The sequence below is a fragment of the Lynx canadensis genome, chromosome X, assembly GCF_007474595.2.
Source record: "Lynx canadensis isolate LIC74 chromosome X, mLynCan4.pri.v2, whole genome shotgun sequence".
Classification (NCBI taxonomy): domain Eukaryota; kingdom Metazoa; phylum Chordata; class Mammalia; order Carnivora; family Felidae; genus Lynx; species Lynx canadensis.
Window position 1 is genome coordinate 94,952,728 of NC_044321.2, and position 55,112 is coordinate 95,007,839.

The window sequence follows — 55,112 nt, forward strand, 5'->3', positions numbered from 1 at the left end:
TGATGAACTAACCATCTAAGGGAGGACGATAATCCCCAAGAAATCCTCTGTCTCAGTGGGAGGTGTTCGCGGCTACCAGACCTGTGACATGGGGACATGTGCACAGAGGGAGCTCTAAGCTGCAGGCACTGGGGAGCCCCAGGGATACAAGGGCGGTGCTTCAAAGGGCAACGGCTAATTGGAGGACAGGCTGGGCAAAATTTTCCTCGGAGATTCAGTTCCACCATCTCCTCTAGGGGCCTTTGCAAAGCTTGGAGCAGGAACCAAAGAACTGAAACATTCAACCAGGCTCATAAAACCTAAAAGCCAATCCTTGGGCCAAGCCATCTGGCCATTTCGCACATTGTCCAACGTTCAAGATTTCCCCACCCTATGGCAGTGCAAACATTTTTACATCGTTTTTATAGAGGAAATGCTGGGTTTTCAGATGTTGGCGGTGACTGTACTGAAGGTTAGGCATTCATGGCATTGGCTGCATTCTAACGGTTATTAGCTTGAATTACCATCTTAAGGCGCTTTTGCTTAGTGAAGAAAAATGGTTAAAAGTCCGTCAGTCACGACTTGGCCTTCATATAGCGCTTGGCGATTATCATTTGAAATGTTGACTCTCCACCCAGGAACTACTCAATGCGTGATTTCTGTTATATGGCTCCTGGCTCCAAGCTTTGGCTTTCTTCTTGGCCACGGAGAACTAGACTGGCTCCTCGGCTGTACCGGCTCTTGGAGCATGGCTGGGGGAGTGGAAGAGCGCTGGATTCCTTTTCCCACGGCGAGCTCTTGAACGTCCCCTCATCTTCAAATCCTACAAGAACCACAGCAAATGACACACACGCGGTAAGAGACACGGAGCTACGTCGATGGGAGAGCAGTATGGTTCTTCCTCCTTTCAGCTTTCCTCTGGCTTCTAAGAGCCAGCGCATGTGCACTGCCCCGGGTGGGATGTCGAAGGGACAAAATCTACATGGCTATGGCCACAGGGGCCTGGGCATGGGAAGGCCTGAGAGAAAACACCTACAGCTGTCACTGCCAATCTTCGGCCGATTGTTGTTACCGGATGGCCTTGCACTTCTGAATTGAGACCGGAGAGGAAGCAGATAGTTATGTTATCTCTTCATTCCGCTTTACCGCTGACTTAGTGGCTTAGACTCAACCCGTGGTTCTCAAGGCGGGTTACACATTAGAATCGCCAAAGGCTTTTCTTTCTTTCTTTCTTTCTTTTTTCTTTCTTTCTTTATTTTAAGCAATCACACATTTGGTTGCTTCGGGAGACACAGATTTGAGTAGAAACCGGACTGGTGTTAATGTTGGGTCCTACTATTCCGTGGCCAGACCATGGTTTCCTAAATTGCTCGTCAAATTCTTCACGAAAGGGACTAAGGGAGAGGACAAAGATGATTCAATACAAATCCATCCACCCCCCCCCCTCCCCCCCCCCCCCTGCTCCTGCTGAAAAGAAAATCCCCCTGGCACACAACTCTACTGATGAGACCACATTCTTTCTTAATTTTATTTATTTATTGTGAGAGAGAGAGAGAGAGCGCGCGAGCGAGCGCGAGTGGGATAGGGGCAGAGAGAGAATGAAAGAGAATCCCAAGCTGGCTCCGTGCAGCCAGCACCGAGCCTGACACAGGGTTCGAACTCACGAATAGTGAATCCATGACCTGAGCCGAGATCGAGAGTCAGATCCTTAACCGGCGGAGCCACCCGGGCGTCCCGATGAGACCGCATTCTATTCTATCCCAGCCCAGTGCTCTCTCAGCTTTTGACATCGCCCCACTTCTCACATCTTGTTCAGAAGGTGGAGAAACAGGCGTTTTACATAGTTAAAAGCAGGAGTGCCTGGGTGGCTCAGTCGGTTAAGCATCCAACTTGGGCTCGGGCCATGGTCTCGCGGTTCACGGGTTCGAGCCCCGCATCGGGCTCTCCGCTGTCAGCGCGGAGCCCGCTTTGGATCCTCAGTCCCCCCCACCCAACCCCTCCCCTGCTTGCATTCTCTCTCTCTCAAAAATAAATAAACATCAAAACAAAAATAGTTAAAAGGAACAATTCAATACCACTGGGCCTTCACAGTGGATTAAAGTGCCATTGGGGCTGTAGGAGGCAAGAAAATACTGTTTTCCCATGAACTGGAAAGTAGCTTTTGCTTCTTTCCTCCTGAATACCAGCCACAGGAACATTTTCGTGAGTGATCACAATTTGGTGCCTATAACAGCGTCCTCGATGAGGTAGGAGACCGGAAGACCCTCTGGAAGTTTCACAGTGGACTTAGAGTGGTTGTAATAACTGGATTTGCCTAAAACAAGCTAATATCTGCACCTAATGGAAGAGCCCTGAGAATCATGAACCTGATTCGGGGCAAGGCGGGGAGGGGTGAGAAAAGGAAGGCGTGGATTGTTGCCAGGGTCCTTTTTCGGGAGAGGGTGTATGTTTTTACCTCCTTTGGTAAGCTGAAGTAGCTTCTTCAGTGCCATCTGCTCCTGTTTATTGACGTTGAAGGTAAAACTACTTGCTGGTTGGTTTTCATCTTCTAAGAGATCTCCCTTTAATACAAAAAACGACAATGAAAGGCTTGTAAGTCCTGACGTGGAAAAGAGCCAATCACTTATTCAGAAAACCACAAGGGGCAAAGCCTCGTCCCGGGTATGAGTTCAACATTAGTCAAAAGGAAAGAGAAAGAGGGAGACAGAGAGAGGGAGAGAGAGAGAGAGAAGGAAGGAAATAGCACTGGGAGACCTTGGTTCAGAATGTAGGTTCACAAAACCTGAGCTGGGTCAAGTTTACCACCTTTGAGATCTGGAAGAAAAAGGCTGTTCTAATCCCACAAATGGTTTAATTATGCTTAAAATAACATGATTATTTAACCTGAGAACAACCTTTTCCCAAGCACATCACCGGCAAGCTGACGGAACGTGGCGGTTACAAATGGGTCTTGTCAGCGAATGGAAGGGAGTTCCATAGGATCTCACTTAGCCAAACTGTTGACATCTGCCTTGCACTCTTCGCATTAGAAAGAGATGTAGCCATGAGTCTTTTCGGAATTATACAGTTGAAGCTTTTCAAACGAACCTCTGCACAACTGGTCTCAACGAATGGGTTTATACACCCTACTGCATTTCCCCCTGACAACAGCTTTAACTAAGGTGGACTTGGCCCCTCTATGGTCCTGTTCCCACAAAGATACTAATGATGGAAGGTGAAAAAAAAAAACTCTTTAAAGCAGAGTTCAACAGATCTGAACGTGATCTGTCAACAAATACAGGAAGCACTTACAAGTACAGGACCTTAAACATATCTCTTTTTTTAATGTTTCTTTTAAAAAAAATTTTTTTAACATTTATTCATTTTTGAGAGACAGAGACAGAGCACGAGTAGGGAAGGGGCAGAGAGAGAGGGAGACACAGAATCCGAAGCAGGCTCGGATCCGAGCTGTTAGCACAGAGCCCGACACGGGGCTCGAACTCACCAACCGCGAGATCATGACCTGAGCCGAAGTCGGACGCTCAACCGACTGAGCCACCCAGGTGCCCTTTTTAATGTTTATTTTTGAGAGACAGACAGAGAGAGAGAGAGAGAACAAGTGGAGGAGGGGCAGAGAGAGAGAGAGAGACAGAATCTGAAGCAGGCTCCAGGCTCCTTGAACTGTCAGCACAGAGCCCGATGCAGAGCTCGAACTCACAGACCAAGAGATCATGACCTGAGCCAAACTCACAAGCTTAACCGACTGAGTCACCCAGGGGCCCCGTAGATATATCTCTTGATATGCAAATTTGATTTGTTTTCTTGACAGTTTCGACAAGAGGGCTTCTCATTCCAACACCTCCAAAGACATTGCAAATGGGACACTGAAAGCAAGACACTGTCCCATCACCTCCCATCCGCATGTGGGACCATTAGTCTAGCTCATCACGTAACTTTTCTTCTAACCTATAAGGAGGTGCCACACCAAACCAAAGCAAGATGTGAAACCCCAAATAGCAAACATTGCCTTTATAAGGTAAACTGCTATGTATGATATGGAAAGGTGTCCAGAAGTGAAATGTTACATGGAAAAAAAATATGGCTAGTTGGAGTCCATTTATAGCCTTTTCTATGATTTATTCCTCACTTCTCAACCGACTTCATGGAATACTGCTCTATAATATTTAGGACAGGATTGAATTTACAGAACCCTTTTGTATTAATTACTTTGCGTGAGCCCTTTAAGACCATATAAAGCAGGGCATGTCATTTTTTTTGTTTATTCATTTTTGAGAGAGAGAGAGCGACAGAGACAGAGAGAGAGAGAGAATGGGAAGGGCAGAGAGAGAGGGAGACAGAGGATCTGAAGCAGGCTTCAGCTGAAAGCTCGATACGGGGCTCGAACTCACGAAACGTGAGATCATGACCTGAGCCGAAGTCAGACGCTCAACCGACCGAACCACCCAGGCGCCCCAGCAGGACACGTTATTGTAGGAGTCCAAGGCAAGACCTTTCCCCCTGAAGAGCCTCCCGGCCTTGATTAATGCACCGACAGAGGTGGGAAGCTGCCCGCTTGGCCAAATTCCCAATGCAAGCTTAGTCAACCAGTTCTAACACCCTACCGCACGTGAAGGCTCTTTGATCGTGGCTCTGTTCTTGGTTCTCGGCTCTTTCCTAGGAAGGAGGGCCTGAGAACTCTTCTGCTTCTCCTTTACCTCGGTTATCCAAGTCGGCTCCGAGATGCTATAATATTCCTGTCGACCAGGAGCCTTTCCTGAGAAAGGAAAGAAAGTAGTTACAACCGAAGTGAGGCAGGCAGCGTCTCGGGCCAGGCTGGGGCCGACCCACGATAACGTAACCACGTGGGATCCTCATTAATTGCCAGATGAAAATAAAACAGCTATCACACAGGAAAGGCCCCCTTCTTCTGTGCCATCCCCACAACTTGGCAAAGGCAGGAGCTCCTTGTGAAGATAAGAGGCTGTACCTCCACATTTGCACACTGTCCTCTCACCGGTCCCTTTCCCTCCCTTGTCCATCCCTCTTCCTGTCCCCAAGTCAGGGGAGGACAGTGGTTGCCAGGTGGGCTGCGAAAACTCCCCAGAGGCCAGGGGCTCAGGCTATTGATGTCATTCCTGTAACCCCAAGGGATACCTCATAGCCTTATGGTCCCTCACCCAAGTGGGTGGCTCCACGGGTGGGGTTACGGGCCTACTCAAGAGTATGTGGTGGCCAGTCTGAAGGTACAAAGGCTTTGAGAGAGACCAGTGCCCCAAAGACCACCTAGCTCAGGATTCTTAGGCATGTCAGGGGTGTGAAGAAGCTAAGGAACTATGAACATTCCCAGTGAATTAAGATTTCGGGCTGAGAGGCTGCCCATAGCGCTCTACTAATGAGTTGGCTTTGAAAATCCCCACGGTGTCGTGGGCGGAGCATAGGACGTGTGAAAGTATTTGGAGAAAAGTATACAATTCCACCTCAGGGTAAGGTGTACAGAGGGTCAGGGGAGAAGGAATAAGGAGGTGGTCGTGTGTCCGTCACAGAATGTGGACAGCTGTCCAGATGGCTGGATCTCCTCGGGAACGGGAAGATTCACAACTGACCATCTCCACGTCCATTCATCTAGAACGGGGCACCACCCTGCTCAGAAAATGCACCAAGACAGCCCCATCGGAGCATCAGCTCAGCCGGCCAGGCTAGAACAGACTTCCTCCCGTTCAAGGCTTTGATTTCTCGTGTTCCCCTCCACTCGGTACTTGCCCTCTGGAAAAAGAAAGTCTCACCTGGGACCTTGTAAGCGGGTTGATTCCCAGCTATGATTTCAGATTTGGGCCTGTCCTGTTGCTTCTCTGCAAACTCATATCCTGGGATGAGGTGCTCTGCGGTGCCCAGGAACCCATGGGAAGCGCTTCTTCTGATTCGCTTCCCTTTACATATAGGAAATGACTTTGGGCCCAGGGAGAGTGAAGAAAGCTTGGTCCGGTCATCTTGTGTCTCATCCTTGAACTTGTCCGAGGTAGGGATTTTTCTCACTCGAATCCCAAAGACGTTTTCAACATCAGCCTCGGTGGTGGACACGTCTGAGTGGCTGTTATTTGGATCACTGCTCTTGACAACTTCCTTCTTAGGGTAAGTGACCCCGGAAGTGGATGTTTGGCTGGCGGGAGCAAAAGTGAACTTCACGGGTTTCGCAGCAGAAGCCAGGATATTCTTAATGAGGTCTTCAGAGCTGTGGCTACGCTTCTTGATTCCGTGTGGAGAAGCCGGGCCTTTGGGTACGGACCGGCTGCTAGGATTGCTCCCAGAAATGGCTCCCTCAGCAGCAGCGCCCACGGAACCGGAAGGAACCTGTTGCTGATGTTCAGGGTCTGCAAAAGCCCAGAAGGAGGATCTGCGAGGCAGGGGCTCCTCAGAACAACTCCACCCCACAGGCGCACTCGCTGAGCCTGTTGAGGAAACATGTGGTTGTGATTCAGGCCCCTTCTTGGCTTGGGAAGGGCCTCCAGAAGGCAGCTTGCCTTGAAAACTCTTCCTGTCTTCAAGAGCGCTCACAGAGACCAGGGAGCCATATTGCTGGTACTCAAGCTTCCCCAGTGCGTGGGAAAGGTATCTGGGAGGCGGCTGCTTTTTTGAACCACTCGACTTCGCAGGAGCGCTCTCCGAATGCGAGGAGACTTCTTTGGGGTCTTTGGGCCTCCCTGAGGACTGTAAAGGGCTTTTCCAAGGCAGCAGCTGTGAGGAAATGCCTCCCCCCATGTTGGCATTCTTCTGACCTGAGAAGACTTGGCACTGGGCCTCGGGCCTCATCGAAGGTTTGGAAGGTGGATTTGTAGATGGGGGATTCGTGTGAATTCCCCGCTCGGCCGCGGGGCTCTCTGAAAAGACTTGTTCTGCCATGTACTTCACAAATGACTGGGAAGGATATCTAGGAATTGGTGACTTCTTAGACGTGTTTCCTTCAAGGGCCTTGTTCTCTAGACGCAAGGACATTTCCTGGACTTTAGACCTGACCAAGACCTGGGTAGGATTCTTGGGAGGCAGTGGCTTCCCGGAGACGGCGCCCTTGGCAGCATTGCTCTCAAAATTTGAAGATATTTGCTGGACTTTGTGTCCCGCAAGGGACCTGGAAAACTGCCTGGGAGGCAGTGGTTCTGCAGAAGCCTCCTTCTTGGCGGCCACGCTCTCCGGCCCTGCAGAGACTGCTTGTTTCCCCACGGGTTTCATCGGGGACTGAGAAGACATTCTGGGGGGGGGCTGCGCCTTGGACCCACCCTTCTCGGCCACAGCGCCCTCCAGACCCGTGGAGGCCGCTTGCTTGGATTTACGGTTGCCCCAGGCCTGCAGAGCGCTTTTGGGAGGCTTTGACTCCACCGGAGTGCTCCGTGCTGCGGGAGCACTCGCTGAACCCGAGGAGGCTTTTTGCTCAACTCTGGGGCTCACCCAGGCCCGGGAGGTGTGTGGGGGAGGCATCTTCTCCTCGGGACCGCTGCCCTCAGAAGCACTCACCGAGTCGGGGGGGAGGGTCTGTGCCTGGAGTCTGGGCCTCCCCGAGGGCTGGAAAGGGCCTCCGCGAGGCAGCGAGGCAGATGTGCCCCCCTTGACCGCAGCGTTCTCTGAGATCTGCTGGCTTTGAGGATTCACCAGGGGCCGAGCAGAATGTCTGGGGAGCAGTGGCCCCCCAGAAGCGCGCCCCTCAGCTGCAGCGCTCTCCGGACTCACAGAGACTTGTCGCCGGACCACAGGTTGCCTGGGGAACTGATGTTTGGGGACCAGCGGCTGCATAGAAGCGTCCTTCTCAACCACAGCACTTTCCGCACCGGGGGGGACTTGTTCCTCAACTACCGATCTCAGCAGGGCCCAGAAAGGATCCTTGGGCGGCAGCACTTGCTTCGAAACAGACACGTGCCCTGGACCTGGAGGGAATGCATCCCCCGCCGTGGGTTTCGGGGGAGGCTTAGAATGACATTTGAGGGCCGCGGAATTGACCCCTGGGGTCATGGCAATTTCTGGACTTTTGGAGACCGGTTGCCCAACTTTACGCCTCATCAGGTGCTTCAAAGAGGTCCTGGGAGGCAGCGGCTCCAGGGAGAGGCCCCAGTCCCTGGCAGTGCTCTCCAGACACGCAGAGGCTTGCTGCTCGGCCTTGGCGCCCGTCCCGGACTGGGGCAGCAGGTGCTCTGCAAAGCTGCCCCGCTGTGCCAAAGCCCTCACCGGGCCGGACGACACTTGCTGCTGAACAGCCGGCTTCGCGAAGGACTGAGGAAGCTGTTGGAGAGCGAGCCGCTGCATGGAAACATCCCGCTTCTTAAGTACGCTCTTCAAAACTGAGGGGGTTCCTCCTTGGTCCTTGGGCTTCTCCTTCCAGGCCCGGGAAGGGTCAGCACTCTTGTACTTGTCAGCGTAACTGTGCCACTCGGTGGACACTTTGGGCTCCCCCAAGACCTTGGAAGCGAAGCTCTTGGGCTCCGTGAAGACTTCCTGGCCACGGTCGGGCTTCCCCGCCGACTGGAGAGAGCGCCCGGGACGCACCTGCTGCTCTGAGGTGTCTTCGTCCTCTGGAACAGTCTCGGAATCCAAGGAGGCCTCTTCAGCTTCGGGCCGCGCCACGGCCCAGGAAGGGGATCTAGAAGCCAGCTGCTGCCCGGGCCGGCTCGGTTCCACAGCTGAACTTCCTGGTTTGGGGAAGACTTTTTGGTCACCTTTGGGCTTCTCCTGCTGGGAAGCAGGCCTGGGAGGCACCTGCTCAGAACCAGCCCCCACCTCTGAAGAACTCTCGGAATCAGAGGACTCTTCTTCAGCTTGGAACTTCACCATGGCCGGGGAAAGGCTCCTGAGAGGCAGCGTCTCCACAGAAACGCCTCTCTTTGCCAAAGCACTTGGCGGAGCCGAAATACCAGCTGTGAAGGCCGGGAGACACTTTCCAGGGGGCTTTTCTCTGCAGACAGTTGGAGTATCTTGACCTGACTCCATTTTCAGCTGGATACCTTGCAAATCGGAGCTGCAGGCTTCTTCCCTCCCCGACTGGGTGCGAGAAGGATCCTTAAACGCTTCGGCCTCGGTTGCCGCTGACGAGAGAGAAGCCATGGCTTCTGGTCTGTTGGCTCCCGGGGCCCCGTCCTCACGGCATGTTGATGGGTCACCAACCGTGGACCCTTCCACGTCTTCGGGTACAGACTGGGCTCCTGCTGCGGTTCCAGCTTTAAAATCCATCCCAGTATTTCTCTTTCCCAGGCCATCTGTATCCGAAAGTCCCTCCTGAGGAGTCACGCTTTTGGCCGGTGGAGTTGTGGACTGCTCCAGAGAGAGGTCCGCAGAGAAGACAGAAAACTGTTTGAAGGTTCTTCCTCTGAGCCCACTCTCACTCATTCCTATAGCACCGGGACCTCTCCTTGCACATTGCCTTCCAAACGCCGTCGTCGACAGGTAGCCCTGAGTGCCAGCAGCATCTGGGTTTGAGGTCTGCTCTGCTGTCTTCTCATCCGGAGTTTCGGTTTTCTTGCTCTGCTCCAGGCTCGAGACACCTGTACCAAAGAGGACACAAGGAAAAGAAAACCATATGGGCCTTTGACTTCCTAAAATAAGACTATTCTGCCCCGGCCCCATGGGTACCTATGTACCACTGAATTCCTCAGGCTAAAAGACGAAGCTATTCAGAAGAAAGGGAGCCCCTTGGTCACCGTCAGCCTCTGCAGCTGGAAATTTTGACACCAAAGTGAAATCCCAGTTTTGCGAACTGGTTACAACGTTGGCTCGTCAACATCAAATCAGTAGTCTGGTCCACCAGGAGGCGTGAGACACAATAAAAGGCAATGGTTTTGGTAAGATTTAAAAAAAACTGTTTATTTATTTTTGAGAGAGGGCGTGCAAGGGGGGGAGGGGCAGAGATGGGGGAGGCTGGGGACACAGGACCCGAAGCAGCCTCAACGCTGACAGCAGAGAGCCCGATGTGGGGACTCAAACCCACGAACCGTGAGATCACGACCTGAGCCCGAAGTCAAGAGCTAGACGCTTAACTGACTGAGCCACCCGGGTTTGAACCCGTAACAAGCATTACCCTTTAGGAAACTGACTGGGGCCGGGCAAAGGGGAATTTCACTTTCTGATTAGTATTTAGATTTTTTACTTAATTCTAATTTCCATATCATGTGCAGTTGTCGCTTTAATTTTTAGCAAGGTGCCAACAGGGGGTCATCTGGGAGGTAGGATTGCGGCCCCCTTTTCTTTTGCTTTTTACTCTCTTGTATTAAATCAATCTGATGTCATGCACATGCAAAGCAATTCTTGGAAAGCCTGAACATGAGGGACATACATGTTTGAACAATAGGGACAACTATTAAAAATAAATATGAGGGGCGCCCGGGTGGCTCAGTCGGTTAAGCGTCCAACTTCGGCGGCTTGGGATTCTGTGTCTCCCTCTCTCTCTGCCCCTCCCCCACTCGTGCTCTGTCGCTCTCTGTTTCTCTCTCTCTCTCTCCAAAATAAATAAACATTAAAACAATTTTAAACGTTAAAAAACTTAAGCAATAAGAAATAGGAGAAAAAGATTAAGAAAGAAGTAAATTTAATTTTCATCGCATTTTCTCCTTCTCCTCCTCTTCCCTCCTCCTCCTCCTTCTCCTCCTCCTCCTCCTTCCTCCTTCTTCCTCCATCTTCCTGCAGATGAGTTTTGTGAATTTTCATGGGGAAATGTGTCTAGGGATCTCCTGTCTTTGAACCCACACGGGGAAATCCTTTGTGGCAAAAATATACCTGTTCAACTTAATTGTGGAGCTAGAATTTTGTTGTATCGAGTATTGCTTGAAATTAGGCTGCCATCGGCAGCAACCAACGTCCCCATCCACCCCCCCCACCCCCCCCACACACACACACAGATTTTCACCCCAGTGGTATTTGTTATTTGGGGGATTTGGTAGGTGCCGGCTGTCAAGGACACCTATCCACAGCTGCCCAGATCTCCGGCTGGAAACGCATTTAGATAAAATAGACATCCGGGTATAATCTTTTACCTTAATCCCCCACAAGGGGCAATTGTATTAGCCGGGCAGTTTCAATGGAGGAACCTGGACCCCGTTGGTGTGCACCTGAACTTGAATGCTCTCCGAGGACCGGAGGCAGCAGGCCTAGCTGAATCTCACTCCACAGCTCCTGTCACCTAGCCCTGTGCCATAAAGCTCCTAATACACATTTCTGAATGAGGGTAAGGATGTGCCAACCTGCACTGTCGTTTTTCGGCTTCTTTTGGACAGCTTCTTGGGATGTCGTTGTACTCTGCTCTTCTTGAGACACCAGCGGAACGCCTGGCTTCCCCTGTTTTGGCTCCACCTAAAAGAGGGAAAGAAAGCGCTCGAACCCGACTGAAGGGTTTCCCACCCACCCTTGCGTGGTTGCCAAAGAAGGTAACATCAGGGGGAAAAAAAAAGTCCTTGATATCCAAATGGCTCAGCTGGGAGCATAACGACACCATTAACCATAGAAATCATGTCCAATGGCACTCATCCTCCGCTGATCCTTTTCCCTGTTGGAAGTGATCATTTTACCTATTGGAAGCGAGTCACGCGAATTCGAAGTTTCTGACCCCTGAGCGATGTGCTGCAGGGAACCTTCTAAAACTAACCCCGGGAGCCGCCGAACCACGCTACCGGGCCGTCAGTCTGCAGCCGTGGTTGTTGGGCCGGACGGCAACCAGCTTCTTGGCGACGCTGGCATTCCCAAATGCGTTGCACCCGACCTGGGAGCCAAATTCAAAGCCCGTTCGGCTTCTTTTCAGGGAATTTAGTGAAAGCACGAATCAGGCCTCTCCAGCTCCAAGGAAGCAAAGAGGATCGGAGGTTTGCTGGGAAAGAAGAGAGAACACGACGAAGGGTTCAGCCCTTATGCGGAAAGGCTTGGGCTTGGTTTAACATAAACCGGGTTTACAGATGATTACAGCGCAGCTTTGGAAATGTCAGAGGAGCAGCGTGCCGAGCGGTGACCGAAATTTGCTCCGTGCGAGCCTTTATGGACGTACCTCTGATCTATTACTGATACCGATGCTGATCTGATGTATCAAGTGTGTTACCGTTGACGCCCTCACTCGAAGTGCCTGTGCAGACAGACTCAGGTCAAAGTAATCTATTGGTGAGTGAATGAGGTGAGGTAGACCCGGGCTCAAGTCTCTGCTCCATTATTTACTCACCGTGTGACCTCGGCCAGTTATTCTTGAAATCTCTGTGTCCACGTCTATCTCTAAATCTCTACACCCACGTCTATAAGCCAGGGGGTGAGGAGAAAAGCCAAGAGATTCCAGAGCAAGGAGCAGGTGGCAGCAGCCTCTGTGTCATAAATGATCCCGGACCCTTTCGTATTCGCCCACGAGTCAGGGAGAGTCGCACGGAAGAAGACGGGCTGACCTTCTTAGAGACCGATGCCCAGGCGTTTTCTTAATTAGGTCATGCAGAAGGAAGGGAGTCAGAGGTTCACGCTAACTCTCCCTCGGCCACCACCCCCCCCCCATCTCCTAGGTTTGTGGTGAGGTGTCCAGGCGACGATGCACGTAAATAGGGTTTAGTGCACAGGGATGAGTCCCCTTCTGCTCGACAACCAAGGAGATCCTCTCAGGGCCACCAGAGGGCCCCCCGGACCTGCTGTCCTGCCACCTCTTCTTTCAACCCACAGTTTGTTCTCTTTCTGAAGCTAAATTGAGGTGTCCAAGCTGAGCTCTCTCTCTGCCCCTCCCCCACTTGTGCTCTCTCAAAACTAAAGAAACGTTGCAAAAATGATAATTGAAAGAAACCTGATCTGGGCTACGGTTGAATGCCCTCTACAAAGAAAGGCTGAGGGAATTCCCACCAGTTTCTGGGGTTTAGGTCACTGTGTCCGCTTTCTTCAGTCCCTCTTATGGAAGTTCCGCACGCGGGTTCGCTCCCCTCTCGGGGGTGGGGCGGGGTGTCGAGTTTGGGACAGTGCCCTTGACTTTACCATCCCTCCTCGGGGTATGGATCCCCCAAATCATACCACTCCCCCAAGAGCAGTTTGTGAAGGTTGGAACCCATTCTTTTACGATATGAGGGTTTCTGTCCCAGGCCTCTTGAAGGACTCACAGTCGTTTGAATGTCCTTCTTCTGTTTTTGCTTTCGGGGATTTAAAGCCATCTTGTGTCAAGCGGCTGAAGAATCCCAACAGGCCTTCGGGGAGGCTGGGGTGCTAAAACCAATGGGCAGCTGAGCGCCGCTGGGAGAGGTTATCATAGTAAATGTGGTCAAGGACTGTGAGTGGACGGGTCCAGGTGAGGGCTCAAAGGAGCTCTGGAGAGAGTGGGAGAAAAGAAACGAGGCAGCTCTGCGTGCCGGAAATTGTTCCGGCTGACGACTTCCCAAAGAAGAAATCTCTCCTGATTTCTTTACTTGTCCCTTTCCCTCCGGCAATATTCACGCTTCTGGTCAACGGGCTCACTTCTGCTGCTTCCCTCGTAGGGGAGGGCAAGAAACCTGAAGTTCAGGGGGCTCCCCTGCTTAGAAAGGATGGGGGGGCTCCCCTCTGCCCTCAGAGAGGAACTCAGCCACTTCATGGAGCTTACAAGGTCAGAGGATTTGTGTTTTCTCTCATCCCCTACCCCCCCGTTTCGTAGCAGGAGGGGCTGACTGGGGTGAGAGGCCCAGTCTGTGTCAATAAAACCCAATAGGGTTCTGGGGTTTCTCCATAGGAGGGGGGGAGGGCGCAGAGGGGAGAAAATCAGGGTGGAAAAGGGGCTTGTCTTTTGCCTAAACAGCACGCTGCCTTGATTGACATTTACTGTTCCAGAATGAGGAAGCAGGACCCTGAGGAACTGAGCGTCCTCACCCGCGATGAGGTGGGATGGATCCTGTCACCTTTGCCTCGTTATGGCTGGCTTCCCCCTATTGCCAAACCATCCGGGCCTGGGGCTCCCAGTCGAGCTCCTCTGTAGAGGTTTCAAAATAGCCTTCTCTGGGCTTCCCGCCGTCGCCTTTGCTACACCTCAAAGGCACAGCCCAGAGCACCTCCCGCTCCTGAGAAACTCCAAATATCTGTGTTTAGGAGAGCCCCTCCGAAAGCCAGGTGATGAGCCATCTCTTCCCTCGACACCAGTGGCAGGCGATCGGGTTCCGCGGGTGGACGGAATTTCCATTTCTGTGGACTCGCTGGCTCTTTCCAACCTGGCTTGTCACCGCACCCGGGGCCCCTCTGGTATCTGCAGCTTTCACATCTCTTCACATGTCCCCACCTCTGCTGTGTGTTGGTCCGGTGATACCCTACGGGGCTCCAGATACGGTCCTCGTATGGCCTGTGACCCCAGTGCCTGGGGACAGAACAGTGCTAACGGGTCGGGCCAACGCTCTGCCCAGGTCACTATTCCGTTTCCGGTTCTAGGCAAGGCGGAAGGAACGCTAGCTTTTGGAGGGTCGATCGCGCGAGATTAGGAGGGGTCCTGGGCCTTTCTTAACTTCTTTATTCGTGAAGTCATGGGACACCTCTTCCTGGTGGTGCGTATTTGCCTGCGTTATCTACAGGAACAACACGTGTTATTGCTGGGCACGCTGTTCCTGCACGTTCCGGTGGCTTGCCTCTCTCACTTCCTTTAGGTCTTGATGCAAAAGCCACCTTCTCAGTGACAGACACCTTCCCTGGCTAACCTATTTAAAATTTTAGCCACCCGGGGGGTTCAGTCGCTTAAGCATCCGACTTCGGCTCAGGTCATGATCTCCCGGTTCGTGGGTTCGAGCCCCGCGTCGGGCTCTGTGCTGACAGCTCGGAGCCTGGAGCCTGCTTCCCATTCTGCGTCTCCCTCTCTCTCTGCCCCTCTCCCCCCCTCTGAAAAATAACTAAACGTTAAAAACAGAAAGTCTCCATACGTGTGAGCAGCTGTTGCTGTTTGGGGCGCTGGTTGTATAAATTTAGAGAGCTGCTAGAGTCCACATGGTTTGGTGAAAAAGTGGGGTGGATTTAGGCAGGAATCCCGCCTTTGAATCAGCTTCGGTTGGCTCTGTAGGCTTGGCCAAGTCATTTCACCTCTCTGAACCTCTTTGGGTTGGTTTGTTTGTTTCCACCTAAAACGGGAATAATAGTACCTTCCCTATCTACCTTACTGAGCTACTGAGACAATCAAATGCACCTATATATGCAAAATCACTTTGTAAGCTACAAATTTCCATGCAACAGCGGCGGGGCTGGGGGCATTACGCCCTCCTTTCATGTGTCAGGGGATTTAAAAAAATATATCACTGGGCTTCAAAAACCTATCTATAAATACTAATGGTGAATTATGGAATAGGCCATCAGGGGTAAAGCAAAAGACGCGGTAAGGAGGCAGTCCTGCCGGACTCTAAATTAACTCTTCATTAGCCTATACGATGTTAGGACTGGCAGCGGCTTAACCCCCACCACGTTCAATAGCAACATTCACCCTGCAGTGGAACTAAAGCCCAGGTGCTTGATCAGCTCGGACCGTAAGCACCTAAGTACTTGATACACCCCTTTCCCAAGAGCGAAAAGCGATTGGGTTGTGTATGCATGGCTTCTCTTTCGCACACTTATTTTTCCCCATGAAAAGCAATATTGAAGAAGAAAGATCTTCTATGGGCTCATCAGGGAATACAGATGAACATGAGCCAGGTTGGGAGAGTGGCGGGGGTCAGGGAAGTGCTAAGCAGGAAGATCCTCTGGTCCAAGGCAGGGGCTAAAGATGGCCGGCGGGGTGGATGAGTCAGGCCCTGTTAGGTCAGACCGTCTGGGCTTGTGTCTCTCTGTGTGGTAAGAGCCGACGTCAAACAGAGTCACCACGGCTCACTATGTCACTGTGTCGCCTGCGCTCTGCAAAGGTATCTGTTCATCCCCATTGCCAGTCTCGCCTCTACTCAAAGGACACAAGCCACTGAACCAGGACAGAGGGCTGTGAGGCCGAAAGAGGAAGATCACTCAGGGGAGTTTCGCTAACCACAACTGAAAGGGACAAAACGCTCAACTCTTCACCCAAGGAAACGTGGAAGACACAGGCTGAGGCAGCGAGGCCTCAGGCAATCCTTCCTGTTCAGCCCCCGGGAGGGGGTGGGGTGGAAGGAAAAAGTGAGCCTGGAGTAAAAGGTCAGCGGTGTCCTTTGAAAAACCTCTCTTTATCATTACTTTTTGCCATTTTAATTATGAGTCCTGGTGTCCTTGAAGGGTAATGTGTTTCCCCCCTGGTACCAGTAGGAGGCAGCAGCTTGGAGAAGAAAATGAAACAGGGAACTTGAACTTGGAAAGACTCCTTGGAGATGGAGTCCTCTTTTCGTCTGACTTTCCTATTTGGAGGATTCGGTTTTGCGCCGAGCTCCTTAGTCGATCCTCAGTGAGAAGGCGGTAGGAGTTGGGTTGGTGGGGAGGCCTCCAGGGATAGACTGCTTGGGGGTCATAATTTATGGGAAGCTTAGAGAAGCCTCCGGGCCAGCATATCTGGTTGGGATGGTGATTCCAGCGATTTCTTGGGATGACGCGGTTGCCACCACCTGTCCCCCTTGTGTTCACCACGGTGAACTAATGAACCAAGAAACATGGCAGAAACAGCCAAGAAACTCTCACGCCTGGGGGTGATAGGAGGTTGACTAGACCACCAAAAATTAGACTTTCTGTCTGCCAGCCCAACGCTTAACGTACTGCAAGCAACCTGACTGAATTCTTGAATTTACTAATAGGAAGTTCATGACACTCCAGCAGGACGAATGTTTAGACTGGTGCTTGGAAATGTTGACTATAAATAATTTAACTCTGTTCACTAGCCTATAAAATGCATAGTTAGCCTACTCAAATTCACAGCAAGAGAAAACTCTGTATCTTAAAATGTCAAAGCTAGCAAAAGGAAGTAAATAATAAAGATTAAGGCAGAGACAGTGAAATGGGGAATAGAAAAAACAATAGAGAAAGTCAATGAAACCAAAAGTTGGTTCTTTGAAGAGTAAAACAAAATCGACGAATCTTTAGGAAGATTTACTAAGACAAAAAGACCGAAGACACAAATCCCTAGAAGTAGAAATGAAAAGGGAAAATGACTATGGACTTTACAGAAATAAAAGGAATTATAAGACAATACTACACATAATTGTATGTCAACAAATTAGATTACCTAGATGAAAGAGATAAATTCCTAGACACATCCAAAGTATCAAAATTGACTCAAGAAGAAATAGAAAATCTGAATTGACCGATAACGCGTAAAGATACTGAATCAGTGATCAAAACTTCCCAACAATAACAAAAAAGACCAGGACCAGATGGCCTCACCGATAAATTTTACCAAACTTTTAAATAGTTAACACCAATCCTTAACAAATATTTCAAAAAAAAAATCGAAGAGGAAACACTTCCTGATTCTACGAGGCCACCACTGTCATGATTCCAAAGCCAAATAAAGGTATCATGAGAAAAGAATACTTTAGACCTATGTCCCTCGTAAATACACACGCAAAAATACTAGCAAACAAGGTCCAACAGCATATTAAGGCAATTGTATAGCACGGCAATCAATTGCAAGGAGGTTTCATATGAAAATCACTCAATGTAATAATATACCATATTAATAGAATGAAGGAAAAAAAAACTACACGATCATTTCAATTGATGTAGAAAAGCACTGTTAACAGGAGTGCCCGGGGTGGCTCAGTGGGTCAAGCATCTGACTTTGGCTCAGGTCATGATCTCATAGTTTGTGAGTTTGAGCCCCATATCAGGCTCTCTGCTGTCAGCACAGAGTTTGCTTCAGATCCTCTGCCCCCCCCCACCCCTCCCCTGCACTCTGTCTCTCTCTCTCAAAAATGAATAAACATTTAAAAAAAAAAAGAAAGAAAAGCATTTGACAAAATCCAACACTTGTTCATACTAAAAACACCTAACAAACTAGGGATAGAAAGCTTATATGAAAAATCCATAGCTGATATCATACTCATTGGTGAAAAACTGAAATCTTTCCCCCTAAGATCAGGAATAAGAAAAGGATGTTTGCTTTTGCCACTTTTATTTGTTCTACTGGAAGTTCTAGACAATTAGGCAAGGAAGAGAAACAAAAAGCATGCAAACTGGAAAGGAAGAAGTAAAACTATCTCCATTTATAAATGGCATGATCTTATACATAGAAAATTATGTATCTACAGATATATATATATATATACATATACATATGAATGGAGACATATATATACATATACATATATATATATGTCTCCATTCATCTGCAGTTAACTGATTTCCAACAAGGGTGCCAAGAACATTAAATGGAAGAAATAATAGTTTTTTCAACAAACAGTGCTGGGACAACTGGATGGTCACATGCAAGCCATGACAACACTGTACGTTAACTAACTTGAATTAAAAAAAAAATGAAGTTAGACCCTATCTCACCCCATATATAAATATGAACTAAAAACGGATCAAAGACCTAAATATAAGAGCTAAAACTCTTTGAAGAAAACATAGGGGTAAATCTTCATGATCGTAAGTTGGGCAATGGCTTCTTAGATATGACACCAAAAACACAAGTATCAAAAGAAAAAATATCAATAAATTTGACTTCGTCAAAATTAAATTTTTTAAAATTTTTATTCTTTTGATAGAATTAGAAGACAACTCACAGAATAGGGGGGGAACGTTTGCAAACCATAGATCTGAAGAGGGTCTAGTATCCAGAATATATAAAGAATTCGTAACTCAACAACAAAAAAACAACGCATTAAATAAAAAATGGGCAAAGGTCTTAAATAGACATGTCTCCAAAGAAGGTATACAAATGGCCAATAAGCACAAGAAAAGATGGTTAACATCATTAGTCACTAGTGAAATACAAATCAAAACCACAATGAGATACATACACTTCACAGCCACTAGAATGACTATTTTTAAAAAATGGAAAATGACAAATGTTGACCGGCATGTGAAGATACCGGAACCCTTAAACATAGCTGGTGGGAACGTAAAGTGGTGTAGCTGCTGAGAAAAACAGTTCGGCGCCTCCTCAAAAGGTTAAATACAGAATTACCGTATGATCCAGCAATTTCACTGCTAGGTATACACCCAAAAGAGCTGAAAACATATGCTCAAACACAAACTTGTATATGAACGTTCATAGCAGCACTATTCATGATAGCCAATAGGTAGATAGGACCCAAATATCCATCAGTGGATGAAGAGCTAAACAAAATGTGGTATATCCATACAATGGAGTATTATTTAGCCATAGAAACAACTGGAGTACTATATACACTTATATGATAGGCAAATCCAGAGACAGAAATCAGACTGGTGGTTGCCAGGGGCTGAGAGGAAAGAGGAATGAATGATGAATGACTGCTTAATAAGTATGGGGGAATCAAAACCATTCGGGACCTAGATGGGAGTGATGGTTGTGAATTAATGGCACTGAACTGTATGCTTTAACGTGATACATTTTTTTGAAGTTTATTTATTTATTTTGGGGGGGGGGGCATGGAAGGGGCAGAGAGAAAGGGAGAGAAAGACTGGCAAGCAGGCTCTGCGCTGTCAGCACAGAGCCTGTCGTGGGGCTGGAACCCACGAACCATGAGGTCATGATCTGAGCCAAAACCAAGAGCCAGACGCTTAACTGACTGAGCCACCCAGGCGCCCCTAACATGATAAATTTTATGTTGTATTTTATGACAATAAAAGTTATCTAATTCAATCCTTCCACCAATTCAGACTAATTTATCTGATTTAGCAGTATTCTGCTGAAAATACTTATAGTCATAGTCTAAATCCATTGGCTGGTGAGGAACCATATCCACCTACCATTTGCCTATGCTTTAATTTTGTTCCTAACTTGACTGGGGTTTTGTTGTTGTTGTTGTTGTTGTTGACATATTTAACTGAAGGCTGCTTCCCTCCATTGGATCTTTTAACATCAAAACAGTTTTGTGCTGACTGGTCAATTATCTTCATTATAAATTACCTTCCTGTTTACTTTTTAGTTCCCAACGTTAATTGTTCTAAATGCTACTTCACTTTAAAAGTCCTAGGGCACCTGGGTGGCTCAGTGGGTTAAGCACCCGACTCGATTTCGGCTCAGCTTATGATCTCATGGTTCATGGGCTCGAGTCCCACATTGGGCTCTGCACTGACAGTGTGGAACCTGAATGGGATTCTCTCTCTCCCTCTCTCTCTGCCCCTCCCCTGCTAGTGTTCTCTCTCTCTCAAAATAAATAAATAAACATTAAATATACATACATATATATATGTATATGTATATTTAAAAGTCCTTTCAAGTTCACTAACAACCAATTAAATTAACCACTCATTAGTTTGAGAACAGAAGTATTGATATGGGTACAATCTACTAATTTCCCAGCTGTTGATGGATATGACTTCATTGACAAACCCAGATGCATAAAATGCACATACATGATCTCTCATGTGTCAAATGACTTTTCACATGGGTGTGTGTCTACCAAACAATACTACATGCCCTAACCCTTGAGATTCTGCCATTCAAAAACACAGAGCCTTTACTCCCATAAAAATCTCCATTGCTGGGGCACCTGGGTGGCGCAGTCGGTTAAGCGTCCGACTTCAGCCAGGTCACGATCTCGCGGTCCGTGAGTTCGAGCCCCGCGTCAGGCTCTGGGCTGATGGCTCAGAGCCTGGAGCCTGTTTCCGATTCTGTGTCTCCCTCTCTCTCTGCCCCTCCCCCGTTCATGCTCTGTCTCTCTCTGTCCCAAAAATAAATAAACGTTGAAAAAAAAAATTAAAAAAAAAAATCTCCATTGTTTTCTTCCCGAAATAACTGAAAACCTCGGCAAACTATTCTTGTTTTCTGAAATACTGTCTTCTGTTGCTCATCAACTAAAGTGCTGATGATTTGGTTTGTAGACTGGGCAGAAAACCACCATGCAAGTCAAAAGTAAAAAATGGCCGCTCCTTCCCCAAACGTCCCCCTAGTGCTCAACTCCAGCGGAAGAGAGTGCAAGCAGACATCACGCCTCCGACCTGTGCCCCACAACCAAACCAAGCCCTAGGAGGGGGCTAACACTCACCTTCTTCATTGTCAAGATCTGCTCTGAAACGTCCTTTGGTGAGCTCTCAGGTGACTCCTCATCAACAGAGATTTCCTCCAAGTCCTTAGAGATTGTGTCAGAACGGATAAGAGGTGGGCTGATGCTTCGTTGGCGTGGCAGCAGTGATGGGCTCTGTTAAGGAGGAGAATAGAAGGAAAAGTTAAAACCTGTGCGCTTTCTTCCAAATTACTGATGCCCTCTTGTTGCTTGATGGCGGAAGGGCTAAGAACGCAAAGTGAGAAAACAAGCCAAGAAAAGAATCTCCCACCTCCCTGGCTTCAGTTCTTATACCTATGCAAGCCGAAGCCCGAGAGTTTTGGTTTGCCCTCTGGGTTGCTGCACACTTCTGCCAATCCCCAAACAAAGACAGAAACTTCAAATTGTTTGTTTGATCAAAATGAAAATTCTGGGCTGCAGGGCTGGTTCCATATCCACAAATCAATCAACATGATATGTCACATTAATAAAAGAAAGGATAAGAACCACATGATTCTCTCAAGAGATGCAGAGAAAGCATTTGACGAAATACAGCATCCTTTCTTGATAAAAACCCTCAAGAAAGTAGGGATAGAAGGATCCTACCTCGAGATCATAAAAGCCATATATGAACAACCCACTGTTAATATAATCTTCAATGGGGAAAAACTGACAACTTTCCCCCGAAGGTCAGGAACAAGACAGGGATGTCCACTCTCAGCACTGCTGTTCAACATAGTGTTGAAAGCAATCAGACAACAAAAAGAAATAAAAGGCATTCAAATCAGCAAGGAAGAAGTTGAAACTTTCACTCTGCACAGAGGACATGATACTCTTTGTGGAAAACCCAAAAGACTCCACCAAAAAACTGCTAGAGCTGATACATGAATTCAGTAAAGTCGCAGGATATAAAATCAATGTACAGAAACCTGTGGCATTTCTAGACACCAATAATGAAGCAGCAGAAAAAGAAATTGAGGAATCAAGCCCATTTACAATTGCACCAAAAACCATAAAATACCTAGGAATAAACTTAACCAAACAGCAAAAGATCCATACACTGAAAACCACAGAAAGCTTATGAAAGAAATTAAAGAAGACACAAAAAATGGAAAAACATTCCATGCTCATGGATTGGAAGAACAAATATTGTTAAAATGTCGATAACTACCCAAAGCAATCCACATATTCAATGCAATCCTTATCAAAATAATGCCAGAATTCTTCACAGAGAGAGAACAAACAATTCTAAAGTTTATATGGAACTAGAAAAGACCCTGAATAGCCACAGTAACGTTTCAGAAGAGACCAAAGCTGAAGGCATCACAATTCCGGACCTCTAGCTGTATTACAAAGCCATAATCATCAAGACAGTATGGTACTGGCACACACAGATCAATGGAACAGAATAGGGAACCCAGAAATGGACCCACAAACACATGGCCAACTAATCTTTGACAAAGCAGGAAAGAATACCCAATGGAAAAAAGACAGTCTCTTCAGCAAATGGTGTTGGGAAAACTGGACAGCTACATGCAGAAGAATGAACCTGGACCACTTTCTTACACTATACACAAAATAAATTCAAAATGGATGAAAGACCTAAACGTGAGACAGGAAGCCATCAAAATCCTACAGGAGAAAACAGGCAACAACTTCTTTCACCTCAGCCACAGCAACTTCTTACTAGACATGTCTGTGGAGGCGAGGGAAACAAAAGCAAAAATGAACTATTGGGACCTCATCAAGATAAAGAGCTTCTGCACAGCGAAGGAAACAATCCACAAAACTAAAAGGCAACTGCCAGAATGGAAGAAGATATTTGCAAATGACATATCTCATAAAGGGTTTGGCTAGTATCCAAAATCTATAAAGAACTTATCAAACTCAACATCCAAAAAACAAATAATCCAGTGAAGAAATGGGCAAAAGACATGAACAGACACTTGTCCAAAGATCTGACATCCAGATGGCAAAGAGACACATGAAAAGATGCTCCACATCACTCATCATCAGGGAAATACAAATCAAGACCACAGTGAGGTACCACCTGTCACGTATCATAATGGCTAACACTAAAAACTCAAGAAACAATAGATGTTGGCGAGGATGTAGACAAAGGGGGATGCTGTTGCACTGCTGGTGGGGATGCAAACTGGTGCGGCCACTCTGGAAAACAGTTATGGAGGTTCCTCAAAAAATTAAAACTAGAACTACCCTACAACCCAGCAATTCCACTATTAGGTATTTATCAAAAAATGCTGATTCAAAGGGGTACACGCACCCCAATGTTTATAGCAGCGCTATCAACAATAGCCAAATTATGGAAAGAGCCCAAATATCTACCTACTGACAAACAGATAACGAATATGTGGTATATATATACACAAAGGAATATCACTCGATCAAAAAGAATGAAATCTTGCCATTTGCAACAACGTGGATGGAACCAGAGTGTATGATGCTAAGCGAAATAAGTCAGTCAGAGAAAGACAAATACGATATGATTTCCCTCCTATGTGAAATTTATGAAACAAAACAGACGAACATAGGGGAAAGAAAGGACAAATAAGACCAAAAGAGAGAGAGAGAGCAAACCATAAGACACTCTTAAATATAGAGAACAAACTGGGGGTTACTAGAGGGTAGGTGGGTGGGGGGATGGGCTCAATGGGTGATGGGCATCAAGGAGGACACTTGTTGGGATGAGCCCTGGGTGTCCTATGTAAGTGATGAATCACTAAATTCTACTCCCCCGCCCCCCCAAAAAAGGGTCAGCCACTTAACTCACTGAGCCACCCAGGTGCCCCAACAATGCATGATTATTAATGAAGGTCTGGAAACGACTAAAATGTAAAGGGAAAAAACAATCCGATCCTGCAGGCACTGTAACATTTTGACATATTTCAGGTCATCTAGCTTGTAAAATTCCCCATTCAAAGAATCTTGGCTGGTTCTTAACTTTAAGCATTATAAAATACTGCATCCTGTTTTACTAAAAAAAAAAAAAAACCACAAACCCACCCAGAATTATGGTGTTCTCTCTCTACTGATGCTAACTATAAATCTTCTTTGAGTCCCATCTTTGTTTTGATTTTGGCCCTATCTTTGGCAGTCCAGTTCTTGCGGAGGTGAGTTTGGGGGTTAGGACCTAGGCTTGGCATCCAAACTACGAGCCTTGCTCCTATCATTCCGGGAATTGTCTGGATCAGATCTTGGCTGTGTCGATTGTTTATCTGAATCCTGTCAAGACTGATTTTTCTAGAGTTATTAGAAAATCTGCAGAACCAGCCCCGAGCAGAACAGCTTTACTAGTTTTCCCAAGGGAATAAAATTGGTCATTTGAGTTTTCCTTGGGCTTCAGCAGACTCACTGAGTTGATTCTAACTTGAAGCTCATGGTACACTTGAATCTGAGGCACTGGTCCCTGCCATGGTCATTTTGACGTGAATCAGAATCCCCGGTTTTATCTTTAATACTGGCTAAGCGTCCACAGCGTGCCGTGCCCCGATCTGAGCATTGGGCCTGTAACAATGAACAAAACAAAAGTTTTGCTGTCATGGAGCGGACGTGCTTCTTTCTGTCATAGGCTCTGCTGCTGTTCAGGACAGATGGACTTCAAACTCTCAAAGCCAAAGAAAGGGGGCCCCGATGAGGATTTTTCCAACGTTCTGCCCCTGGGGTACTCCTGGCCAGTGTCTAAGGTGACCCCTCATTCCTACCAGGCCCTACTGGGAGCTCCTGAGATGAAATCTCAAGAGATTCACCATCCCCGAGCCCAATTCTAATAATAATAACTACAATGACAACTAACTTTTACGGAGGCCTCTACGTTGCTTTCGTCTCGATTATTTCCTTCCTTTTGCTAGCTTTGGGTTTAGTCTGTTCTTCTCTTCCCAGTTCCTTCGGGTGGCGAGTTAGGTTATTGATTTGAGCTCTTTCTCCCGGACAGGGAGGAAGTGCTCTCCAGAGGTGGATTTCATTTGAACCTTGCAACAATTCCTTGAGGCATCTGCTCTTGTGGTCCCCATTTTACAGATGGGGAAAAGCAGGTCTGAGAGATGATATGACTGGCCCTAATTCTCGTGGCGGCACAGCAGGCATTTGAAAGGCCTGCTTGCCTTTATAGCCCATGCTCTTAACCCCTGTGGACTCCTATCTCCTAACTATTAGGGGCAGGAAAGGGATGTCCCATACTCAAGTGCAGGGAGTTTAATTTTTTTTTTTAATTTTTTTTAACGTTTATTTAATTTTGAGACAGAGAGAGACAGAGCATGAACGGGGGAGGGTCAGAGAGAGGGAGATACAGAATCCGAAACAGGCTCCAGGCTCTGAGCTGTCAGCCCAGAGCCCGACGCGGGGCTCGAACTCACACACCGTGGGATCATGACCTGAGCCGAGGTCGGTCGCTTAACCGACCGAGCCACCCCGGCGCCCCAGTCTTGGTATTTCTGACAGAACTGTATACTGGGAGTTCATCTCCCGCAATCTCCCAGGTGATCTGAATGCCACTTAATCCATGACGAATCCTGTCCCTTCAAGGGACCCAGCCATTGGCCAATTCCGTAGTTGCGTTGCTTCTATGCAGCACTGGGTGTCAGGACCCTCAACCGAATGCTGTCAACCACCCTGTCATGTAGGGTTGTCACCTTGGCGCCTAAGGGAAGTCTCCCGTGCGGAGGTCAAACTGGCGGTTGACGGTTCGGGTTCTGTTAATACGCTACCCTGTCTTCAGCCCTGTTTCCCAGAAGAAGGACTAAGGGACTAGGCCAAAGATGTGAGGAGGGGGCCCAAACCAGCCATTCCGGCAAACTTGCCTTTGAGCTATTGCAGCTTTCCCTCCCGGCTTCATTGTGAGAGGAAATGCCTCTAGAAGCCTTACCTTTAATCCCCCCCCCCCCATCTCTGCCATAAGGGTCTCTCTGTTGCTGGGACTAAGAGAAGAGGCCTCCAGGAAACAGGGCTCCCCTTTCTGAACTGGAGAGCTAACCGTGTAGCACTTGGTCACGGACAGAGTAAAACCTTGCTTTGTGAGCATGATTCGTTCTGGTCAGGCGATCAGCCCAAGATCATGGAGCCGGTAAGCAGCAGTCTGTCTGACTCAGCCAACCGTAGTCGGAACAATCCCACTCCATTACCTCAGCGATGTCGGATCCCCCGGCCCAAAGTGCACTTCTGGGTACATATGGGAGCATAGGTCCAAACGTAACTCCAAAGTTACGATGCAGACTACTAGTCCCGGTTCTAGGCAGAGTTCTGGAAACATAAGGTCTCTGTAGAAGAAGGCAAAAAACACAGCGGTCGGACTGCCTGCACATTGACAGTGGGACGCGACCCTAATATACTCGGAGCATTCTTGGGGTGTGTCCGGAGAAGTGAACGTGGTAATGCCCGGCCACACTGCGTGCTGGGCGCTAGGGAAGCACATCATGCATTTACACGTTCTCCATTCTTTACAATAGCCCTGCGGGGTAGAATCAGCTCGAGAAGCAAGCCCAAAGTCCCCCCGTGCTTGTTTTTTGGCAGAGCAGGACTAGGGAACGGAAGAGGAGCAGCCGAATTAGGCACTGAGGCTTGAGTTCACTATTACCTGCAGAGATCTGCCTCTCTGGAGCTCTGGAGAGGGGTAGATTTTATTTGCAGGCTCAGGATCCATCATGAAGATGCTGTCATGGGACAGGGCTTTGCTCCCCATGTTGCTCTTGGCCCTGAACGGGAAGAAAAGGGTCTTGTAAAAGCAGCCCAAGGGCCACAGGAAGTGAAGATACGTGTATATGCATAGAATGATACGTATACCATAGACACCTCAGAAAGAGGGCACATGTGCTGCCACAGAAAGTGTTCCACGAGGGGTGCCTGGGTGGCTCAGTCGGTTAAGCGTCCGGCTTCGGCTCAGGTCACGATCTCGCGGTCCGTGAGTTCGAGCTCTGGGCTCTGGGCTGACGGCTCGGAACCCGGAGCCTGCTTCAGATTCTGTGTCTCCCTCTCTCTCTGCCCCTCCGTAGCTCACACTCTGTCTCTCTCTCTCTCTCAAAAATAAATAAACGTTGAAAAAAAAATTTTTTTAAAGAAAGTGTTCCACGAGACAGTAAGTGAAAAAATAAAGGATAGTATGGTCCCATTTAATACATATGCTTGTATTACATACATACATAGTTCATGATCATAGAAAAAAGTCTGCGAGGATATCCACCAAATAATTAGTGGTAGTTCCCTCTGAGAAATGGCACTGAGGACAGGAGGGGGATTTTAATTTCCTACTTTATGTACTTCTCTATAATTGTGAGTTTTTAAATTACCGACACACATCTTTTTTATATAATAGTTTTGAGATGTGGTTTACGTACCATACAATTCACGCATTTAATGTGTACAATTCAATAGTGGCAGCCCTATGGCGTGGGGGAAAAGACCCTGAGTCTTGCTGTTATCTTTTTAAAAATGTTTATTTATTTATTTGCGGGGTGTGGAGAGAATCCCAAGCAGGCCCCACGCTGAGTGTGGAGCCCAACGACGCGGGGCTCGATCCTTGAGCCATGAGATTGTGACCTGGGCCAAAATCAAGAGTCAGATACTCAACCGACTGAGCCACCCAGGTGCCCCTGAGTCTTGCTTGTTTTGATTTAAAATATCAAATATCTGCCCAGATACTGGAGACTCTCATTCACCAGATCTTTTCCTCGTTCACACGAGGGTTCTGTGACACATGCGTCCTATCCTCTAAGTCCTCTTACACACACGTCCCACCCCACTGTCACCCCCAGATTGCTAAACCCAGAAGGAAATACCTTCTGACTGGGGATTAAGCCAGGTTGATGACAATTAAGCGCTAAGACAAATCATAGAAGTTAGAAATGGAAGGATGAAGGCACAAAAGGCTCCTTTTGGAATGTGGGAATTTATTAAAATTTCAACCAAAGACATCACAAGAAAACTACAAACTAATATCGCTTATGAATATATAGATGTAAAACTCTTCAATAAAATACTAGTAATCCGAATCCAACAGCTGGGGGCACCTGGGTGGCTCGGTCAGGTAAGCATCCGACTTCAGCCCAGGTCATGATCTCTCAGTTCGTGAGTTCGAGCCCCGCATCGGGCTCTGTGCTGACAGCTCAGAGCCTGGAGCCTGCTTCGGATTCTGTGTTCCCCTCTCTCTCTGCCCCTCCCCTGCTTGCACTCTGTCTCTGTCTCTCTCTCTCTCAAAAATAAATAAACATTAAAAAAAACTGAATCCAACAACATAAAGAATGATACACTATTACCAAGTAGATATGATGATGAAAGGCTGAATACTTTCTCCCTCAGATCAGGAAGAAGACAAGGATGTCTGCTCTTGCCACTTCTTTTTTGTAGTTGTTATTGTTAAAGTTTGTCTGTTTATTTATTTATTTAGCTGTAGAACTGATCTATCAGTTCTATCTATCTACAGTCAATATCCTGTCGATCACTCAATAGTGGTATGATTTGTGAGCTCTAAAACACGTCCGTCCGCCCATAACCATCTCCCCCACGGATTTTTTTTTAAGCTTATTTATTTTGAAAGAGACAGAGCACACGAGTGGGGGTGGGGGGCCAGAGAGGGAGGGAGAGAGAGAGAGAATCTCAAGCAGGCTCTGTGCTGCCGGTGCAGAGCCTGAGGTGGGGGCTCGAACCCACGAACCGTGAGAACACGACCGAAGCCACATTCAAGAGCCAGACGCTTAACCAACTGAGCCACCCAGCGGCTCAGGCATACACCTGAGCGTGGAGAAAACCGCCGCCACCCCCCCCTGCCCCCGGGGCCTTGGCTGCCTTGGCGGTGGCCACAGCCCCCCTGAGCTTACCGAGGCTCAGTCTGATCTTCATGAACTGGCTTCAGAGCAGAGATGTTGATGTTGCTGGTGGACAGGCTTGGTTTTAGCTTCCTCCCTCCCCAGGCATCCTCGGGCTCTTTTTTCTTCTTCTTGCCAAAGAAGCTCTTGAAGACTTTAAACTTGGATTTCTTCTTTCCTGGAGGGTAGGAAGGCAAGCAAGGCAGGGTGTGACGGTGGAAGGGAGGGACAGGGGAGGAAACAGGGCCTTTGTGACAAGAACGAGGACTGGGGTGCCCGGTGCCCCGCAGATCTCGGCCTTCGTCCACCCCCCGGCACCATTCATTTGGCCTGTTCTCTTGTTCACAGCTCAGGATTAACGAAGCGGCTGAGTCTCTGGGGAGCCCGGAAGCTCAGGCCCCAGCTTGCGGCCTTTGGGCCGGCCTCTAAGCTGGCACAACTCACCGGGCATCAGCCCGCCTCTCTATCTCCCCCACCAGCCCACACCTCTTTGCTGACCTAAGACGTTCATTCATATGCAGCAGTTATTAAGCCAATAATGATGATAATAAGCAGCACCGGGCATCCGGAATCATGGCAATCCAGTTGAGGACCCCCGGAGTCCCTGGCGGGGGCTGCTTCTGCCCTAGCTTGTGTGTGAAAGGGTGCAGCCCCACGGGGTGAGCGCTGTCGGGAGCGGCGCAGCCCTGGAGGCCGTCCTCAAGGAGGCGGGTTATGAGGTAGGGAGACGGCTGGGGATTGGGAAGAAAGGGCCACCAGGGAGAGAAGCTGCCCGTGCCAGAGGCATGACAGAGTCAGACACCAAAGGGTTTTGCAAGGGGTGCGTGTGTGCGTGCGTGCGTGCGTACAAGCGTGTGGGCGTGCGTGTGTTACGTGCACTGTGTGCGTTCGCCGATTACTGCCAGTGGGTTTGGATTATCGTCAGGGCTCCTGCCCTCTGCACACGCAAATAACTGGAAGTTTGCTCGATCTACAATAACTACCAGGGTAGCAGCGCGGAATGGGAGCTGTCGATGCTCCTAAGGCTGTTTGGGCTTTTGTTAGTCTCCTAACAAGCACATGTGCCTTTATCGGGGCTCAGCAGGAGACGGGCAAGGACAGGGGAGTCCGAGCTGCAGCCTTCAGGGGGAGAAATCAGCTCTTACTGCTTTCGCATGCAATCGTTCACCAGCGTAGCTGTCTCATCCCAATTCCTAACAATCTGGTGTCTGGAAGGCCTATTGCCAGCATAGCAATGCTGGGCTGGCAGGGAAGGGTCTGGGCAACGGGGTGGGGGGTGGGGGGTGGTCGATGGGGCTGCCACTAGAAAGGCTTAGTGATGTAATGGAAAGTACCACCCAAGAGCCAGAACACTCTGGAATCCTCGGTTTGGCCCTGCTATCGGTTAGCTCTGTGACTTCGGATAAGTGACTCAACCTCTCTGGAACTCTACAGGGAAAAGAAGGGATCACACTAATCAGCATCTCCCAAAGTGTGTTCAGAGAGCTGTCGTACGTTATGTCTATTGCATGAGAAAGGGATCTGTGGTCCGGTCGTTCTGGAAAACGCTGGATTAGATGAAGTTAAGAGCTCTGCTTTCCAACAAGACTTTTCTGGAACTTCAAGATGCCCACGTGTACGGTGAAGCTCTAAGATACTGGGCAACAGCGTTGTCTCCCAAGTGCAAAGAAGCAGAATGTCTGGCAAAACACACTGGCTGAACTAGGGTTCCTTCTAGCTCTGAAACTCTATGGCCTATTTGCATACCGATTACTCCCAAACCCGCCTATTAGAAAGGTTTCTAAACTTCAAGGCCTGCCTTAAGTCCAGTGTGCCACCAATCACGACAATGAACCCTTCTCTCTGCACACCTAAAGCTTGACTGTTGGCCCTCCAAGTTTTACATCTGAATGCTCTCTCATCTACTCATCCATCCATCTATCCATCCATCCGTCCATCCATCCATCCATCCAACAAATATTTAAGACCAAGCACTCACTATGCTTTGGGTATCAATGAGAAAGGAATGAGATATAGTGCTGTGTCTTAGCTACTGTCCCCGACATCAAGACTGTAGGCTGGCCCTCGTCGGCATCTTCTTTAGCATCCACCACAGCACAAGGCACACAGCACCCAAGGGACAACTGAGTCCTTTGAGGGGTGCAGAATACCAACACAGCTTGTCACTTCCCTTAAATTGAGATCACTGAGCAGAGTCATCCTTAAGCATCCTATAAGTTAAACACTGGCCCTTGCCGGGGTTGATATAAATTGTAGATAATGTACGTACAGAGCTTAACATAGGATCTGGCATGTTGCAAGTGCTAATGAATGTGGCCTAGCGCTAGGGAATCAACGATCACTCGTTTCTTTTCTAAAAACTTTTTTTAACGTAAGCTCTAAGCTCAGTGTGGGGCTCGAACTCATGACCCTGAGATCAAGAGATGTATGCTCTACCGCCTGAGCCAACCAGGTGCCCCAATAATTACCTGTTTATTAAGGCCAGATTCAATTCTATCTGTAGAACTGATCTATCAATTCTATCTATCTACGGTTAATATCGTATCGATCACTCAATAGTGAACCGTACGATATGCATGATTAGAAGCAGAAGCCAGCATGGGGTGGGGCAAGAAGACTATAGGACTGTTTGCTTGATCATCAACGCTTCAGTAATTTCCGTTTGCGATGGCTCAGGCAATTTCTCATCTAATAGGATGTGCCTAAATAGGGTCACGGTTGGGACCACCTTGGCAAATCTACCTACAGACAGAAAGAATAAAACATGAAGATATAGCAGGAAACGTAATTTTTCCAAGCTTGCGTCTGTAATTGTTTCAGGAAATAATGAAACTAATTTCTATGATAAATTAATAATCATTAAATAATAAGTTATTTTCAATGATGCGTGGCCTCATTGAACATTCAGTGCGAAGGTGCTGAGGAACATGCTGTACAGTGGAGGCTGGCTCGAAAATGACCGATATTTTGTCCTCTGGCCTCCTCTCTTGATCTCCCCGTCCCCGAATGATTTCTAAAATTGATTCAATAGTGAGATTTTTATGAAAAATCCTCATTACTACATTATACCAATTGTTATAACCAGTTCTTTGCCGGAAAAGGTTTACCAACTGGACCTTGGGGGGGGGGGAGGGGCGGGCAATGCCCTTATCTGTGGCATCTGCCCATTGCTCTGGTATAAATACTCGCACCGAGGTCAAGGGCAAGCTACCACATGCCATTTGGGAACAGATGTGCACCGTCTCCCGAACCAGAGTGAGCCAGCCCCAACTGGCTAAATAATTGCTGCCCAGTAAGGACGGACTGGCCAGCGTCCCCTCACAAGTGGGAACGAGCACACCATTATCATTTTAGCCTCTGCAGACACTGCCGTTTATCACCCAGAAGGAGTAAGATTTATTGGTTGTTGCCCGGCAGTCCCCTTCTGGCCTTCTGGCAGAGGAACAACCTGATGCTCAAGAGTATTTAGAAACACGGCGAGTTTTGCCCCTCTCGCTTCAAAATCCCAGAATCGAAGGCAGGAGAGCATCAGCGGCCGGTGGCTCCACTTGTGACACAATCTAGAAACGCTTAATAATTGAATAAAAACACTACTATAAACTCTTCAGGCTATACAACTGAACGCACCAAGCACAGTCGTTGTATGGGCGGACAAAACAATGCGCTCACACATTTTTATGCCCCTAAATTAGCAACGTGTCTAGTGACTTCAGAACCGTAACCGGTGCTAAGAATTTAATTCTGCGTGTATTTCAATCTCCCCCCAATTTTCCATTCCTGCCAGGCAACAACAACAACTTGTTTTCCCAGGAGGGTCCAAAATACCTTAAGTAATGCATGTCTGTTTTCAACCGTGGGCACTAGAAAGAAACTTATGTTTCCATTCGTCCCTCTGGGGTAGCTCTGAGTACCGCGGGGGTAGAGCTTTGTTGGTGGAGCTGGGGGGAGGGGGGCGGGGCACCAAGACATGCTAACCACCTCACGTGGCAGGTTGGTGGCTCACTGACCCAGGGCAGTGGACTTGGAAGCCAAGACTTGGTCTCGCAGGAGATGGTGGAAGCTGTTTTGGCTTAGGAAAGCTCCCCACCCTCAACCACATCAGATCCCATGTATGGAGATGAGCCCTGGGAAATTGATACAAATCTGGGAATTGTCCACATACTACTTTGTTTTTGTTTTTTTTTTTTTGCAACCCTAATGAAATCTGACACAGTGGCCATATATCCAAGTGCACGAGCTGGCCTTTTGAGCCCTGCACAGGCTCGTTTTCAAAAGCTGCTTAAGTGCAAAGGGTAGGTGGACCTAGGCAGCAGGTAGAGGTCAAAACCCACATTTGTATCCAGCAATGTTTACGTAGGTCACCTCTACACTGGGTAACTCGTGCCCCCACAGGGTACAGCAGTGGTGGTCAGTGAGCTGCCGGCTGACAGCTGTCTGCACTTCTCCTGTAACAAAGCCATCGATTTCCCTGTCCAAGTCCAAGGACTATGTATTCCCAGTCAGCGGCTTTCAACATCCTCATCCAATGAGGGCCTGTCACGTGCCAGAAAACAGCCCATGGAAAGCAGTTTTGCCCCCCAGAGAGGAAAACACCATTAACTCCAAACGAAGAAATCATTGCTTCCGGCTTGTAGATTTCCTTATCCACCACGCACACAGGCAGCCCATCTGGGTTGAACTTAATGGACTGTAAAAATGCATCGCATAATGGTTGACTTTGTTCTCTTGCATCGCTGGTTAGAAAGAAAACATTTCTAACTAGCCTTTCTTTCCGTCAACCCCCACACAGCCATGTCATTCTCTGGTTAGCAATGACCAGTTCTAAAAACATACCGATTTTTTTTTTTTTTTCTGATTAAGCAGAAATACTTCTCCTGCCTTAGCAGGTAGAACCCAGTAACCATCCCCACAGAGGACTGCAGGGCCTCAGACAAGCCTTCTGATACCAGAGTTGGACACGAAAGAGAAGAGGTGAAAAGACTGCAAAGTAAATGTGCACTGGGTCTAATATTATTAGAAATTTGATATGAACTCGTTTGCCTGTGACTTGATTTTTTTCCCTAGGGGTTCAACACAGTAAAGAAAGCTAGGTCTAGTTAGCAACATTTTACTGGGCTACTTACCCTCATCACCGGCCTCTAGAACTTCCAGGCTTCCAGAAGCTTCCCTCAGGGATTCAGCCATAGTAGGATCACTACAGTAAAATATTGAGTGAAAAAGCAAAAGATCATCGTCTGCTATCCACTCATTTTACACACTCATTTTGTACTTGGATGTGTATCCATTCACACACACACACACACACACACACACAGTTCCACCTGGAGATATGGGAGAAGCAACGGGGTGAAGAAATTCAGAAGCCCCTCAGAAATCCCAGGGGAAGACAGGAGAATTCCTTGGGCCAGGAGCACCAATTTTTTTAGAGAAATTCTCTTCCCATCACCACCCGTTTCTCTGCATCTCTTTAAAGCAAAACGTTAAAGAGTTACCTCATCTATACTTACTAGGCTTATGTCTTCACTTCTTGTTCTCCTGGGTTCTCTCTATTCAGGCTTCCAACCCAACCTACTTCTAAACCACTCTACCAAAAACTGCTCTGGCTAAATGCAACCATCAGTTACTTGACTTCCCTGCACCACTGGACACTCCCCCTTTTTGCATAATGTTATCGCTTTGCCTTTCTGAACATCACACTCCCTGAATTTTCCTCCTACTCATTGGCTGTCCTCAATCTCCTTTGCTGAATCTTTCTCCTCTCCCCAGATATGAAACACTGTTGCACCTAAAAGCTCTGTCCTTGGCCCTCTTTATTCTACAATAATTTCCTAGACCAGTGCCATTAAATAGAAACATTAACATGAGCCACAGTTGCAAGCCATGTATGGAATTTTTAAAAATATTTATTTTGGGGAGAGCTCGAGCGGGGGAGGGGCAGAGAGAGGGGGACAGAGGGTTCGAAGCGGGCTCTGTGCTGACAGCAGACAGCCCGATGTGGGGCTCAAACGCATGAACCGTGAAATCATGACCTGAGCCGAAGTCGGATGCTCAACTGACTGAGCCACCCAGGTGCCCCCACTACATCTGTAATTTTTAAATTTCCAGGAGCCACACTGAAGTTTTAGCTCAATAGAACCAACACATTATCATATTTTATTTAACTCAACAGAGACCAAATATTAGCAGCTCCGCGTGTAATCATTCTAAAACTAATGTCAATGGGATATTTTACATTCTTTTTTTTCATGCTAAGTCTGAAATGTGGTTTGCATTTGACGTGCACAGCACATCTCAATTCGAGCTGGCCAATTTCAAGTGCTCAAGGGCCCCATGTGACTACTGGCTACCATCCCCTAAATGATCTCGTTCAGAGTTGAAATACCCTCTATACACTGGACTCCAAAGTTTCTCCCTCTCGACTGGATGTCTTCCCTGAACTCCATATTCTTATAACCAACTGCCCGGCCAACATCTCCAACCAACAGCGCATGGAACTCTTGCTTTCACTCGTACTCACTCCTCTCCCACCCCAGTTTTCCCAAGCTCAGAAAATGCCACTAACCGAATGCTCAGACTGAAATCTAGGAGCTCCTTTCTTCTACGTATTTCTGTAATCCAACCATTTCTTGCCTCGGCTGAACCGCCATTAGCTTGTTGCTGCATTACTGCAATGACCCCACTGGTCTCCTTCCTTCCCTTTTTGCCTTCTTATTGTCCACACAGTGGCCACATCGGTCACGTCAGTCCCCTGCTCAACCTCCCCCCACCCCAGTGGCTTGCCATCGCGCTCAGAGCAAAATCCCAGCTCCTTATCCTGGGCCCTATGAGATGTGGCCCCACCCCCACGCCCCCTGACTGTCAATTCTGCTACCCTCCTCCTCTGTCCCTCTGCTGCGGCCTCACTGGCCTGCTCACTAATCTCCAACACACTCCAACACACAATCAACAACACACTTTCAGTCTCAGGATCTTTGCACCTGCTGCGCCCTTTGCCTGGAGGGCTCTGTCCCCCGCTAGTTGCATGGTTGACTCCTTTGTAGCATTTAGGCTAGCTCAACCATCACCTCCCAGAGAAGACCTCCGTGACCCTCTTAGTTAGAGCCTCCTGTCTCTCTCCGTCACATGACCCTTTATTTTATTTTATTTTTTTTTGGGACAGAGCGAGACAGAGCATGAACGGGGGAGGGGCAGAGAGAGAGGGAGACACAGAATCGGAAACAGGCTCCAGGCTCCGAGCCATCAGCCCAGAGCCCGACGCGGGGCTCGAACTCACGGACCGCGAGATCGTGACCTGGCTGAAGTCGGACGCTTAACCGACTGCGCCACCCAGGCGCCCCACATGACCCTTTATTAACATCTTTATAGCACTCAGGGCCACCTGAAATTATATTCTGTATTACTTGTTTCTTGTCTGTCTTCTCTACTGGAACTTAAATTCCCTAAGGTCAGGGGCGTTGTCAATTTTGTTCCTCACTGAGTCTCCCGGCCCCTAGAACGGTACGTAGACGTAGCAGGCACCCAAGAAAGGTTTGTTGAATGAATGCCTACATTCAATAAAGGAAGGGGAAGGAATGCAAGAGCCGTCTTTGTGGTCAGAAATTTCTTTTTTTTTTTTTTAATGTTTATTTTTGAGAGAAACAGAGTGCATGCGGGGGGGGGGGGGTGGTGGGGAGCAGAGAGAGGGGAGGAAAGAGGATCCGAAGCGGGCTCCTTGCTGACAGCAGAGAGCCTATGCGGGGCTGGAACTCACAAACCGTGAGATCATGACCGGAGCCGAAGTGGGGCGCTTAACCGGCAGAGCCACCCAGGCACCCCTGCGGCCAGAAGTTTCTTACAAGTAGAGGCATCTGTAGGAGGCAGAGGAACATTTGTCCTGGGGGAGGAAGCTCCTCGTCTCCCAGCTCTAGAACCCTGGGTGTGGAGCCCCACTCAGCTGGGCTGGGCCCGGATCCTCAGGAAGGAAGGAAGGAAGCTTCAGGAAGGAAGCTTCAGGAAGGAAGCTTCAGGAGCAGATATGCTGCCTCCTTCTATTTATAGCCTCCACCACCGGCAACCCTCTTTCCCTTTGCCCTCAGGCTGACTTTCTTAACCAGCGCTTGGCCTTCCGAACATCTCCTCCGAGAAGCATCCTTGTGTTTCTTTCACGTGTCCCATTAAGGCTAATATAAATCTGAAGTGAATGTGTTCCTTAGTTAGACCAGGGCTCGTCAAGAGTGACCTTTTGGGGGCGCCTGGGTGGCTCAGTCGGTTAAGCGTCCGACTTCGGCTCAGGCCATGATCTCTCTGTTTGTGAGTTCGAGCCCCGCGTCGGGCTCTGTGCTGACAGCTCAGAGCCCGGAGCCTGCTTCCGATTCTGTGTCTCCCTCTCTCTCTGCCCCTCCCCAAAATAAAATAAACATTAATATATGTATATATATATATATATATATATATATATGAGTGGCCTCTGGTCTATACTTTTATTTCTTTATGACATTTAGCAAAAACTGTCACCTCACTGATATCTCAAAAAAAGTCACAATGTTTGCTTTCAGATAACACTCTGACCACGAGCCTCCCCTGCTTCCACGAGTTCATCAACTTCCTGCTGCCCTCCGCATGAAAGCCAAGTTCTTGATGCTCAAGGCCCTCCGCCATCTGGTGTCCCCTGCCCCCTTCCATTGTCCCAGAAGTCCACCCCCGCTCACACCCTCACGTCCAGAATCGCCAGTCATTCCCCAAACACGCCACGTCCTCCCACACTCTGGGCTCTCCACAGGCTGCTTGGCCTAGAATACCAATGCCCTAATCCCCAGCGCCTTGAAATCCTACGCGTTCCTCAAAGGTCGCCACCCACGCATGCCCCATGCTCTCGGTCCTTTGCACACGCCTCTGTCACCGTTGACATCACCTTGAAGACCGGGACCGCATTTTGCTCATCTGGAGATCCCCAACACCTAGCGCGACACCAGGCGCCATCGAAGGTGCCCACTGCATGTTCTTCTGGATGGACCCGGGGGCAGGGAGTGGGGGGTGGCTGCGGTGACGAATGGGAAATCGGTGCCAAAGTGGCGCCCTTTTCAAACAGACGGGGACAAGACGATTCACACTTTCGGTAAAAGTCCCCTGTGCGCGAAACCCGTGTCAAAGCTGGCCAGCTGAGTAAGGAAAGAGGAGATAATGTAAGTTTTTATCCAGAGCCACTTCCAAGGAACATAAAGTCATGTAATAATGGTCACTGGGAAGGAAAAGAAAAAAAAAAAGAGGCTAGAGTGGGAGAGAGCCAAAGCATAAGAGACTCTTAAAAACTGAGAACAAACTGAGGGCTGATGGGGGGTGGGAGGGAGGGGAGGGTGGGTGATGGGCATTGAGGAGGGCACCTCTTGGGATGAGCACTGGGTGTTGTATGGAAACCAATTTGACAATAAATTTCATATATTGAAAAAAAAAATAATGGTCACTGGGAAGCCTGGCCCCGCAGAGACATGGAGTTTCGTTATGGGTCATCATTTAAGTGCTTGCTCGCTCTCTCTCGGCCGACCCTAGATGCTGAGGCCTCGGAGCTGACTTTCGCTTCTCAGACTGTCTGACTTGAGGGCTGAACAAGGGCTCTAGGGGGTAAAAAAAAAAAAAAAAAAGAAAGACAAAAAGGGAATAAGGCCTGTCTTCCAAGGTTGTTGACATTTTTTAACCACAGCCCGGTTCAGGTTCAAAGATTCAGAAGATTTTGCCTGATAGCCTTGTCCCCCTTCTCAGAGTGGGGAATGCTAATGGAAAGCAGCTGGCCTCTTTTTTTTTTTTTTAAATAATCTGGAAGGGCTGAAATGCTTTTTTTTTTTTTTTTTTTTTTTTTTTTTTTTTTTTTTTACATAGAGCCCGTGGTGGGCAGAATTCTAATACGGCCTGAAGATTGCTCCTCCCCCCCCTAGTGTGCATCCCCATAAATCGCCTCCCCTTGAGTGTGGGTGGGCCTAGCCTAATCAGGTAAGCTCTTCTGAAAAGCGTGTCCAGAGGTCAGACAGAGAAGTCAGAGAGATTCGAAGCCACGGCAGACACTCTCCTTTTGGCCTGGAAGGAACAAACACCTATGTCGTGCTGAGGACCCCGTGGCAGGGAATGGCAGGTGGCCTCCAGTAACTGAGGCCAACCCTTGGCTGACAGCCAGTCAGAAAGTGGGGAAGAAACCCTTGAACCTCAGAGGCGCCCCCAGCCATGGCTGATACACCGATTGCAGCCTGACGACCCCCTGAGCAGAGGACGCAGCTACACCGTGCCTGGGCTCTCGACTCTCGCAGACTGAGAGGTAATATATTTGCATTGCGTAAGACACGAACATGCTTGTCATTTGCTACACGGCAAGAGAAAACAAATACAAGTCCCACAGGCCTCAGCTCCGGTTGGGGAAGAAGGCAGACGCGGGGCAAGGACCTAAGATGAAACACAGAACTCGGTAAGCAGTCCTTGAGGGGATCCTCTGCTCTCGTCCCCCAGCCCGCTTAGCTTCCTCATGCTCCTAGGAGCAGATGTGAGCGCCCTCACTGTATCCCGGGTAGAGGAAAACAATATATATTTTTTAACGTTTATTTATCTATTTTGAGAGAGGGACAGCGTGAGCAGGGGAGGGGCAGAGAGAGAAAGGGAGACAGAGAATCCCAAGCAGGCTCCGCGCTGTCAGCACGGAGCCCGATGCGGGGCTTGAACTCATGTACTGTGAGATCACGACCTGAGCGGAAACCAAGATTCGAATGCTTGACCGACTGGGCCACCCAGGCGCCCCGAGGGAAACAATCTTGATGGTCATTTATCCTGGCTCGGAGGGTCCTTGGGTGGATATGTGCCCAACGCGGAAACTGCCGCGTGGCCTTTGGTGGCACGTGATGTGATAGGACACCTTCAGGGACTTCCGCAAGCCCACGGGTGTCAGCAGGAGGACGTACGAGGGATACAGGGTCACCTCTCTACGCTCCACACTCACGCCTATGGGCATTTGACCACCGGAACCATGAAGGAGATGCCTAATCACGCCCTAGGGGACTCCCGCCTCGGACACCTGCTCTAGAGAAATTGTCACCAGGGACTTTCTCCCGCTCTAGGAGGCCAGAGACAAATGAAAGCCCGCCGCTCTCCGCTTCCCCGCCACAGGGAAGCCCATTTCAGGAATACCTCTTCTCTCCCTGATCGTCAGCCAAGGAGCATGTCTCTGTCCCGGAGACTGGAGGCAGCCTCAAAAGAATAGGTGTCCTGGCGGGAAGACTGCTGGAAATTTCTGTGGAGATCCGTCCTGCCACTAGAAGAGAGCCTCTTCTCTTCCTCCTCCCCGTCTTCTTCCTTCTTTTTCCTTCTTGGTGTCTTCTCCTCTTCCAGTGCTTCCATTTTAAGGGGGCGCCTGGGCGGCCCAGTCGCTTGAGCGTCCGACTTTGATTCAAGTCATGATGTCAGGGTTTGTGGGTCTGAGCCCCATGTGGGGATCTCTGCTGCTCAGCAGAGAGCCCGCTTTGGATTCTGTCTCCCTCTCTCTCTCTCTCTCTCTCTCTGCACCCCTCCACCACTCACACTCTCTCTCAAAAATAAATAACCATTTTTTAAGAATAAACAAAAAGGGGGCGCCTGGGTGGCTCAGTCGGTTGGGTGTCCGACTTCGGCTCAGGTCATGATCTCGCGGTCCGTGAGTTCGAGCCCCGCATCGGGCCCTGGGCTGACAGCTCAGAGCCTGGAGCCTGTTTCCGATTCTGTGTCTCCCTCTCTCTCTGCCCCTCCCCTGTTCATGCTCTGTCTCTCTCTGTCTCAAAAATAAATAAATGTTTAAAAAAAATTAAAAAAAAAAAGATACTTAGCATGCCTCCAGTTCTGCCTTTTCTTTCCCTCCATCGCTCCTCACGCCCCCCCCCCCCAGGGCAAACCAGTAGAGGCTCAGAAAGAGCCACCTGACGCCACCCCCAACACTTTAGATCCTCCGGGGGGCTGCCAATGCAAAGAACCTGGCCTACAGCGTTCTTTCTGCCATCTGTCTAGTGGCCTCAAAGCCTAGCTGATGCGGAGCCCCCTTCTGTCCTGTCAGTCCACCCATCCTACGATTAAGGGAGGGCTCCGGTCTTACAGTGAGCATTACAGTGAATACAATGAACGAAACTGCCGAGTCCTTACTCGGTGCCGGGCAAGCGCTGTGAAAACTGGTCTCACGTGCAGTGTTGACTGAATCCTCACAAAGCCCTATGAGGTGGGCATTGCTACTTTCATCCCCGTTTCCCAGAGGAGGAAACGGAGTCTCGCTGAAATGAGGTCACCCGAGGTCACCCGTGCAAGGTCGCACAAGCAGTAAGTCCTAGAAGAGCTAGGACTCAAATCCGGTTCCGGAGGATTTCAGAGCCCACGACTCAGCCACCGTACTCTTCCTCTTCGTAACTTGGCCAAATCTGCTCCTGCCCCCAAAGAATCTCAGGTCCTGGCCTATGCTAGGACCCGAAAATCGGACAACTAGCCAGGTCACTATCAGCCCCTAACATCTTTTGCAAAGATTCATTGGCCATGTTAACAATGAAGAGTCCTGCTCAAAACGGGGTCCCCGGACACACTTATGGTGGAGGCGTCACACAGTATTACAGGGGACTGGTCTACAGCATGGGCCCCTTGGGTGGCCAGGCTGAAGTAGGGCACCCACAAGGGAAGCAGGAAGCATGAGGACCCTGGGGGACTCAGGGTAGAGCCAGAATTGAGTCAAGGGCCCCCGGGGATGGATTTCGCTGCTCAAGTCCTTCCCCAGCAGAGTGACTTAATTTTATGACGTATTTGTTGTGGTTTCTGTGATTACAGCTCCTAGCATTCAATGATCCATCTGTTTTGGGTGTGTGTGTGTGTGTGTGTGTGTGTGTGTGAAAAAATCTCCAAAGAGGGGGAAAAAGGCAAAGGGCGAAAAGGGGGTGGCGGTGCTGGGGCCGGGTGTGAGTTCTGCGTGGCCGCGGGGATACTGTGCGCTACGACACAGAGGCCTCCTGGCCTTTGAATTCGAAAGGCACGGAGGAGAGGAGGGGGAACCAGGAGAGATAAAAAGGAGGAAGAAAACCAGGCCACAGGAAGGTGCCCCCACGACAAGCCGCACTATCCGCCTTCTATGAAGGTACCTTGTAGCTTTTTGGTTTCATCAAGGCCCTTTAAGCTCACGGGGTGGGGGCGGGGGGAGGTCATCTCAGCTTCACCTCCTAGGTACCGTAACTAGCCTTTCACCTCCCGGCTCTGAAGGGCAAGAGACAGGGGTCTCAGAGCGCCCTGTGCCTTAACAGGGGTGGAGGGAGGAGAGAGGAGAAGAACAGGGGACGCCGCCGTCCGCAAGAGGCACACGCCTCCTGAAATGAAAACGCATCCGAGAATCCGAGAGCCCTGGTCATTCTCGGTCAAGGTGATACCTGAGAGCCTAAGGCGTCAGATTTTCTTAGCCCTGAGGCCCACAGACAGCCCTGCAGCCAGGCAGCGGGAGGCAGCTGCCGCCTTGGAGTCACAGGAAGCCTTACCCAAAGGTTCCCCGACCCCGAAATCTCTCCCTTTCCCCCAGCCGTGACATTGCCGTCCCTTGCCACACGGCCCCAAATACCCACCATTGCAATCATTCCCTCCGAACCAAAGTCAGAACGGTCTCTCCCAGGACCCCCCCCCTCCTTACCACCCCGAAGTCCTTATACAGACCTGCAATGATCCTCCCTATTCTGCGGATGAGGGAGACTGAAAGGCTGAGTAGCTGCCCAGGGTCCCACGCGAGTACGCGGGGAAGGCAGGATTTGGGCCGAAGTGGCCGAGGGCCCAAGAGCGCTGCATAAAATGACGCACTCCCTGGTGACGACGGACCAGGACACGTGAGGAACGCGAGAACGGTGTTTGATTAGGAATCGGGAGGCCTGGGGCCTGACTCTCCCCTTCCAACAGTTTCTCTTTGTGGCCTTGCCGCACAGTGATGCCTCCTCACTGGGCCTCAGTTCCCCCACGTGTAACGTGAGGAGGTGAACCAAAACCTATCACGTGTTCTCTTATGACGTCCTATGACAAGGACCCAAAGGCTAGACTCTAGGGTAGTGACTACACGGCGGAGGGGTCTGTAGCCCCGAGGGTCTGGGACCAGGAAGCCGGAATGTGCGTTGCTTGGATGTGTGGTACAGGGGGCCAAGGTGAGGCCGGAGAAGCGTGTCCGAAACACGTTGCAAAGCCAAGTCCAGCGCGGACCGGCAAAGCCAAGCCAGAGAACTAAGATCGAGACGTAAAAGAACAAGGGAAGGCGAGAGTGAAGGGGAAAGGGCAGGCCAAAGAATCAGGGAATCGAACTCGTGCAGCCATGGGAAGTTCTAAAGGCTGCTTTTGTGGGTGGCTCCATTTATAGCAGCAAAAAGGGGGGGGGGGGCGCCTGGGTGCCTCAGTTGGTTAAACGCCCAACTTCGGCTCAGATCATAATCTCACGGTTTGTGGGTTTGAGCCCCGTGTCGGGCTCTGTGCTGACCGCTCGGAGCCTGCTTTGGATTCTGTGTCTCCCTCTCTCTCTGCCCCTCCCCCTGCTCATGCTCTCTCTCTGTCTCAAAACTAAATAAAACATAAAAAAAATTTTTTTTCTTAAATAAAGCAGCAAAAGGGACTACAAGGGACCTATCCGTGTAAGGCTGGGGTAATCATGAGAGGCCTGATAGATGAGACCCACCTTAAGAAGGGCCCTCTGCCGGGAAGAAAATTTGTTCACAGCTTAAGCCCTGAGGAACTTACTGGAAAGTCAGCGTGGGTGAGTTAGGGTGGGGGCAGCGAGGACAAATGACAGCCACGGACCCCGGGTGACCGGGAAGAGCCTGGAAACTCTGGCCCACAACCATGTGCTTGGAGCAGTGAGTTACGGGCGGCACCTGCCTCCCTTACATCCCCTCTGCCTCGGGGTCAAGTCTGCTCTCATACCTGACTCTCAGACCTCTTTGGTCCAGTGCCTGGAAAAGAAGCCAGAAGCTCCTGGAGCGCTCCTGACGGGCCACAGGAAGGAGGCTCTAGGACTGGGGACATTAGACAGCAGCTGGTTGGAAAAAGGAGCGCCCCGGAGCCTGGCTCTAGTGCCCGGGAGCAGCGCTTAAATGGGGGTGGGAGATGGCCGGCCTCCCTCCCCCCACCCCCCCAACCCCGACGGACACCGCTCTGTTGTCCACTTGAGGGTGATTGCCACTTGGAAGCACACAGCCAGCATCCGAGGAATAAATGAGATAGTCCGTGAAAAAGAGCACAGTGCCCCGGTACAAAGTAAGTGCTCACTAAATAGTAGGGTTTTTCTAAAAACTACAACAGATAGGGACACGGGTGTGGGAAATGAGTTCGAGGTGGAAGTCGACATCCCGAATAACAAACATGGATTCGTGGGCCCTCAGCCCCAGGGATTCTGATTCCCCATTGGCGGCGGGCCCAGAGATCTGCTTGTTCTATAAGCTCCCAGGCGGGTCTGAGGGAGAGGGTCCCAGGCACCCCGCTTTAAGGAAACCCTGTTGTGAATCACGACTGGGGCAGCCATGTCCCAGAAGTGGATGGCAGGGCAAGGGTAGTGAAGAAAAAGCAACTTGAATGATATCTCGAAAGAACTGTGATCACAAAGGAAGGTATTTTGTTTTTCTAATAAACATCTCTAACACGTGAGCCCCCAGCGGGGCCCATAGCAACTTTTGGAGATTTGACATTCCAGCAAGAGCTAAGGAATGCAATTAAACTTGGAGTCTAGGATTCCTTTTATCCCAGGCATTCTAGGATTTTCTGATTCATTGAGATAGACAATCGATCAAAATCCCCAGTTCATCCCCAGAGAGGCCAGATCCTGTCGAGGCCCACTCTAAACCCCGCCTGAGCTGGCCAACAGGGGACCAGCCTACAGAGCAGCCCCTTCAGAAGCCTGTGAGTATTTTCAGAAAACTCTCCTACTTTCAGATTGTTTAGAAACCTAAGCTATTCTTTCCATTTTAAAAACGCACAGGGGGGGCGCCTGGGTGGCTCGGTCGGTTAAGCGGCCGACTTCAGCTCAGGTCACGATCTCGCAGTCCTTGAGTTGGAGCCCTGCGTCGGGCTCTGGGCTGATGGCTCAGAGCCTGGAGCCTGCTTCCGATTCTGTGTCTCCCTCTCTCTCTCTGCCCTTCCCCCATTCATGCTCTGTCTCTCTCTGTCTCAAAAATAAATAAACGTTAAAAAAAATTAAAAAAAAAAAACGCACAGGCTGTGGAAAATAATATGGGGTTTCCTTTAAAACATAAAAATAGGATCGCCATACGATTCAGTAATTCCACTACTGGGTATTTACCCAAAGAAAATGAAAACACTAATTCAAGAAGATATACGCACCCCTATAATTATGGCGGCATTATTTACAATAGCCGAGATAGGGAAGCAATCCAAGTATCCATTGAGAGATGAATGGGTAAAGAAGACGTGACACACACACACACACACACACGCTGGAATATTACTCAGCCATAAAAACTGAAATCTTGCCATTTGCCATAACATGGATGGACGTAGAGGGCATTATGCTAAGTGACTCAACTCATATGCGGAATTTAAGGAACAGAGCAAAAGAATAAACGAAGAAACAAAAGAGACAAACAAAAATCAGGCTCTTAAAGACGGACAACAAACCGGTGGTTGCCAGGTAGGGGGTGGGGAGGGAAACAGATGAAGGGGACTAAGGGCACACTTACCACGATGAGCACTGAGTAACGTATAGAATTGTTGAGTCACTACATTGTACACCAGAAGCTAATATAACACTGTATGTTAATTACACTTCAATTTTTAAAAAAGAGCAAAAATAAAAAGCACAGGGTTGCAGGAGATTTGACTTAAACCTGCCCACTCGTTATTTCTTCCCTTTCAAAAAATATATTTTTATTCATTTATTTTTTTTTAAGTTTATTTATTTATTTCGAGAGAGACAAAGACAGCGCGAGTACGAGGGAGGGGCAGAGAGAGGGGGGGAGAGAGAATCCCGAGCGGGCTCCGCCCTGTCAGCACAGAGCCCGACGCGGGGCTCGAACCCACGAAGCCAGGAGATCATGACCTGAGCCGAAACCCAGAGTCAGACACTCAGCTGACTGAGCCACCCAGGCGCACCCCTCCGCCCAAAACAAATATTTTAAAAAAATCTTTTCAAATCAGAGAGCTCCCTGCTTCCTCCAAGTTGGAATAAGCAAACGCAGGTCATTTCTGCACGAAATAAGGATCTTTGACAACTGACTTCTGGAGCCACGGGCACAGGAGAAACAAACATTCATCACCTGTCACAGTAAAATGATCTTCTTCAACAACAGGTGATGGAGGAGGAGTGGGGACTGGGGACTGGAGACCCCCCCCCCCAAGTATCACAAATGAACAGTGAACTAACACAGAGGCCTCGTCCGTATGCTTGACGTAGACTCACGGGAGCAGACGTTCCCCGCCTTCTCTACTAGGCTCTGCTTAACCTGTGGGTAGGCAGGCGTGCTCCCAGGACCGTTTCCTCTCCCCAACCCCCCCATGGACGTCAGGAGAGTCTCCCTCCGACTTACTTCTCTGTCCATTTCCCCCGGAACATTTGGGTTTAGGGCAAAGGAAGATTTGATGCAGCAAGACCTGAAGGAGGGTGGGGAGGTGACACGACCCACAGCTTATACGGGCCGGGCCTTGGCCCCTGGGGCCCACAGGACAGAAAATAAGAGATAAGGAGCTGGTTGATGCAAAAACGCAACAGGACTTTATCAGTCTTCGGTGGCAATCTTTTCCAAAATACAGTGCCTACCGTTTGTTGCTCTTTCCTTACCCCTATCTAGGTGTTCCCACGCCTGTATCACTTCTCTCTGTCCTTTCTTGTTTCTGTTCTTTATTTTGAACACCTCCCTCGTATGCTACGGCAGATAACGGAACAATATTGTTATAATCTTGTTGTGTTTGCGACAAGGAAAACAGCTTCGAATGTTCAAATTTGAGGAGTAAAATGTTCTGTTTCTCCTTTCAAAAAAAAAAAAAAATTCAAGTAAGTTGCCTTAACCATATGGAGCCCTTTGTTAATTTTTTCCCATTTAGCCTGGGTCCCAGTAGATGGAACTCTTCCTCTCCCTAGAAGGCTCTGAGGGTTTTAAGGACAGAACCTCAAACAACGAAGATCTTCACAAGCTGTGTGGCCTAGAACAAGTCATCTCATTTCTTCATGCCTCAGTTTCCTCAGCCACGTAATGAATCTGTCTGCGAACAGAATTTGGGAGACGGAGGGAGTAGGTGTTATGCTTCCTGGGCAAGTCACTGAGCTACTCAAAATCTAAACCTCCTTCTCTGTCAAGTGGGGCTAAGAGAAGTGCCTTCATCATAGGCTACCTGTGAGGACTCATCCGTTTAAGAACTGTTTGTTGAGCACCTGCTATGTGCTAAGAAGAGATCAGAACAGGGCGCAAAAAAAAAAGAGAAGGGTCCTGCTCTCACAGGGGACTTGGTGAACTAACTCACGGAAGGCTCTGGGCATGAGCGTAACGTATAGTAAACACTCAGTACATGTAAGCTATTCTCATGACTACTCTCCCAAGGTATTAATGACCTATGGCCCCTGTCCTTCGTCAGTGTCCCGAAAGCACGGGATAAGACTTCCTGCAGTTATCCACACTCTCCAGGACCCCCCTGGTGGCCCGCTTTGTAAAGTGACCATCGGCACCGAGAGCTACGGCCCAGGGCTGCGTGAGCACAAAGCCAGCTGGATCCAACCCCTGCCCTTTGCCCGTTATTAGCCACTGGGCCCACCGGCCACAGATATGGCTTGACTTTGAATTCCAGATGCCCACCGAGCCACCCAGGAGCCCCGGACTTTGGCTCAGATCATGATCTCCCAGTTTGTGGGTTCGAGCCCTGAGTCGGGCTCTGTGCGGACAACTCAGAGCCTGCGGCCTGCTTCGGATTCTGTGTCTCCCTCTCTCTCTGCCCCCCCCCCCTGCTCACACTCTGTCTCTCTCTCAAATGACAGTGGCCCAGCAGAGAGAATCCTTTCCCTCTTTCCTTCTCTCAAGAAAGGACTAAACAGGGACACCTGGGTGGCTCAGTCGGTTAAGTATCTGACTTCAGTTCAGGTCATGATCTTGTAGCTCTTGAGTTCAAGCCCCGCATTGGGCTCTGTGCTGACAGCTCGGAGCCTGGAGCTCAGAGCTTGGAGCCTGGAGCCTGCTTCGGATTTTGTGTCTCTCCCCCCAACTCCAAATGCCAAGCTTCTGTGCGCACTTAGAGTGGCTCCTGGACTCTCCTGCCACACGCTTGGCTGGGTGACAGAGGGAGGAGGACCCGACGTCGTGAAGAGCTCCCGGTTTCCGTCTGCTCTCCGACACAACCTCCCACGTCATCTGCAATATTAAGGCGACTCTACCGAGGCAGGAATTTTGTGCCGTCTAAAAAAAGAGCACTCTTGTGTGCAGACTCATACCATAAATCTGACACTTACAGAGGGCTTTGTGCTATTCAGACCACTTCCGGGCGCCTGGGTGGCTCGGTTAAGCATCCGACTCCTGGTTGGTTGCAGCTCAGGTCATGATTTCACAGTTCATGAGTTCGAGCCCCACGTTGGCTCTGCACTGTCAGCACAGAGCCTGCTTGAGATGCTATCTCTCCCTCTCTCTCTCTGCCCCTCCCCTGTTCTCTCTCTCTCTCTCAAAATAAATAAATAAACTTAAAAAAAAAACCCACTTCCATAGCCATTTGACCCTCCCAGCAATTCTCTGACATAGACAGTTAGGGAAGTAGCATTATTGTGATGATCATTTTTATTATTCCCATTTGGCAGATGAGAAAACCAAGGCCCAAAGAGGCATGCCTGTGGTAATGCCGTGAGGGTCCCATTATTACCCCTATTTTACAGATGAGGAAACTGAGGCTCGGAAGGTTTCGATGACTCAAGACCATAAAGCTAGAAAGTGGTAGTCTGCTGAAGTTGAGTCTAATATGGAAGCCACTCAGCCCATGGGGTATTTAACTCCAAGTCCATGGGGCGCCTGGGTGGCTCAGTCGGTGAAGTGTCCAACTTCGGCTCAGGTCCTGACCTCACGGTCGGTGGGTTCGAGCCCCGTGTCGGGCTCTGTGCTGACAGCTTGGAGCCTGGAGCCCGCTTCACATTCTGTGTCTCCCAGTCTCTCTGCCCCTCCTACACTTGTCCTCTCTCTCTCTCTCTCTCTCTGTCTCAAAAATCAATAAATCAAAACTCAGTTCCTCAGTTACACTAGCCACACTGCAAATGCTCAGTAGCCACAGGTGGCTAGTGCTTCTCATTACCGGACAGAACAGACAGAGAACACCACAGAAACTTCTATTGGACGTTGCTGGTCTAAATAAACACTTAGGGTGTTCCTCTTCAGACCACAACTTTGGTCACGTGTTATTATTTTAAGGCGGGGCTTCTCGAGGTCGACACGACTGACACTGGGGGCTGGAAAATTCTTTGTTGTGGGGGGGCTGTGGGGGGGGACCTCTTCCTAAGCACGGCAGGATGTTCAGAGGCATCCCTAGCCTCTACCCACTAGATGTCAGTAGCACGCCTTCCCCCTCGTTGTGACAACTGAAGGTGTCTCCAGACGGGGCCAAAGGTCCCTGGCGGGGAGGGGGCCAAAATCACTCCCCGTGTCCCTGCTGGGAACCTGTGGGTTAAGGTTAGTAAGGTATACCAACGAACGAACGGCAACTCTTTCGGACCTTAACTTGGCCTTCTGAAAACAAGCTACTTCACCCAACCTCGCTTCTCCTACTGAATCGTGACTTACAGCAATTTGCGTTGAGTGGGTGGTTTTCATAGCTATTGGAGATTTCATGAAAAGAGTAAAGCCATTTAAAGCAGAACCCGAGTGGAGATGCCAACCGGGGATTACTATAATGTTCTGTACGATCAGCTCCTCAAACTTCCTAGCCGCCGACCATAACTATGAATTTGGAAAGGAAAGATTTAAAAAACAGATTGGTCTGGGATTCAGTCAGTTGAGCGTCCGACTCTTGATTTCCGTTCAGGTCATGATCCCAGGGATTCTCTCTGCCTCTCTCTCTGCCCCCTCTCCCTCGCTCGTGCTCTCTCGCTCTAAAAAAAAAAAAAAATGGATTGGTTTATAAACCTAGAAGAACGTTAGAGCAAAAAAATCAATTAGGAAATGACAGAAGCAGTTGCTTACTACATTTTGGCTACTGATTTCCGGAAACAACAAACAACCAAAAATTGTGCCACTTGAGAAATTAGTGAAAGAATCCCCCAAACGCCCAAGTGGGCCCAACAGAAAGGCTTGCAAAGGATTAAGCATTCTCATAGAAAATGCTGAAATTGGCTACTGATGAAATAATACACTTTTCCACATTTCGAATATATTCCCAAGGAAACGAAACCTCCCTGCAGCAAATGGAACCCTCGGAATGCTGCTAAAGACCAAATTAAACCTGCCAACTACATCTTCTGAGAAATCTCCAAAAGCTTTTTTAAAATTAAAAAAAAAAAAAAGCTTTTAAAACCATTTCCTCCTAATGACTTTTTACAGAGTTAAAAATTTTAGCGGCCCCTGGGTGGCTCGGTCGGTTAAGCGTCCGACTCCGGCTCAGGTCATGATCTCACAGTTGGTGAGTTTGAACCCCGCGTCGGGCTCCGTGCTGACAATGTGGGCCTGTTTGGGATTCTCTCTCTCTCCCTCTCTCTCTCTCTCTCTCTCTCTGTCCCTCCCCTGTGCTTGCTGTCTCTCAATACAAACACATAAGTTTTATTTTTTTTTATTTTTTTTTCCAACGTTTATTTATTTGTGGGACAGAGAGAGACAGAGCATGAACGGGGGAGGGGCAGAGAGAGAGGGAGACACAGAATCGGAAGCAGGCTCCAGGCTCCGAGCCGTCAGCCCAGAGCCGGACGCGGGGCTCGAACTCACGGACCGCGAGATCGTGACCTGGCTGAAGTCGGACGCTTAACCGACTGCGCCACCCAGGCGCCCCATAAACACATAAGTTTTAAAAATATATACATGAATGAATGAATGAATGAATGAGTAAATAAATAAAATAATGAATTCCGGGGTGCCTGGATGGTTCAGTCGGTTAAGCGTCAACTCTGATTTCAGCTCAGGTCATGATCTCCTGGTTTGTGGGTTCGAGCCCCAAGTCTGGCTTGGGGCCAACGGTGTGAAACCTGCTTGGAATTCTTTTTTTTTTTTTTTTTTTTTTTTTTTTTAAATTTTTTTTTCAACGTTTATTTATTTTTGGGACAGAGAGAGACAGAGCATGAACGGGGGAGGGGCAGAGAGAGAGGGAGACACAGAATTGGAAACAGGCTCCAGGCTCCGAGCCATCAGCCCAGAGCCTGACGCGGGGCTCGAACTCACGGACCGCGAGATCGTGACCTGGCTGAAGTCGGACGCTTAACCGACTGCGCCACCCAGGCGCCCTGGAATTCTTTCTCCCTCCCTCTCTCTCTCTCTGTCAAAATAAATAAACTTAAAAGAACAAAAAGAACTTTCCCGGCTGAAGCGGGGGGTGGGGGGTTGGGGGGGGGGGGGGGCTGGGCCTTGAGGGCTCCCCTATGGCTCTCACGAATGGACAGTGTGTCAGACAGATGCCACAAGGTGAATGCAGGTTAGCAAAATGCAATAGCCAGTCCGGGCCCCTTGCCAGAGAACTGGAGTTATCAGCCTTTCTTCTAAAACTAGAAGGAAAACAAACAAACAAACAAAAACCTGAAAGCAGGGAAGGAAGCAGAGTGCCTCCGGGGTCTCTAATGACCACATTACACAATTCCAGCGAGGAGTGGAAGTCGGGTCTAAGCTGGGGGGCTGTGGATACACATTTCTGGTGCTTTCTGCCGGCTCACGTTTGGCCTCCCCAGCTGGAAGCTCACGCAGGGCCAGGCTCTGCGTTCAGGAGCACAGGAGGCAGGTGGAACGGGGAGACAGTGGGAGACTCAGCTACTGGAAGGATCTGCGGGGTCAGGCCCCTTCTAGCACCGGGTGCCAGGGGCCCTGGTCGGTCAGGTGCCCTCCCGCCGAGGCGCTAAGCCTCACCTTCCCGGCTCTTGTTCTTAGATGAGGAGAAGCCCACTAGTACGATGGGAGGGGCCCACCGGCCCGGCACGCTCCCCGAGATGACCACCAAGCACCAGAGTGACGCAAAAGCACTGAAGTCCCATGGACAAGCGCGCTATCGGGAGTAATCCATCATCGCCTGTCAGTCTGACCGGGAGACAGGCCCTGGAGCCCAGGGTGGCAGTGTGCTGGTCTAGGGGAATCACTTAACATCTTTGGGGTCCGACTTCTTCACCCTTAAAATAAAGGCATTTTCACCCGTGCCACCATTACGGGATCTTTTCTGGCAAATTCTTTTGCTTTTCCTCCGTCTCCTCCTTCACGGGCACGTAGTTATGGCAAGACTACTAGTATTTTCTCCCTTCTACCAGTAAGCATTTTCACTGATCCCTTGATAAATTCCTGCTGTCACCGGCTGTCATACCATGTGTATAAAAGTAACGGGACTTAGGGGCGCCGGGAGTGGGGGTGGGGGGCTCAGCTGGTTAAGTGTCCGACTCTAGGTTTCGGCTCCAGTCGTGGTCTCACGGTTCGTGAGTTCAAGTCCCACCCACATCGGGCTCCGAACACAGCCATTTCCACTAGTGGCCAAACACCTCGAACACCTCCGACTCATAAAATAAAGGTACCCACCTATGGGTAAAATCGCGACCCCAGGCGTGATCTGGACAGGAAACTGAGCCAAGCCTGTGTTCCCACCCTGCGTTTCAACTTCCAAAGCCTGCCTACCGGGGCCCCTCGAAAGGCTACAAACCCTCCCGATATGGCCAAGCTGTGATTCTAGGACACCCCCTTGTTGGGGCCGTTGGGGGACGGAAGGTGGGAGAGAAACGAAGCTTACGGTGGGGAGAGGGGGCAGCCAAGGAAAGAAAGAAAGGGAGGAAGAAGGGAGGGAGGGAGTCCTGGGAAAACTCCACCAGCTGGGAGGCCGAATACCGTCCAGCGCGCAACATATTCGGAAAACGAAGGCCACTCGGGGAAATTTAACGCGGTTTCTCCACTCATCCAAATCCCGCGCTCTCTTTCCGTCCCTTCCTCCTTCCTCTCGGCTCTCCCATTTCTGGCCCGGGTTCCTCCATCTGCTCCGGTCTTCCCTTACATTCCCTCCTCCTGAGCTCATACCTCCCACCCCACCTCTTGCAAAAGCTTCTCAAGGGTGTCCCGGTTCAGTCGAGAGCATGCCTTCAACACATGCTTGTGGCCTGGCTCCAGAAAAAAAAAAAAAAAAAAAAAAAGGCAAACTTTCTTCCAGTGTTGAGCACACAGCTTGCTCTGGAGCAGGTACACAGTATTTTGGAACGTCTACGGAGCCTCTGTGCCTGTTAGGTCCTTCGAGGGACTCCGAGCCACTTACTCACAGAGGCTGTGGCTCCTTAACCTCCTTAAATGCCTTCTTTTACCTTCTCCCATCTCTTCAGCCGTCTGATGAGCTCAAGCCTTCAACTGTGGCTACAGGAGTAGCCATTGGTCCACGAGTGTCTCTTGTCCACCCCCAACGACCTCAGGCTCCCCCTGATCCCCTCCACGGAAAGCAGACATCAGGATGAAGGGGCCCTGAGGAAGGCCCGTCGTTCGGCCGCAAACAGGAGAATCTAATATGAGCGCCCGGGGAAGAAGGGCTGGACGCTCGCCTGGGAGCAATGACATTGCCATGATCACCTCCCACGGCAATGGCTCTATCTCGCTGGCCTCCCAGGCGTGCCCGGCCATGCCCGCCGGCCTCTCTGTCATCTGGGGCTCCGGTGAATTACACAGAGGCATAGACGTCTACCCAGGGGCGCCCGGTGCCAGTTTTGAAGCAGCAGCAAAAGAGGGCAGTCAGTCTACGCACACCTCCGTGTCTGAACCACCTCCGTTCAGCACTCCAAATGGAGGGCCGCAAAGAATCACACGGAACAGTGCTTTGGGCCGGCAGGTCAGGGGCTGTCAGTCCCGGTCTACAGAAATGCCTTTCCACGAGAGGAGAGAGCACGGCGGGGGCCAAGTGCACCCCTGCACTTGGAGGAGCTGTTGGAGACCTGCAGCCAGTGAGGTGAATCTCTGGCCGTGATTCCAGGTTCCAGCTTCACGAATGAAAATGGAAAAGAATCGTGTACCCTCGCGTGCCCGCTAACGAACCCTATGACCGGATCCGTTTTCGCTGATGTCTCCGTCTCTGTCCTTCTGTCTCCTGTTTTGCCCCTGCTTCTCCCCACCCCCAATATGTGTCTTTTCAGTCCCGCTGGCTGCTGACTAGGGCCAGAAAGAAATGCTTCCGTGGAACCGAAGCCCGTTCTTTTAACTGAATGATTACTGCGAAGGTTATTCTAACGGCGCTACTAGTCAAGGAAATTAACCTTGTAAAATCCAGATCGGTGGGGTGCTTTATTTCAAGACGACTTGGGCTACGCTTGGACACGTGCAAGCTGCAACCTGTAGCTTTGCCCCCGTCTCTCTCCCTAACCCGCCTGGTTTATAAACATCGTCCTCGTGCAGCTGTCCCTTCTCAAGACCCTCGAGCCATTTGTCACACACGCTGGCGCCGGCGAGGCTGCACGAGTGCCACAAAGGACCCTCGCCCCGAGAGGTTGGGCATCACCCCCGCGCAGGGAAGGGGACTCCGGGAATAAGGGTATTGCCGCGTGCATCCCTACCGCTCGGCGACATCTTCCCTTCGGAGCGTCCCCTCCTCACCTTGGCGAGGAAATGAATCCACAACCGCCACAGCCCCGGAGAAACCGTCCCGCGTTCTGGCCGGTCCCGAGCTCCCTGGGACTCAGGCGAGGCAGGTGCGCGCGCGGCAGCCGGAGCGGGGCGGGGCGGGGGGCGGGGGGGTTGGGGGAGGACGCAGTCTGCGGGCCCACGCCCACCTGCGCCAGGCTCCCCGCGCGTGCTGCCCCCAGGCGGCGGGCGCGAGGCCGCGGGTTCGAGCCCCGGCCCGGCCCGGACTCGCTCCGCGCTGGTCCTGTGGGCGGCGAGCGGTCCCCGCGGCGGAGGCCGAGGGCTCTGCCACCCTCGGCTCCGGGGAGCCTAGTCGGAGCCCTGACTGCGCCCGCCACTTACTCTGGAGTCTTCGGGCGGCCGTAGAACCCAGCCACGGCGCCTCTCAGGGACCGGCGCTGCGCGCAGCAGGGGGAAGGCAGGTGGGGCAGCTCTGATGCCCGCGGGCTGATGCACTAACCCAGACAAAGTTTCTGCTCCGAGGCCTCTCTCGCTGTCTTCTGAACGAGGTCCCAGAAGGGCTGGGCTTGTTCCTTACAGGGCTGGGAACTGTTAACTCCCCTTTTTCCTCTGCCTCCGACTTCCCGCGACCACAGCATCCTCCGTGCAAACTGCCAGGTGCTCTTAGG

General features: G+C 49.7%; 2 protein-coding genes across 2 annotated transcripts; both read right to left on the reverse strand.

The window, feature by feature from the left end:
- Window positions 1–742: 742 nt before the first annotated feature.
- On the reverse strand, window positions 743–13,088 carry KIAA1210 (KIAA1210 ortholog). Its single transcript, XM_032592074.1, has 6 exons — window positions 13,038–13,088; window positions 11,172–11,280; window positions 5,742–9,479; window positions 4,581–4,732; window positions 2,435–2,540; window positions 743–1,373 (listed from the first exon to the last, which is right to left on the reverse strand). The coding sequence occupies exons 1-6, from the start codon at window positions 13,086–13,088 to the stop codon at window positions 1,315–1,317; spliced, it is 4,215 nt and encodes a 1,404-aa protein (XP_032447965.1). The 3' UTR covers window positions 743–1,314.
- Window positions 13,089–13,832: 744 nt separating this feature from the next.
- LOC115506867 (acrosomal protein KIAA1210) lies at window positions 13,833–29,225 on the reverse strand. Its single transcript, XM_032592075.1, has 6 exons — window positions 29,219–29,225; window positions 28,787–28,952; window positions 26,551–26,668; window positions 26,099–26,233; window positions 20,964–21,116; window positions 13,833–13,982 (listed from the first exon to the last, which is right to left on the reverse strand). The coding sequence occupies exons 1-6, from the start codon at window positions 29,223–29,225 to the stop codon at window positions 13,833–13,835; spliced, it is 729 nt and encodes a 242-aa protein (XP_032447966.1).
- Between the last annotated feature and the right edge of the window lie 25,887 nt (window positions 29,226–55,112).

Coding starts and splice junctions, on each gene's coding strand:
- KIAA1210 (XM_032592074.1), bottom strand. CDS start 13,088: ATGGCTTTAAATCCCCGAAAGCAAAAACAGAAGAAGGACATTCAAACG. Junction 11,281..13,037: donor AGAAGGACATTCAAACGACT/GTGAGTCCTTCA, acceptor TCCCTCTTTTAG/GTGGAGCCAAAACAGGGGAA. Junction 9,480..11,171: donor GCCGAAAAACGACAGTGCAG/GTTGGCACATCC, acceptor TCTTTGGTACAG/GTGTCTCGAGCCTGGAGCAG.
- LOC115506867 (XM_032592075.1), bottom strand. Junction 26,669..28,786: donor GAAGATCAGACTGAGCCTCG/GTAAGCTCAGGG, acceptor CTTCCCGTTCAG/GGCCAAGAGCAACATGGGGA. Junction 13,983..20,963: donor AGATCTTGACAATGAAGAAG/GTGAGTGTTAGC, acceptor TCCTAAACACAG/ATATTTGGAGTTTCTCAGGA.